At 30.3% G+C, this 72,089-nt stretch overlaps 7 protein-coding genes and 1 pseudogene across 9 annotated transcripts; 5 read left to right on the top strand and 3 right to left on the bottom strand.

Moving 5' to 3' along the window:
• Positions 1–3,937: 3,937 nt before the first annotated feature.
• On the top strand, positions 3,938–10,353 carry LOC114390848 (OTU domain-containing protein DDB_G0284757-like). The gene is made up of 10 exons (XM_028351754.1): positions 3,938–4,093; positions 4,625–4,871; positions 5,996–6,069; positions 6,638–6,692; positions 6,781–6,855; positions 7,360–7,433; positions 7,559–7,607; positions 8,954–9,038; positions 9,462–9,518; positions 9,627–10,353. The coding sequence occupies exons 2-10, from the start codon at positions 4,695–4,697 to the stop codon at positions 9,671–9,673; spliced, it is 693 nt and encodes a 230-aa protein (XP_028207555.1). The 5' UTR covers positions 3,938–4,093; positions 4,625–4,694; the 3' UTR covers positions 9,674–10,353.
• Positions 10,354–21,772: 11,419 nt separating this feature from the next.
• LOC114389418 (xyloglucan endotransglucosylase/hydrolase protein A-like) lies at positions 21,773–23,636 on the top strand. Its single transcript, XM_028350088.1, has 4 exons — positions 21,773–21,997; positions 22,099–22,199; positions 22,310–22,503; positions 22,873–23,636. The coding sequence occupies exons 1-4, from the start codon at positions 21,814–21,816 to the stop codon at positions 23,270–23,272; spliced, it is 879 nt and encodes a 292-aa protein (XP_028205889.1). The 5' UTR covers positions 21,773–21,813; the 3' UTR covers positions 23,273–23,636.
• Positions 23,637–28,890: 5,254 nt separating this feature from the next.
• Positions 28,891–31,369, bottom strand: LOC114389959 (annotated as a pseudogene).
• Positions 31,370–38,990: 7,621 nt separating this feature from the next.
• LOC114390411 (eukaryotic peptide chain release factor subunit 1-3-like) lies at positions 38,991–43,125 on the bottom strand. The gene is made up of 2 exons (XM_028351139.1): positions 43,002–43,125; positions 38,991–40,600 (listed from the first exon to the last, which is right to left on the bottom strand). The coding sequence occupies exon 2, from the start codon at positions 40,573–40,575 to the stop codon at positions 39,265–39,267; it is 1,311 nt and encodes a 436-aa protein (XP_028206940.1). The 5' UTR covers positions 40,576–40,600; positions 43,002–43,125; the 3' UTR covers positions 38,991–39,264.
• A 4,705-nt stretch (positions 43,126–47,830) lies between these two features.
• Positions 47,831–51,047, top strand: LOC114389583 (INO80 complex subunit D-like). The gene is made up of 2 exons (XM_028350281.1): positions 47,831–48,354; positions 50,576–51,047. Exons 1-2 carry the CDS (start codon positions 47,924–47,926, stop codon positions 50,829–50,831), a joined length of 687 nt encoding a protein of 228 aa, XP_028206082.1. The 5' UTR covers positions 47,831–47,923; the 3' UTR covers positions 50,832–51,047.
• A 3,210-nt stretch (positions 51,048–54,257) lies between these two features.
• LOC114389181 (DEAD-box ATP-dependent RNA helicase 41-like) lies at positions 54,258–57,497 on the bottom strand. Of its 3 annotated transcripts, XM_028349802.1 has the most exons (3): positions 57,193–57,252; positions 56,525–56,578; positions 54,258–56,451 (listed from the first exon to the last, which is right to left on the bottom strand). In XM_028349802.1, exon 3 carries the CDS (start codon positions 56,322–56,324, stop codon positions 55,056–55,058), a length of 1,269 nt encoding a protein of 422 aa, XP_028205603.1. In that variant the 5' UTR covers positions 56,325–56,451; positions 56,525–56,578; positions 57,193–57,252; the 3' UTR covers positions 54,258–55,055. The 3 variants fall into 3 exon arrangements, with proteins under 3 accessions (XP_028205603.1, XP_028205602.1, XP_028205604.1); XM_028349801.1 differs by having other exon boundaries at positions 54,258–56,578; positions 57,193–57,497; XM_028349803.1 differs by lacking the exon at positions 56,525–56,578 and having other exon boundaries at positions 57,193–57,497.
• A 5,153-nt stretch (positions 57,498–62,650) lies between these two features.
• LOC114389626 (INO80 complex subunit D-like) lies at positions 62,651–65,360 on the top strand. Its single transcript, XM_028350336.1, has 2 exons — positions 62,651–63,177; positions 64,931–65,360. Exons 1-2 carry the CDS (start codon positions 62,747–62,749, stop codon positions 65,184–65,186), a joined length of 687 nt encoding a protein of 228 aa, XP_028206137.1. The 5' UTR covers positions 62,651–62,746; the 3' UTR covers positions 65,187–65,360.
• Positions 65,361–68,810: 3,450 nt separating this feature from the next.
• LOC114389738 lies at positions 68,811–69,911 on the top strand. The gene has a single exon (XM_028350487.1). It carries the CDS (start codon positions 69,028–69,030, stop codon positions 69,634–69,636), a length of 609 nt encoding a protein of 202 aa, XP_028206288.1. The 5' UTR covers positions 68,811–69,027; the 3' UTR covers positions 69,637–69,911.
• The last annotated feature ends 2,178 nt before the right edge of the window (positions 69,912–72,089 follow it).

The raw sequence follows: 72,089 nt of genomic DNA, 5'->3' as shown, positions 1-72,089 counted from the left end.
CTGTGGTGAGAAATGAGTCATGCATGGTCTCCTATTTATAGAGTGGTGAGAATAGTCTTGAAACAATGTGGCTGGAGCATAGTCATTAGGATAGGTGGCAAGCTTGCTAATGATATTTGTTGCTTATTATAGAGGGAGTGCGCGCGCGCACACTTCACACTCTCATTTTTTTTCCTCTTGCTTTAGGTTGGGTTTGAGAGAGTTATTGTGGGTATAGAAAGAAAAAGCCCAAGTTTGGTGAAGAATAAACTGTTGTGTGGGGGCGAAAAACATGAAACAACCCAATATTGTCATTGTTTGCACTCCCAAAAATTCTAACAAGGCCTAGCCAGTGCCAACTCGATACTGTCACTGTTTGCACTCTCAAAAAATGCTAACAAGGCCTTGACTAGTGCCAACTCAATATTATCACTGTTTGGCATGAATCCCTAATCTGCTAAACACACCCATCCTGGCAGATTTTAGGTGACATTTGGTTTAAGTGTTTTTTATTTTTGTTTTTAAATAAAACAGAAAATAAGAGTGATACTACATTTGTTTAAAATTTGAAAAACATTTTCTCCAAAAATATTTTAAAAAATAGGCCTAAAACTAACGTTTTCAAATTGATATTTTTCTGAAGAATTAAAAACATGATGACACCTTAGAATACTTTTTTAAAAATTTAAAAATAATTTTTTTTTGGAAATGAAAATAAAAATTAAAAACATAAAATAAACATCCAAACCAAATGTCTACTTAGTTTTCTATTTCCTAAGTCCAACCAACTATTCTATTTCCTATCTTTGTCCCATCAATCATATAACAACATTTCATAATCAAGACACATTCAAATAAATAAATAAATGGTTTATATACTTCTATTTAATTAAATTCAACATGCCAAATGATTGTAGAAATAAATTAATACATGATATCAAATAAATTAAACACCATAAATATAGTTAAATCAATCATACAATTCAATTAAAAATACAAGATAAATTCAATCATCATTCAAGTCATGCATTATGAGGAATCAAAGCTTAACAACTTAAAGCACATAAGGAATTAATCCCCAACTTCTGTTGTTTTTAATTCCTTCTCACCCAACAACTTCATTTTAAGAAATATTTAAAATATGTCAAACAGCATAAATTATTATAAGGTAAAAGTCGGTGTGTTACAATTTTTTCCTTTCTCTTGTAACCCCACTTAGAGTCGACCACCAATAATCAAACCTAAGACCGCGAATGCACCAATGCACTTAAGCCTTAACCATAAACTTAGCCTCTCACTAGTTATTATTATACTCTCCTATCATATAAGATGAGAACATACTTTTTCTCATTCTTTATCTTTCATGCTTGTCCCACTAGGACTTACTTAACCTTTCTATAGGGAGCAAACCCTCACATACCCTTAGGATAGTTCGTACACAGCTTACCCACATTCACATCTAATGTTATAGGTTGCATCTCACTATACTCAGTAGCAATTACTCATACAGCTCGTTTTCTACCCTCTTAAAGAACATCAAATATTCACAACACAATCATTTTGATTCATTCCATTTCATTTCATCTCTTTTCATCAATTTAAATTTAGTTTAAGAGATTCTTATACTGTATTCTCTTTTATAGTATATTATTTTAGTGATAAACATATATTATATTTAAGCTCATTTATTAATATAAATGAATGTATTATAGAATGCATGGGTTAATTGGCTTTTGGTTGTTTAAATTTAACTAGTGATCTTGAGTTTAAGCCTTAAAAATACAACAACATTAAATACTTGAAGAGAAAATTTTATCACCTATAATAATCTTGCACGAGTCAAATAGAATTGTCTCCCACGAAAGATACCTATAATTTATAAAAAAAAAAAAAAATTTCTTTCAACATTAATTAGTTTTGAACATAATCCTATTATTGATTTAATAATTTTAAGATCTTGGAATGAATTTTTTAACATCTTTATTATTTTATTTGGAACTTTATATAAAATATTTAGTTTGTCTTCTAATATCACAAAATTAACAAAGTTTATGTTCAAATGTACTACCTCACTTTCATGTCTTTTAAGGTTATTCTATATAAATTAAAAAAATATTTAATAGAACTAAAAATTGTTATATTTGAACTAAAATCACCTTAATTATTTAATACTTTCATCTTTGATACTTGCACTACTAGTACTGAATATTAAATAAGGGTATATTGAAAAAAAATACATTAGTTAGACTTTGAAATTTTAAAACAAAATATTTTGGAAAAAAATAAAAAGCTAAAAGATTGAAAGATATTAAAAGGAAGTAGTAGTTTTTAATATATTTTAATCTCTAAAAGTAGAAGAGTGTATATTTTAAAATGAAAAAAAAGAAAGAAAGTGTGATTTAAACAATTCTCAATAAAAGAAACTAACTTTTTTTTAAGGACTTAATTGTAATTAACAAGTTATAGGAGTTAGGACACTACTTGTTATCATTTGTCAAGTTACTCATCTAGGATCTTAGCCACTCTTTTTTATATTTATTATATTAAATCAATGGTCAATGTATTAATGCACGTGTGCAACAAAAGATTCGTTTTGCTCTTCTTTAGTTGACCTCAAACACGGTGTTATTGCCACCAGCTAGTTAACACTGTCCGATATATCTCCATTTCAACTTTTAAGTGTGTGCCAATTTTTTTTCTCTAAAACTATTATTGAAACAATAAAAAGGAAAAACAATGCTGACATAAATAAGTAGAGTAACACTATCATGCTCTCAACTCGCACGAATATTGACATGACATCCATGTAAAAATTCACTTAATTTTTTTTTTATCAAATTATTATAACTCTCTAATTACAAATATTTCTTGTATTATTTCAAGATTTTTTTAAAAAAAATTTCATTTTATTCTAAACATTAGTTATCGGAGGAAGACTAATGATACTTTCTCTAACACGTATAAATAACTGAAATTTATTAAAAATAATAAATTTTGATAAATCTCATAAAATTATTAATAAGTGATATCAATCAAAATTAGTGACTTTCAATTATAGGAAAAATGTTAAAAGTCAAAAGGAGATAGCCTAATAAAATATGGCTAACCTTCCTTGTCCTGTAAGATAATATATTGAAAATCATAACAGACAAGTTAGAAGTACAAATCTACATAGATATTTATTTGGTCACTACTTCAGTGGACCAGCAATGCAAATCGTCCAGTGGACCATGTGGTTTAACCTGCTATAGTAGGTTCTTCCGGTAATATTGTCTTTTATAGTTTTTTTGCCATTAGTATTTTAATAAGTAAAAAAAAGACATTTTCACCCTAAAAAAAAAGTCAGTTATAATACATCATTTGATACATTCATTTTTAAATTAAGGATCATAATTTTTTTTCTTATCGTCTTTCTTATTCTTACCTTCGCATAGCGAAGAGCCTCCGGGTAATGTGATACGAAGTTTTTTTTACTCTTTCTTCCAATTTCTTTTTCTCTCTTTCTTCATCATTACTGGTCAACCACAATTTTAAATATAATTTTTTTTGAAAAATAATATATTAAGAGCTAAAAGTATCATGTGTGCCTGTTTGGAAGTACAGGCAAAATTAGAAAAGAAATACAAAAACGATTACGAACAATAAAGGGGCAAATGAGTCAAATGAATCTATCTCCTGAAAACTTAATTTAATTACTTTAAGTTATTTAAAACTGGTATAAGGAGTTACATATGACAAATCCAGACCGTGAATTGTTATACAAATAAATCTAACGGATAGTAAAAGCTGGAGCAAAATGGATCACCTAAATCACTGGTCCACGGTAGCCATGGCCTACTTAGATAGTGGAGTATTATTTATTATTTATTATTTATATCCTTTACTTTAGCGTTAATGTCCGTCGAAAAACGGAAAAAACAATAAATAAAATAACGTGTCGTCTACATTTGACATTAATTCAAGTTGTTATCGTCTCTCTCTCACCAAACTGAAAAAACGCGGAATTGAAACCAACCTTTGTTTAAGTCTCACACCTTACTTGCTACCTTCTTTCTTCTTCACCTTCGCACCCATTATTCATTGCATCATCTTTCACTCGCATCAGAATCACAGGGTTTTTTTCTCTTTTCTTTTTTCTTCTTAAATATAATAATTTTAAATAAAATTGTTATCTTCGTTTCTTAGGATTGGATTTTGCTGATTATATCCACCGAACCCTTTTGTGATTGCTTTCTGGTTTGTGATCAGAGAATCTTGGATCCGATTTTGCGTTGTTTGCTTGCCTCTCGTCAATTGAATTTCTCCCATTTGTGATCAATATGTATCGCTCTGTTTATATTATTATTTTTTTAATAAGAATTTGTAAGTTGAAGATTTATGTTTTCTATTTGACCCGTCAATAATTTGAATATGATTGTCATATTTGATCATTTGATATTATAATTCTCTTGTTATTTGCTTTTTACGTACACTCACTGATTTCATCTTTGAATTGGTGCATTATGTCTGTTTGTGTTGCTTTGTTGGGTGTTCTGTTCTAACTAGACTTTTAGGATTGATGATTTGGTGAGATCATCCCTTGTTAGATAAATTTTAGATTGTGAATGAAATGTTTTATGACCGTGAAATCTCTCGATTGTTTCAGGTTCAGTTGCTGTGGATAGTTGTTAAAATTTGCCTTCAGGTTGAAACTTATAGTGTTGGGTCAGGATATTATGATTAATGGAAATGGTACTCAGACTGAGTATTGGGGCGAAAGTTCGGGTTCAACTTCCCATAGCAGTCAGCAGGATGTGGAGGATGACAGGATGATTGCTCTTGTGCTGTCTGAAGAGTATGCCAAATTAGATGGAGCAGTTGGCCGGCGCCTTACCAACTTGGAACCTGTTCGTGTAAGAATTCCTGCTTTTCAGTTGTTTCCCTAACTAAAACTTTATACTTTTACCAGTTGTGGTCTTATAATATTGTTGTGGTTTTTCTTTCTTATTTCCAAAGCATGTGTTATAAAACTTATTTATTGTCTTAGATTAAATATAATATCATTCCTCCTGTGCACTGATAGCTTAAGCTTTTCAGAATGTTACTCTATGACTATATGGTCTAGAGTTTAATCTTTCTTTCTCCCATTCATTCTAAATAGAAGTTAAATTTTTAACAAAAGGTTGGATAGATAGGTTCACTGTCCATAGTTCAATAGGGTGGCAATTCAATCCATTTATCCACTAACCATCCAATCCATCAAGGTATAAATCCAATCAATCCGTCTAATTATGAAAGTAAAGCTTAATGAATTGGCTGGATTAGTCACCATTTCTTATTGGATGGATTATGAATCATCTAACATATTTTGCAATCCTTTGGATCTAGTAGTCTAAAGCTCATTGGTTGGGCATAAGTCATTAAGGGACGAGTATGGTTTTTGAGTGTAAGAATGTATATAAATATTGAACTTTATTTTATTATTTTTTGAAAATGAAATATAAAACACTTAAAATAGATGGATTAGATGGTTTTTGGTTAAACAGGTCATAGATGGTTGTATCATAAATGGATTAATGGTTTGTTTTTGGATCATCATTATAATCTAATTCAAAATTTATCAAATCCATCCTTTTAACTTCCCTACAGTTAAAAAAAAAATAAAAAATCCCTACAGTTCAAGCCTTGAAAGTTCTTGGGTGAGTGATTTGTTAAATATTAAATCCTTCACATGCTTTCACCCAACAGCTTAAGCTTTTGGTAGAATTGGTTCAGGGCATATCTAATGCTCTCAAAGGACATACGGGCACTGCTGTTCTTATTTACTTCTTCCTTTCTCTGCCCGTGAACTTTCTAGAGTTGGCTCTTAGTTTTGTTTCTGTATGGTATTGCAAATTACACTTCATTGGCATTGTCATCACATAGAAAAACAGACTTTCATATTGTGCTCCGCCTTCTTTTAAAATCATGGAAGGGAATGATATCTGAATTTTGACAACTTATGTTTTTCTTAATATTTTCTAATTTAAAATTACAGCATGTACCCCGGATAAATTCCTTTATCCCCACTGTAAGTGATGCCAGTATGGATCACCAGCGTCTGCTTCAGAGGTGTGTATTTCTCCTATATAAAGTATTCAGTTTCTTATGTGAATATTCTAAAACTTAAATAGAGACTAGAGAGTTGGGGGCATGCTGTAGTTACAGTGGCACATTTGGGAGGTCATGTAGTTGTGGTTGGAAAAATAAGATAATTAAGCTGCAAAACACTATTGATGAGAGCAGTATACTGGAATTCATTCAACCTCTTGAAATAAACCAAGGTAGGGGTTTGCAATGCCTCACCAGTGAAATGTAAAAGAAAGAGATGATGGGGAAAAATCAATCAGTGACCTTTTTGTATCTGGATCTTAGCATGCAAGTAATTACTTGGTTTTTTCTGTGTCACTAATGTTAGTTAATGATGGAGAAATTCATATTCATGTTCTGAAACATTAAGAACTCAAGATTAGGATTTTCACAACTTTGTCTATTGCTTTTGCATTCACAGTTGTTGACCAACTGTCTTTGGAACTTAGATTTATTATAAGTTTAGCCAGTAAAATGTAATACATATATTCTTGCTATGCATTTACTCTTTGTTGAAGGTATTAAAACTATTCTCTCTTCATTTCCTTAGGTTGAATGTCTATGGTTTATGTGAGGTCAAGGTATCTGGAGATGGAAATTGTCAGGTTTGTTATTATAGCAACTGATTATGAGACATAAGCATGATCATAATATCCTTTTAAATTTTTGCTGATTATTCTTCCTACATTACAGTTCCGTGCACTTTCTGATCAGTTGTATAGGTCACCTGAACACCACAAGCATGTTCGCAAAGAGATAGTGAAACAGGTATCTTGTTCTAGTGTTTGTCATGGAAAGAGTAATTCCCACAACAGATGTCAACCTATGAGGACATCTGGTTTTCTGGGCTTCTGATTGTTGTTTTACTAGGTTAACAGATTTAAATTTGCTGATGTGTAGATGAACAGATTTGAATCAATGAAGGCATATTAAAAGGAAAAGAGTGGGGTGGAGAGATACAAAGGAGCTTTTTGTTCTTTTATAGTGTCTGAGATTAGTTGACAATTGTTGATTAAGAAATAATGTATTAGTTAACTAGTAACTATATAGAGTAAGAAATGTCCTCCAAGAGAAGAAATTGGAAAGTTATAATAAATGTATGTTAAGTTATTGGCATATATAGTATTAAAAATTATTTTTAAATCATGTGAGGAAAGTGGTACAAATCCTCTGATCTAGGTGGTAGATCAATATGAAATCTTTATATTAAATATTTCAAATACATAGTTTGAGAATTGAGATACTTATTTGCATAATGTTTCTCTTTGCCAGCTCAAAGATCACCGTTCCTTATATGAATGCTATGTACCAATGAAGTACAAAAAATACCACAAGAAAATGGCTAAGTATGTATATTTCAAACAGGCCTTTACTTAACCATTATATTTAAAATGAGCCATCGCATTCGTAGATTCTTTAAGTAGCATTTTCATCAAATGCATTGTATTTACGTTTTTCTATTGCTTTGCAGAACTGCAGAATGGGGGGACCATGTTACCTTACAGGCAGCTGCGGATAAGGTTTGTGGTGCTACCAAGTACCAATTGATCAGTAATTTTTTAAAGATAATTTGGTACTTTCTCAACAGTGGTCATTTTTCCAATTGGGTTATAGAATGATATAACACGCAAAACTGACTGGTTATTTCAATATGTCATCTAGCAAAAGCTGTTATTAACGTAGTAATGCAATAATATTTGGTAATATGTAATTGCGTATTACATCTAATATTGGTCTTTTTTTTTCAAAAAATAAAATAAAATTTTGTGTGTATGTGTGTTTACTATACTTGTGTTTTATGTTTGGCCCCTTTATAGTAGGTTAACGCCTTATAGTAGTTGACTGTTAATCTATTTCCTTTCCTTGGAGGGACTTATGTAGTATATTTTTGTTATGGTTTATTTGTTCTTGTGACTTAAAAGAGTTGATGCTTCTAATCAAGGATACAACGTTTGTAATCTGTAATGTATTACTAGTTCAAAGATTATTATGTTGTAATCCAAGCTTCACATTTAGAGTGCGATGAATATATACATCTATCTATTTAACTTTATTGGAACTATCAAATAGATTGAGGGATGATCATGCTAAATATGAAATGTAGGTGAACTAGATATGTGGTTAATCAGAAGGTTTTTTATCCTGGCTAAGTTGAATTGCTTGTGTTGAGATTCCCTTCATAAGATAATGAGGGTAAAACTATTGGGAATTCTGGTGAGTGAGATGTGGGTGAAGAAGCTGCACATTCAAAGGAATGGACAAAAGGACTATATGTGTGGAAAAGACCCATAGACCTGATGAATTAATGCCTTTTGAGTTTTGGGTCAAATCTTGCAAATAAAATTTCATTGTGTGGTTTCTTGCTTGTTCCATTAGAGTGCATTGGAAAAATTTGGTTATATGTGTTACTTTGAAGAATCTGTGAGTGAAACCCTACTTGGCATTTTTGTTTAAAGAAAAGTGTTGTTGTATGGTATTCCCAGTCTTTTGTTCTTTCCCCTCATTAATTCTGGTTATTGAAGACCTTAAATGTAAGTGCCATTCTGGTTTCTTACCTTGTCAAGTATGTCAATGGAGAGAACCTTGCTACCTGTTTAGATACATAACTTGAAACAAAATAGTTGATTTTACTTATGCTATGGTTTTTAATGGAAGGAATTAAAAAAAAAAGTAATGAAATTATTATGCCACTGAAGTTCATGTGCTGGTTCTGTTCTCAGAAATTGAATTTTTCACTCTCAAATTATTGACTTGTACAACATGTTCTCATGACAAACTTGAGGCTGTTTTTTGTTATTTGTTAATATGGTGTTATTTTTTGTGTAATACTGTCAATGTTCAATAATGTTTCTTGTTTTTAATGTAGTTTTCTGCAAAGATATGCCTTCTAACATCATTCAGAGACACTTGCTTCATCGAAATTATGCCACTGTACCAAGCACCACAGCGTGGTAAGGCCATCATCACCATTGTTATACCCTGACATACTTCATTTAGTCTGAAGAGTTCGATTATGAGCAAGGAAGAACTTAAATATAGATTGTTTGCCCCCTTTTTTTTTTTTGGACATTTTATACTATGTTGTCTCAAGTATGCATTGCACGTTCTGAAATGGCAATACCCCTTACCTTCCCCAAAAAGAAAACATATTTTAAGTTGAGAAATATACAATTCCAACCAAAGTTATGATTTTCCCTAACCAAAGATAAACTACTAGCCTCCAATCAATTTATGTTCATAAGTTGACTCTCTTATAAAATCAAGCGTATAATAATTGAAATATTCTCAGATCTTTAATTTTGAAATTGTTAGTACTTTATAGTAGTATTATCTTACTTCTTTGTTTCCATTTATTTATTTCCTTAATGATGCAGAACTGTGGTTGAGCTTTTGGTCTGAGGTTCATTACAATTCATTGTATGAAATCCGAGGTTTGTCCACCATAACTTGATCCTTCATTAGATTTGAAACTCAATTACTTTTGATGTATTGAATATGGCTTCTATTAGTTATTGATTTACTATCTTCCCTTTTTATAGATGCACCAATCCAGCATAAACCAAAGAGGAAACACTGGCTGTTTTAAGAGAGGCAGATATAAGCATCATGGTCCTAAGATGAAATGCTGTGTGTACATTTTGTATCATTTATAGGTAAAGGGGGAAAAAAATCCATAAAACGGCCTTTCAACTCTGAGGCTTTGGCAAGTAGAACTCTTGACTTCCAATTGAGAATTGACCACTTTTCAGATTTGGAAGATATCTTAATAGCCCACTACTTTCTACTTTTTGTTTGTCAGTTTATCTTTGCCACTACCTTCACACCATTTCAACCACCCCCGTTCACCCGTTGGATCTTTTGGCGATCAGCTCCTTGCATGATCCAAGATATCTAAACATCACTAATCCTTTATGAACACAAAGTAGCTATTAATTATTCAGTGAGGGCAAACTACAAAATTGAACATTGAAAATTCTATTTGCCAAAGTATTAATGATACAGTAGGTTGTGGACATCTTTTTCCTACACATAAAAGAGGAGGCACCTGGAGGGAAAGAAACCACTTGTTTTTTTTTCCCCTGTATATTGTTCTTTACAGTATACTAGTGATGATTTTTTTATTAATTTAATTTTTTATTTTGATTATGTCTTTTTAATAGGGGAGAGCAGTCCATTATGATTTGTATTTTATATCATTCCTTTTTAAAGCAGCAAATCATGTATTGATTTACTAAATTTTTAAAACTGTTTGAACCTTGCAAATCCTTTCCTTTTCCCTCAGTCATATGCAATTAGCCTGTATTAAGTTTTATCCAATAGTTTAAGTGCTTATTCAACAAGAATTCGTAACTGAGAGTCTATGAACTAGTTTAGATAAACTTCTCAGGAAATATTTATAGAAAAAAATGAATTGAGGTAAAATGAATCCATATTTCTTCCATAATTAAAATAATTTGTGCACCTTAAGCCATGGTTTGGTTGTGTTTAAAAAAGGGGAAATTTTCACTATTTAGTTTGGGTTTTACATCTCTTTCTCTCTATTAACTCAAATAATTCTTTTATATTTCATTCTTTTACATTCTCTTCACGCAATCAAACTTAACTTGTGAAGAATTAAAACGATTTGAGTTTCTAAGAAGGAAAATGCTATTAGTACGAAACCAAGTTTCGTAAAAGCTACACGAAGGTTGTTTTCTGTCAAATCTTAATTTATATTTTTTAATATTTTTAAATAAGATTTAGTTTAACAAAAGGATATTACTCCGCGTCATTACTTTGTGTAATACGTGCTCTTTTTTTTTTTTCATTTTGTCTCGATTTTGAACTTTTTATACTAATTCAAAATGTGAAATGAGAGAGCTATGTTGATAAGTTTTAGCTTTTTCAACTTTCTTTTCCTAGCTATACTTTGTTTGACTTGTTTGGTTTGTTTTCCTTGGCCAGAGAGAGTATATGCAAGTTTTAAGTATGTGCTTTGTTGGTGTTCCTCGTGCCTTGGGTAAACCAGAAAACAAAAGCTTAAACTATAAAGGTTGACCTATTATTTGCAAGTCCACTGCTCCAGCAAACAAAAAGGCAAAACAGATAAAGCTGGATCAATGGTGCCTCCTGCATATCCTCCCTCTGGCCAAGGAACACCAACCAAACAAGTCAAACAAAATATAGCTAGGAAAAGAAATTTGAAAAAGCTAAAACTCATCAACATAGCTCTCTCCTTCACGTTTTTGAATTAGTAAAAAAAAAAAGTTAAAAATTGAGTCTCAAAATCTAAATTGATCATTGTTTCAAAATGATTATGACCATTTTGACTTATTTTAAAAACATTTACAACTAAATTGAATTTTTAAAAAGGTAAGAGATGAATCTCAATATAATAAAAAATATATAAAGGATTAAAATTATATTTTAGTTATTCATAATTATAGCTAGCTTTTTTTAATATATAAGAATCAAATTTAAATACTAAAAAAATTACAACAACTTACATATACAATATATTATTCAATCAATTGAACTCCTCTTGGTTGTCACTAGTTTTCCTAATCACACTATAGACACCACGTGCGCGTGTAGCTTGATTTGAGAAACTAGCTAATCAAAACTAATTTGATTTTATTTTTTAGAAAAAAAGAATAACTGAAACAACATACAACCTCTTGAGCCGACAGGCATTTACCATTTTTACTTCAATTACTGAATTCAATTAATATTTTTTAGGACTTCTTTTTTCTAACAAATATAAAGCACAAGTAATTAAAGAAGTCAAAATCTCCTCTCCAAAAAATTCGTGTTTGAAATGTTTTTATAAATTTTGATTTCATTTTTAGGTCATCATAATAATATTAGTGTAAAATATTCATTAATTTTATCAATAACTAATCTATCAAGAAACTTAAATATGATTTTCTCTCTCAATTATATCTTTTTTCATTTATAAGATTTGAATTCAAGATCTTCTTTATAAAAATCAAATTCAGATTCACTCCAACTTGTGTAAATTTTGATTTGATGAAATGTTGCAGTATAATAAAAGAAATTGTGTTAGCATTTAATATCTGGTTAATATATCATTTAATGAGTTTGATTATATTAACAGTCGTATCATATAAGATATCGCGTTAATTAAATAATATGATAGTACATCAGAAACATAAATGCAAAAAATTTTATATTAGTAATATATATAGAACTCAATTTCGAATTTTCGATTTCATATATGTGATAATTATAAGAAACCATATGTGTATCATTTATCCTTAACGTATTCTCCAGATAAACAGGTTTTGCATAAAATAAAAGCACATGTGGTGAGGATTCTCAATTTCAAGACAACGCACGTTCCTAGCTTGTATGTCTAATCCATACTCTTCAATGATGGATAAGAAATAGAACCCTTTCTTTTTCCTTATCAACTACCAAATAAGCCATATATTCGTAGAATAATAACTAAATCATTTTGCCTCTGTGGTCCAGAATATATAAGAATTACCCAATTATAGTGAATACGTAGTGATTCTATGTTCCATTCCTAATTTCTTTTACTTATTAATATAGAATGACCACCCTATATCTGTGTTTTTCTATAAAGTACAAATTATCTAGGTACATCGTGTTTAATGTTGCTTGAAATTTAATAACATCATCTCTTTCACACTTATTTGAATACACTTCTTTATTATTAACAAAAAATAACTGAAAATTACAAATTTAATTTAGTGGATCTAAAAGTTTACAATTAATGAGTCTCTTTCGTTGATTTTACATTTTTTTTTAATAAATTTTAACTGCCAATAGAGTGTATATATGTTTAGAAAAAATATATTAGAGAATTTGATGCTAGTCTTCCTCGTTCTACTTAGTAGTATTAGTCATTAAACTTCAGTTACTAGTACTAATCAAATCGTTATCAATATTCAGGTATGGAAAAAGAAAGACTAACAAAGAAAACTACAGCTTGCAACAATTAATTCAAGGCTGAGGGCCTTCCCGTATCATACTATTTATTAGTTTGTTTCTCTCTAAAACTCCAATTCCCATTTCAATGCAAGAAGTTAATTATTTGAACATTAAGAATATTGAGTTTTGTTGTTGTTTAGGGTGTGTTTGATTGTGAGGAGAAAAAAAAAGAATAGGTGACAAGAGAAAAGAAGAAAAATAGGATGAAAATAGAAATGATTTGATTAATGGAAATAAATGAAAAATAAGATATAAATATTTGAATTAAAATTGTTAGGTAATTAAAAGAAAGAGAAAATTTTCCTTTTATTATTATGTGGGTGTGGCATTATTTGGAGAGAGAAGCACTGCTTCCAGGAAACACAATAACCTTTACACATAGATATCGACATTTTCAGCAACTTCTCAATTTTGTGATAAAAGTTTTAAGTATGGAATTCCTAGTTTTTTTTATATATAAAAAAAAAAGTTATGCAGATTTCTTCACAATCAAATCATTTTCCTTCTTTGTCCTTCCTTCCTCTTTTCCTTAATTTGACCCTAACCAAACCACCTCTTAAATATCACAAATATCATTTATAGAAAATAATCACACTTGAGTCGCCAAGTATTTAACACATTTAGAACTGAAACTCAAAATTAGTTATTAATCAATATTTAGGTAATTTGGTATGAAAAAATAAACACCAACAAAGAAACTTACTGCAGCTTCCAACTTTAATTCAAGGCTAAAAGCTTTCTGTATCATACTAGTTGTTAATGTGTTTCTCTCTAAAACTTCAATTCTCATTTGAAAGTAAGTTAATTGTATTTGAAAGTTGAGAATTTGACTTCTATTATTATATTTGGTAGTAATCACAACTATTATTTATAAGAGGTAATTAATTATATATGTTTGAGCCACGTAGGAACAAAATTATCTTTCTCAATATTATTAATGTAACTCAATACTTAAACTTTAAACTTCAAATCACTTATTAAATTAAAACAATCTTAGACCAATTTATGTGTACACTTTGTGATTGAGTTGTATTATTATAATGCAATAACAAATCTCCAGCCTTGACAGGTATCGTAACATCTTTATATATATATATATATATATATATATATATATGGATTTGATTCATGATTTAGTATTTCCTCACAAGAGTGTCTTATCACAGCACAGCCCTACACCCCCACGATCATGAACGGAAAAGGTGAGGGTTGGCCCTTTCAATTTGTATAACAACTAATAATGTGTATAATTATTGCTCAACTTCATTGCAGAATTATACGCATAAACATGGCTTATCATATACCAAATAATCATGTGACCTTGTTTTTGTACGTTCCACCTACTAGCTATTCCTGAATAACTGAGTCACATCTTCGTATCCAATTCATGCAGCCACATGCAGTTCTTTTTCAGTTTCAATTTTTTTTTTTTTAGATGTTAGATATGATTTATCTTTATCTGTCAGGTTTCAAATACCATGGATATGGACAACCTAAGGACTTGTTATGCTGGCAATGAGTAATGTCACTCTTAAGTACAATTCTTCGATTCACAAATGAATTGTACGAATTTGATCTATTTCATTAGATAAGAATTGGTTATATATGGTATTGAATTCAAGCTTTTGCAAACGAGAGCCAAGTCCAGTTAATTACCTGAAATATATATATATATATATAAAGTTTTTATTAGTATTCCAAATTAAGTAATATACATACAAAGTTAGTACTTTAGGATACTAGTTAATAAAAACTTACTTAGAAAAGTAATACATAATAATTTATATAATATTATATTTTGTATTTATTTTTCTCCTATCATTTTATCGTTTATTATATTTTCAATTTAAATTTATCTTTTTTTCTCTTTCTCTTTTCAGTTTTATATTTTCTTGTACAATTTATTCTACAAGTATAATTTCTCAAAAACTTAATATACATACAAAGCTTATATTAATATACATACAAAGACACTTGGCAAATCATATCCTGAAGTTTCATCCAACTTCACTTTTAAATACTAGTGGACATTTGCTGTGAGCATACTACATATAATAATGTTACTGTTTCCTTTTAATGATATAAAAATGTTTAAAAACAAATTGTGACTTGGTTAGATATTTTATATATATCTACTTGCTCTAAAATGACAGTTTTTTTTATACAGAAAATGACAGTTTTTAAATTATATGTATTATTGATTTAAATTAAAGTACCTTGTAATCTTAACTAATTTCAATTTGTAATATTTTAATTTAAAATCAAACATGGTGGTGAAGTCGTCAAAATGGAAGAAAACCATGCTTGCTCAATTAGACCGATTTGAATTGGGTCCGTTTGTTGTGACATTCAATGGTCATATCAAACCGTACGCAGCTGAATCGAGAAAAGTGGGGTCTATAAAATGTCAATCCAAATTGAAAGTTATTTTTATTTTGAGTCTGAAAAACAAGCACTACCAAACCAATTTATAAAACTGCAATGTTAATTTAATAATCCAACAAAATGTTGCAAATTGTTGCATAGGAGAGGAGAGGAGAGGGAAAAATCATCATCTACATAAAATTTTACAAATTCAACTCACCATTTTTTCTATCTAAAGAGAATATAATAAATAACTAAAATACTTTCTTATTTAATTAAATTTATAAACATATTTTACATGTATGTATGATTAGTTAAGGATTATTAATTTTTCGAATTATAAAAATTTATAAATTAAAATAAAATATTTATTATTTAAATTTACATGCATTTATTTTTATTATAATTTTTTTTAATATAAATTAACAAATTATTATATATAAAATGATACAAAATAAAAATTAAAAAGAATTATATATTAAACATATTTTAATTTATAATTTTTTATAATTTAAAAAAAACTAATAACTCTTTACTAATAGTATATATAAAATAGTGTTTATAAATTTAACTAAATAATGCAAGTGTCTTAATGATTTATTATTTTAAAAAATAAGAAAATTAAATGTCTTGATTTAAAAATAGAAAATTAAAATTTCAAATTTAAAGAAGGATTAAAATTACAATTTAACTTAATAATGACAAAAATTATTATTCATAATAATTATAGGTAATATACGTATTTAGAATAAAATAAAATATTTTAAAATAATTGCTATAAAAATTCACAATGTTCTTTTATAAGATAATATGTATTTTTTTATACGAGACAATTTAATTTAAAATAAATAAGATGGTTAAGAGTAATAAAGTTAATCACAAATGTATAATTGTAACTTAAACTTAAAATTATTAGTTAAACTAATAATATCATGTCATTTGATCTACATATTTAATGTTATTCACACTGATTTATTTATGATGGTATATATTTGTTTAAAAAAAGTTAAATTATTAATATATACATTTAAAATATAATATTTATACTCACAACATGCATGGTCCATCAATATATGTATCAATTTTTTATATATTAATAAAATTATCCAGTTACTAGCATATATATATATATATATATATATATATATATATATATATATATATATATGTATGTATGTATATACTAAACGGGATAAAAAAAAAGTCTAATAATTAATAGATATTATATGATTTTTTTTACCAAATAGTATATGAATTTATTTTATAGTGAATCAAACATGTTGATTGGAAAGCTATCTTATACTTTTATCATTTTTCTTAATATTGCCTCAATAAAATGGGTCAATCCTCTTTCCATTTATTCTATTTCTATGGTTTTTAAAAAATAAATGATAGTCTGCATTTAATGTGTATCATGTCAATTTCATTTATTAGTCCAAAACTTTAATGGGATAACAATGTTTTTTGCTGTAAAATATCTAAACGATCCTTGCACTAGTATCCTAATCCCGTAAAAAAAAAAATTACAACTAGAATGAACAAGATTTTTTTTAAAAGTTAGTTTTATAAGAAGAGAAGAAATATTTTTACCTTGTAAAACATCAACAACGGATGTAACCAATACAAAAACTATTTTACAAAATTAAAACTCTTAATGTACGTAACATGTGCATACAAATTTTATAAGCTATAACTTTGAAAATTACAAACAAGTACGAATACTAATTAAGAAGATAAAGTAAAAGTAGTTCGCAAAAATAATTATTATAATAATATATAATTCACTCGATATTTAATCTTTTAAATAATTAAGAGTATGCAATTAAGAATTAACATGGTGTGTTTCTTAATCAGCACCATGAGACACCTCTTTACTTGACCATAACTATCAATGTTATTAAATTAGTTCTAAAAATTTTGGGATCTCAAGCTAAGACTTAGGTGGCTTATGCTTTTGCCAGCCTAGCGAAAAACGGCCCCATTTCTTAACAGAAAAAGTATTAAATATTCCTCTAAAAAAAGTATTAAATATTGAGAGCTGTTATTATATCTTATTTAGAATAAGATAAATTATTAATATAAAAATTATGGGTTTATATTAATAATACAATGCATTATATTAATATTCGACGTCTTAATACTAGGCCAACTTCCCAAATCAATTAATTCATCTTGTTTGAATACACATTGTAATGTATATTTCATAATTGAAGATTTATATATAATTTGAACTTGTGTTCAAGGATTGAACTATAACTCTATTTCAATCAATTTTATCCAATTTTGAAACAAATATATCCAAAATCTTTTGTTGCATCACGATGCGAATGGATTTTTTTATTTTTTTTTACAAATACGATGATGTTAATGGATATCAGTTTTGTTTAAATTAGCATTTTACTTTAAATTTTCATACAAATGGATGTTATATTAAATAGATGGGATTAATATCTTACAAAGAGGTAAATTATGATTTGTATCCTTTAGAAAGTGATACCTTTATTTGATATGTCTGGCTTATGTTTTTGTAAAATTGTCTTTATATGCGTATATTCATCAATGTTTACACAACTAGTACATAACTAATTTTTATATACCAAAGGTATCCATTGGAGTCAAGACAAAATCATTAGTACAGTAAAAGTTTTTTTTTATTGAATATTTAAGTTGAAATTATTCCACACCATTGATATATGCACTCAATGGTATATAGTTGTGTTTTTATATAAAAAAATTAATATTGTTTATTTAACTATTTTATTTTAATTACATTGTAATTGAAGTCAGAATCGATATAAAAGTAAGTGAAACTTAAAATAAAAGTCTTTTATTTATGAAAAAAGAAACATTTTTATTTATAAATGTGTCATTTTTACTTTAAAAATTTGTGGCTTAAAGTTTAAACTTTAGTTATTTTATCGTTAGACTTTGATTGAAATGGAGAAACAAATTTTTTGCGATGACATTATCACTGCATAATATTTTGACCATTCAAAAAAATTCATAGCATAATTTGTTGGTGTGCAATCAAGGGGGAGAAATATCGTAGAAATTTACATTAATGAGTCATGAGCAATTATATATTTAAATTTAACACCACACTTTAACTCAAAAATTTAAGGTTAAATTTATAAGTCTTTTTTTTTTACCTATATGTTGCTCAACTTTCTCAATACTACTCAATGTAGGACACATCACACTTTACTCCAATAATCTCCTTCACGTGTGTGTTTCTTCCATATGATAGTTTCCTCCTCAAGTGGAAGTCATTTTTATCCACGACTATTTCATGGTAGCCCTTAAAGCATAATCGTGGTTACTCCAAGCCACCTAGCCATTATTACTAACATGTTCTAGTACCTTGCACTGCCGCAATACCCATGGGAGATTCTCGACCTTCATGCATACACTCATCCATCAAGAAGATTTTTGATACAAGGGGATTTCTATGTTCAAAGATCCACCACCATCATTTACTTGTTTGAGCAGTCCACATCTAACCATCACCTCACACTTGAGGGCAAGATTGTTGGAGACAAGTGTGAGGTGAAGTCTCACATATATTGGGTAGAAATGAAAAGATTGAGTACCATATAAGTGAAGATAAGACCTAAAAATCACAACCTTAAGATTTTTGGTTAATATGTAGTATCAAATTCACTTATGTGATTACTCATGGTCCATTAGATAAATCTTCCTGATGTTTACTTCCTCAATTGGGGATACTTATATGGTTTACTTGATTGTCCATTGATAAAAATCTTTCCGATGTTTATCCCGTGGATTGCACAATATTATTATATTTTATTTATTTTAAATTGAACTTTGAAAGAAATAATGGTTAACACTTGAGAGGATCTTCTTTTTTCTAAATGAAAGATCCCGTCTTGTTGAAATGGTGAACTTGTTACTTTTCCGTTTGTAGAGTTAAATCCGTGGTAACTAGTAAGCACTTAGCAAACAGTGTCTTCCAATTTTCAAATAACTTTTAATTTTATTGGTCGGCAATGCAACCTTATAATATTACAAAGCATGTTGGGTGTCATATTAATAGCCAAAGCCAAACCAAACACCACGCACGGGGCCCTTGTACTGAAAACGTCTGACAATTGGTACCTCCCAATCCCACCTTATTCTCTTTAATATTTTTCCCTGCAAATTATATTTGATCCCTAAATGGAAACAGTAACTTCAATATATAGCTAGGTCTTATAAAAAATAAAAATAAAAATCAATAGCTAGATGTTGCTACTTGATACTATATCCATTTTCTGTCTTTAGTTTGAGGAATACAGTTCCAAAACTGAATATACTATTGTGAGCTTGTTTTCTTTTTCCGACATACACTCATTTCTATGGAATATTAAAAACACTTCTAAAATTTCTTGATACTTGCTATGATGAGTTTAATTTTAATATGGTAATGTTGCTCTAAAACACTTCTTGATGTTGAAAACCTTTTTATCCTATGTAGAGAATGATCCTTCCTAGAATGGGGTGCCAAGTTAATTTTTACTAGAAACGTTGAAGCAATTTTTCACAATGAGGAAGTATTCTAGATCCACTCTCAAAGTTACAATTTTGATCTCGATAACCAATGTCCTAAGATATAAAGATTTTGTTTGAAAATTATATGGGAGAACATTTTAAATTCACAGGAATGCATATTTTTCTGCATCTCAATAACAATAAAAAAAACTCCTATTATTTGCTTAACCAATATCATTAAGGTAATAATTAATATTTGCCTTACTATTTTTCCAATTAATATGCAAAAGGATTTCAGAAACTCGTAAAAGAAAACAATGTTAGAAACAGTAAGGATAATCTTCCACTCTAGCTTTTCTCATCAAGTGAGTTTAAATTTCTTCTTGGGAGATGTTACCTTGGTCTAATACATTTATGAGAAATAATTCTCACGTGTGTTAGCTCAATTTCAACAACCTAATCACTAAACAAGCTAAGCAGAATTATGTCGTATACTATCTATTCAAACACTTTTCGACAAAAGAAAAATGAAAAATCAGGCCTCAAATACAATGATAATAATGAAGGCTAGCTATAAGCGCGTTTTGTATTTCTATCTCCTTTCCCTGTATTTTAATGTTTTAGTTTTCTATTTTTTCCTCAAAATATTGAATACTTTAGAAATTTAAAGTTTAATAAGGTATTTTTCTGAAATATATCATAATTTAATACTTACTGTTAGTGGTGCATGTATAAAAAATAAGGTATTAAATAACATCATTTTAATTTAAATATACCAACTTTTAATTCCATTAAATATTTCTTAATTTATATACAATAACCTTAAACATCAAATGAGATACGAGAATCAGGTAGTACAAATTATTAAAAGAGTTTTTTTAATTGATCCAAGTAAAAATAAAGTTAACCAATTTCATATTCAATCACCAATAGAATTTATAGTTGCCTTATGAATTCAATCATTAATGTTATAATTATCACATTTAATGTTTCATTTTTTATTTTTCTTTCATATCATTTATGTGTAAAATTAAAATTTTATAATTTTTAATTAAAAGTTAATAATTAAAATTATACTAAAATACATAGATATATGTAATAAAATTATAAAATATTAAAATCTTAATATTATTTTTTTAATCATTATATTCTTTATTTAACTTAGGAAAAATATATATATAGCAGTAATTTTAATTTTTATAATTTTTATCTATACTTTTTAATTAAAAATTATAATGAAAATTTTGGAAAAATATTTAAAGTAATATACTTAGAAGTTGTAAAGCAAATGAAAACTATTACCTAAAGTTGTTTTTGTATAATAACTATTTGCCTAGATTGAATTAAAAAATAATCATTAGGATTTTAATATTTTATAATCTTATTCTAATTTTAATTAACAAATATAAATTTTTAATTTTACACAATGATATGAAAGAAAAATGAAAGATGATCCATTAAATGTAATAGTCATAACATTAATAATAAAATTTTAGAATAAGATAATTATCTAAATTCTATTTTTTATTTAAGATGAAAATATTTAATTCCATTTTTACTTAGTATCAATTAGAAAAACCCTTATTAAAATTAATCTGTGCAATAATAGTAGATTAAACCTAATATTTCTAAAACAATAAATACGTTAATAAGAATTTTTTATCTATAAGAATTAACAATAAGTATATAAAATTTACAATAACTCACTTATTTTATTCAACTAACTAAATTAAGCAGTAAAAAATATACTTACATAATTTTGTTACTAATAATGACAGATTAATTCTAATAATCTGTAATATCATGGTCTCACATTAGAGAGGTCCAAGCAGGGTCTTTGTGCGAGCCTATATATACCCGTTGGAATGCATAACAAGGACGTATCACAACACAAGTTGAAAACACAAAAGAAAAAAAATGGGTTCTTCTCTGTGGACCTGTCTGATTTTGTTATCACTTGCTTCTGCTTCCTTCGCCGCCAACCCAAGAGCACCAATTGATGTGCCATTTGGCAGAAACTATGTGCCTACCTGGGCCTTTGATCACATCAAATACCTCAATGGTGGTTCTGAGATTCAGCTTCATCTTGATAAATACACAGGTATGTAACTATAATATGTATGCTAATATGCAATGATCTATATGCAGTAAATACAACTTTGGTTATAAAATTATTCATTATACTCATGCAATTTTGAGCAGGTACTGGCTTCCAATCAAAAGGGTCCTACTTGTTTGGTCACTTCAGCATGTACATAAAATTGGTTGCTGGTGATTCAGCTGGCACAGTCACTGCTTTCTATGTAAGAAAAACAATTCTCTGTTTTGTTTTGTGTTGGTTTCAAGTTTTCCACCAATTTGTTTTCTCAGTTTTGTTATGTGACTCTTTCTTTGGCTGTGATTGGCACTGCAGTTATCATCCACAAACTCAGAACATGATGAAATAGACTTTGAGTTCTTGGGAAACAGAACCGGGCAACCTTATATTTTGCAAACAAATGTGTTCACCGGTGGCAAGGGTGACAGAGAACAAAGAATCTACCTCTGGTTTGACCCTACAAGAGAATATCACAGATACTCAGTGCTATGGAACATGTACCAGATTGTGTAAGTATATATTTACTTCTTCACTCAACAAGTAACAATTTCACCTTCCCTTTCCACCACCATCTTATTCCAGTTCCACCAATCTACAGAAACCATATTAAAGAAAAATTCAAAAGTAATGACACAATCTATATATAATTTTTAATATTCATCACTATTTTTTATTTATTTCAGTAGAAGTAAAGAAAAAACAACTTTCCTCACTGAATTTATATGTACTTTTTAAAAATTCGTCCGTAAATTTTTTGTGCTATCAATGAAGAAATTTTCACCACTAAATTTGATCATTAACTATTCTTATTATTTTTATAGAAATTTGTCTACATAACATTATTATTACTAAAAGAAATCCAAATGTGGGGTGTGCAGTTTCTATGTGGATGACTACCCAATAAGGGTGTTCAAGAACAGCAATGACTTGGGAGTGAAGTTCCCATTTAACCAACCAATGAAGATATACAACAGTTTGTGGAATGCTGATGACTGGGCCACAAGGGGTGGTTTGGAGAAAACAGATTGGTCCAAAGCCCCCTTCATAGCCTCCTACAAGGGCTTCCACATTGATGGTTGTGAGGCCTCAGTGAATGCCAAGTTCTGTGACACACAAGGCAAGAGGTGGTGGGATCAACCTGAGTTTCGTGATCTTGATGCTGCTCAGTGGCAAAAACTCTCCTGGGTTCGCCAGAAATACACCATCTACAACTACTGTGCTGACCGCAAACGCTACCCTCAAGTCTCTCCAGAGTGTGCTAGAGACCGTGATATTTAATTTGAATAACGTGATATTAATGCGAAGTATCTATCAGTTTTACTGAGTATTATCACCTCTCAGCCATAGAACCTACCAAGACATATAATTTAATATAAGCTTCCATCTCCTATTTTTATTACCACTACCATAAAGTTCCCATCTACTTAATTTCATGAAGGCCGCACCTAAGTGCTGATACAAAATTCAATTTGGGGTTATTGCTTGTATTGTTGATAATTTATGTCATCATCTATTGCTGTTGTTATGGTATGTATACCAGTTTGAGGTATGTAACAAAAGATATGGCAATGTGCCTTAATTTGTATCTGTAATACTATCTCATTCTCAATCAAAATATACCACTGTTACACTAGCAAGTAAATGTGTTATGTTATTATTGTTATTCTTGGTTTATCATTTTTGTTCTGTACTAGTATATGGGGCCTTTTCTGGCGAATGAGTTGTAATGCATTTGCATATATCCGTATTCTTGTTCTCCGGTTCCTGAAAGGAAAAGACACCGACAAGGGTAGTAAATGGGAAAAATAAATTGAAAAGTAGAAAGTGTGGTGGTGGTGGTACTGAAAACATAGACAAAAACATTGAACGAGTGTTGTAGTACGTGGCTCCAGTGAACACTTACGCACGCGACAGTAGAGAGGTTGCAGTGGATAATAGCAAATTGGAAACTGTGCATTGGACCACTAAATTTTAACATGTTTTGGCTTGACTCAAAATCTCAAATCAGGAAAGTTAGTTCCTGAGAATACATATTAATTCATCATATGAGTAGTCATTTTGATCACATAGTTAGGAAACTTGATTTTAGTATATGTAATTTTGAACTTATCAATTTCATTCTTATAGATTAAAAGGTAGATATATTTAATTATTGCACATTGATGATGACCAGTCAAATTAGGATTAAATCTACCTATATTTTAAAGTATAACATTTGAAATTAATTGATTAAAATCGAGTTTAATAAAACTATAAGAACCAAAATATATATTTTATTCATTATTTATTAACCAAAAGCATAAAATTTATATGAATAAATGTATGCGGATGATCTAATAATAGTTGATAATTATAATTCAATAAATTAATTATTAGAACAACAGTTAATAACTTTTTAATAATTTAAGTTTAAGTTTAACTTAACTCGTCAGCCCTGTCCTCTATTAATATGAATTATTATTTTGGTGATAGTACTCGTCCATATGCAATCTTTCACACATGTTTATAGAAAAGATAAAAAGTTAAATAAAGATAAAATTAATATGTCTCGTATTGTCAATTATTTGAATTTAATTGGATTCAAATCCAGCTTTATCAGATTGTTATTAAATACTCAATGAATAAAGCAGTGTTGTACTGAGAGGTAATGCAGAATTAGAAAGAGTTTAATCCTGATGGTCTTATTGATCAGCTGCTAACTCCCTCGTTGAACTTTCCAGATAACGAGGTCAACGTGGGGCTGATTGAGAAATATGGATTCAGAACAACGAATCTTAATTGTCAGTAATATGTAAAATAATTCATGGCTTCATGAGGTACTGGTTGCATTATTTCAATGTGAAATAACACTATTTGGATTTTACGCAGTTAAATTACTAGAGCCAGATGATCATTTTCTTTTTTAAAAAGACACCTAAATTACAGTGATGGTATGTTGAAAGTGTACATGATAGATAGACATGGATAAAAGAAATATTGAATAAAAATAGTGTTAAAATAAATTATGAAGAACAATTTTTATTTTGTAAGTTAATTTTATAAGTTTTATAGGATTAAATTAAACTTATAATTAATTTTTTTGACATTTTTGACCGAATACTCGTCTTTCAGAAATTAAGGACTAGGTCTTGGAGTTAGTGAGACCCTTTTAAGAAATTCACTTCTTCTGGCACTTATATTTTCATATACACAAATTTAAAAATTAGAGTGTTAATTATATATTTCAAGGACAAAGTTATTACTGTACGTGGCATGCATGAATCATTAAACAAATGAATATAGAATTGGAAAATACATTGCAGTAAGGTGTGGTCTCTTCTTCCTTTCTGCTATGAAAGGAAGCATTATGAGAGTTAGGGATGGACGAAATAGATTAATAAAACCCAACCGAATTGCATATATAATTGAATTGCGTTGAATTGTGTTACAGTTTAAGCGAAACAAACTACACTACTAAGATGAATCGAATTGAACCGAGCGTCGTAATACTGAATGAATTAATCATTCAACAACAAACAATGACATTGAGATGACATCGAGAATCATCCAAGACAAAAAAAAAAAAAAAAAAGATTACATTAAATGCACTAAATAAAACTTAACAATGAAGAAATAATTTACAATTATTTTTTAAAAAATTGTCGCTGAAATTTTAATAATGTCAGTATTAGTGACAAAATTTGTTATCAGTATAAAAAAATTTAAAATTTTATTACTAATGCATTTATTTCCTGTAGCTAGTGATGTGACATCTACGATCGATCATGGAGATCAAACTCAGCAAAGTTGTCTTTTAATATCATTTTTTCAAGTATAGAGAGTTACTAGTATCATTTTTAAGTCTTAATATTCAGGGAGTTGCTTTGTGTGAAGGATCATTGCTGACGCAGTAATATTACATATACTTATAAATATTTTCTAATTTTTTTATGATTTAATAAAAAAATATTAAAAATAAATGCATTTAACATATAAAATATTAAATAAATTCAAATACTTAAAGAAATATTATAAAATGATTTAAAATTGTTCTTACTCTATTTGCCCATGTTAGGTTATCCTATTTTCCAGGCAAAAATAAGCAGTGTGGACCATTGTTTGACTCCATATTCAATCATAATCTATGCCGCCATAACTTTTTTGACTTTTATTGAAAAAAAGTAAACAATAAAGTATGAAAATATGGTGGGTAACAAAAAACAAGTGTATATGGTTCCATCATCCACGAGGTAAAATATGTGATTTTAGTTGAAGTTATTTAGCCTGTCGGTGCAATATTTTTAATTTTGCATGTGTATATGTTTGAATTTTGAAGAGAATTGCTGTGGTTATTTTTGCTATTCTGTTTTATTCTGTCTGGTGTACTTGTATGGGTGTGTGAGTGTGTAAGTAGATTTTACTTTTATGTAGTAATTTCTATCGATTCTGATATTTATAATATTTTAAGTTTTAAGTTTTCTATTTTTATTTATTTAGTTTTTTATCTATGATATTATATATTAAGTGTTGGTCATTATGTTTTCTAGTTTTATAGTTAAATATTTGACACCCATAAGTGTAATTCATGATGACTAAATGATTTTTATTGTTTAATGATGAATTGATTTCTATAATTTAATTAAGGTAATGGCCTGTACGGAAATTAAATATTAGTTAGACGAAATAAAATGATAAGAACAAAACCCAAATTATCTAGACTCAAATACCAAATTAATACTACTTGGTTTAAGTAGTAAGGAACCTATATATTTAAGGTTTAACTGACATTTTATATACAAAGAGGCTAAAAGAAAAGTTGGGGAACAAAGTATATTGTAATAAAAGAAAATGGAATAACATAACAAGTTCAGACTATATGGTTTTTTCTAATTTTTTTTACCAAAAAGGAGTTTCTTCAAAGTATTTGAACCAGGAATTTTAACTACTTAATTACCAGTTTTTTTGTATTTCTTTGGCATCATGTAGTGAAGTTTCCTTGAATGTTCTAGGACGAGTACGTGAAGCACTATCCTCCATTATTCCATCGTAAAGCTAAGCTACAAGGCCATAATTAACTCCTTCAGCTCTCTGCTGTTTGCCAAGATTTTGAGCAAAAGATGACCCACATAATGCTATAGAGTAATATTTAAAAGGAACGTGCATGTAACATTTTTTTTTAAAGAAGGCTTCATTGAGCTTTTTAAAATTTTTGGGAGTAGCCTTTTTTTTGTTGGGAGTAGCTATTAACAAGAAGATTCGCTCGCCACTAAGATTACTTTCGAGTTATCATTGAACCTACAATGACATTCTTTTAAAGAGTAATTAAACTCAATAAAGCTTTTGATCGAACCTATGCATATCATATTTAATCACTAGATTTTAAAACCGTGGAATTATATATATATATATATATATATATATATATATAAACTATATGTATGTTAATAAATTTATTAGTATTTTTTTATATATTTGAGACTTTATATGTTTTAATTAACTTATTATTAGAATTATTATTTGTATATATGTAATCTTAATTGTTTTATATTATTACATTTTAATTTTTATATGTTATTTTTTTCACAGTAAATTCGGAAAGATAATGTTATTTAATAATTATAATTATTCTATTATTGAATACTTTACGACTATTATAATAATTTTTAATAATAATAATAATAATAAATATTTTCATAATAATCAATTATAAGACATGATTTTTCATTCATATAAATTTAGATCTTAAAGAATAATAAATATTCATTATGTATCATAAATAATAATAATAATTATTATTATTATTATTATGATGTTGTTTGTATATTTTTTATATATTCAATTTAATTAATATTGTAAATTATCTACGATTTATATAATTTTTCCTATAAAATATCAGTGACGTTTTTACGTTAATTTAATTGTCATTTTATATATACCTGTAGAAAATAGTTTAAAACACACTTAAGTGAAACCTACTACTATTGCACTACTATTTTAAATAAGGTCTCTTCATGTCATGTTTAAAAAAATGATTTTATAAGTTGAAGGTATAAAGTAAAAAATCAAATTAATTATTGATTTTTTGTTGCTAGTCCAAATTTAATTATTGAAGGTATAAAGTAATTAACCACAGATAATCTTGTCTTGTCTATCCGTTGAGAAGTAAAATTTCCATGATGATGAGAAGCGTAGCCAAGCGTCCAAGTTCTCTATGACTATGGCGTTGCCACCATCATCTATCTCCAATAGTGCAGTGGTTGTCTCCTTAAAGACAATTGGACATTGGACATTTTAGTTTGTTTTATATAATTTTTTATATTATAGTTAAAAAAATGTCCCCTAGTTGAAATTTGGGTTGATAAATTTTGTACTAGATCACTTGGTTATATTTTAGGATATACTTGCTTGGATTGAGAATCGACAAGTGAAACATATGATGATAAAGTTTAACTCTTATTTTTCAGCAATATTCAGTAGAATTTCAATTTCAATGCTGTTACAATAGTGTGTTTGGAACTAGTAGTTGTAATCAATACATATGTTGACTCATACATGGGAAAGAAAAACGGGTCACCTAAGCGACGCATCCCAAATTTTGGATGTTCACTCCACGATTTAACTATAGCTAAATTAAACTCAAGAACAATTTAGTTTGCAAGATGCATTTCTGGAGGCCTAGTATCAACATTCACATTTAATGTCATCATTGCACATCAATGAGAAGCAAGGAAAGTGATGGTTCTATCTCTCAGTACAAGTCTAAAAAGAAAAATGAAAACGAGGAAAGAAAAGTTCTAATTAGATAAAATTATATATAATACCATCATAGGTTATAAAATAAAATAAAAAATAGGGTAGGCTCACTTCCAGTTGTGGGCAACAATGTCAGCCAAATCCACAACCCTTTGAGAGTAACCCTACTCATTGTCATACCATGCAATCACCTTCACCATGTCATCTCCCACGACCATGGTCAACTAAGAGTCAACAGTTGATGACACATCAGAGCACCTAAAATCTACAGAGACAAGTGTCTGATACCAACACGACACCAGTATTACGTTTTATATTTTGGACATTATAGGTGTACACGTGTCTGTGTCCGTAGTTCATAGCTCATCACACACAGAGAGGATACCCTTAAGCTCATTCTCTGTACTTTCTCTGAAAACAGCGTTCACTTCTTCAGCAAAGGTCTCTTCTTTGTGACTTGAACAACAAGGTCCACCACTGAAACGTTTGGGGTAGGCACACGGAGTGCAATGCCATTGAGTTTGCCCTTGAGAGTTGGGAGGACAAGGACCACAGCCTTTGCTGCTCCTGTTGAGGTTGGCACTATGTTAAGGGCAGCAGCCCTTGCACGCATCAAGAAACCTTTGGTCACCGGTGTAGGAGTGAGTTGTTGTCATGGTACCCTTGATAATACCTGTCATATGTTGGCACGTTGAGAATATCATCCACAAAAGTTTATAACAGCTCACACACACTGTTCAACCAACCGAATTAGATTTTCTTAATGATCTTTAATGATCTAAAATTTGGACTAAAACAATATCATTGATAATACTTGATCGAGAAATTGTTATATAGTCCCGAATCACTGCATGTTTATGATCCCAACCAATCTTTATATAACATACAAATGAAATTTCCAATTTATGTGAAAGAGCTAATGATGCTTAATTATATGTCATGTGTATTTTTTTTTACAATGGTGGCAATAAGAATAAATCTTAAAATCTCATGCATACTATTCAAATCTCCCATCACTAGGCCGACTCTAGTAGGTTGTCACCTGGAGATTAGTTAGGACTAGAGTAATCCTAGAGCATATAATAATTTTTGCACACAAATTGTAGACCAAAGTTTACTTAATGCAATAATGAAACGTGGATGTAGAGATGGAAGGTAAGTTTGATAAAAAAAATGTGGAGATTAAGATGAATTACCGAATTTCTGATCAAGCACCTTGACGAAGGGTGCAAGAAGCATTGCTGATGATGGGTTCATCTGGGTTGTAAATATCAGCATTGACACCAACCACGTAGGTTGGAATATCTCCCTTACCAGGAGCTGTGATCAAAACCTCTTTGCTCCTGCTTGAATGTGCTTTCCTGCACCGTCTCTGTCCACAAATACTCCAGTTCCTTCGATCACCAAGTCGATTTCCAAGTCCCTGTAAAGAGATAATATTGTTTCATTTTATCAAATTGGTTTAGAAATCAAGAAGACATTAATTATTTTTTAGTTAAATGACAACTTTTGTTGCTTTGTTTCATGAAAGCTTTTGTTCTTGAGAATATGCTTTTAACATATGAAATTGTTTACATTTACAAATTGACTATTTGGTAGGTTAAATTTGTACGTAAGATAGCACTTGGGGCACCAAGCTTAAGCTTTGAGGAAACAAAGCAGTGTTACACTTGGAAGGACTAAACTGTATAGTAATTCATTCATCTTTTCTATTTTTTTTCCTTTCTCTCTCAGTATTTCGGGATAATAGAACATTAATAGATTAAAAGGGATATATTTCTCAAAAATTAAGGATTTAGACTTCCTTGACCTTATGATAAAACAACATTAAGGAAGTAAAAAAGGACGGTTGGAGGAAATCATCAAGAAAGATCTCAGGTTAAATAATATTTCTAAAACTTTAATTTTTAATTGTGCTGAATGGCGTCGTTTACCTCACCTAATGGGGTGAGCATTTAGTTTCATCAACCTCAGCAAACTAGCCCAGCTAAATGACATTAGATAGGTTCAAACTTATGTGTGGTAACTTAGAGAAGAGGGAGAAAAAAGTTGCAAAGTAGCAATGATATTGAAGAAGAATGAGCATACTTCCAAGGAAGGTTGACGGGGTTGTGGTCAGAGACAACCTTGATGACCTTTCCATCTATTGAGATTATGTCACCAACAGGCTTGACATCAGCATCAAAGATTCCAAGGGTGGAATCATACTTGAGAAGGTGAGAGGCTTGTTTGACACCTCCAGTGTCATTGATGGCAATGACATCTAAAGGAGAGTCTTTGCGACCGTGCCAGCATCTCAAGAAGTTTCTTCCTATCCTCCCAAATCCGTTTATGGCTACCTTTAGTTTTGCTTCAACTACTCCTTTTCTGTATCCTTCTCTGCCTCCAACCTTCAAAGTAAAGTACATACATTAACACAGTGTTGTAAAACATGTCTAATTGCCCTCATCCCAAAATCAACAATCACATTACCATGAAAGACTATGGGCACGTTTCCCTTTGCAATGTCCTTTACAAGATCATTTTTAAAATCTTAGCCTATAGACTTAAACCTCTCCTTCACAAATGTATCTCACCTGAACAATCAACTTTTGTTGAGAGCAGATCAATTCTTGACAGTACCCTTATTGCATCTAAATCCATTCACCACATGAAATGCAGAGTAAAGGGTAATACTAGAATTATGGCATTGAAAATTGATATCAATAAGACTTTTGACAGAGTCCAATATCGTTCCCTATTCTATTAATATTAATGGTGATCGTGTAAGACCAATCACATCAGGAAGGGGCTTTAGATAGGGTGATCCTCTGTCACCCGACATTCTTTGCAGAAGGACTTGTCTCACTTTTTTTAAAAATCTGAGAGCAGATAGGATATTCATGGTATTAAGATGTGTAGAAGGACACCAATCCTCTCACACCTTTTATTTTCTGACGATTGTTTTCTATTTTGCAGGGCAACTGAGAAAGAATCGACAACTCACACCAAAATCCTTGACATCTATGGTAAAGCATCGATCAACTGATCAACATACAAAAATAAGAGATTCTCTTTGTCTGCAATAAGTGTTTCCACTTCAATTGGTTCAGGCAAATACTTGGAGCAACCATTTATTATTGGCAGGAATAAAAAAGTTGTCTTTGGCTTTTTGAAAGACAGAATCTGGAAGTGCATCGACCATTGGTCAGGGAAACAACTCTCAGAGGCTAGTAAGGAAGTTCTGATTAAATCATGTGCTCAAGCAATCTCATCTTATTGCATGAGTGTCTACTTACTTCCAGCGTTTCTTGAGGAAGACATTCAGAGAATGAAGAACTCCTTTTGGTGGGATTCGAAAACTGCAACATCAAGAGGTATCAATTGGCTTAGTTGGGACAAGTTATCTATGAAGGAGGAGTTTGGAGGCTTGGGCTTTCATAATTTACATGGTTTCAACCTATCCATGCTAGGAAACCAGGGGTGGAAACTCATCACTCACCCAAATGCTACAGTTACAAAATTTACAAAGCTAAATATTTTCCTGAAGGAGGTATCAATTGTTACTGTGAAGGATGCCTTGAGGACGATCGAATATCACATTTTCTTTGGCTGCCATCAAGCTAAGCAGATTTAGGAGGCTGCGGGTTTCTGACAAGGTTGACCAGGCCCAAAATACAAAGGATCTCATCTTCAAAGTTCTGCAAATCCTACCATCACAACATCAACAAAAATTTGCAATGATGCTCTGGTGTATATGGAAACAAAGAAACGAGAAGTTATGGGAAAACTTGGACACTAATCCTAATATCTCGGTTTCTCTACCAATGCAACTTCTGCACGAGTGGCAACACGCGCGCAAGCATTCTAGGACACCAACAGTTTCAAATATTCAGATTCCAGCAACATGGTGCAAGCCTTCTCTTGGATTCCTTAAATTCATTGTTGATGCAGCTTTGTTTAAAGACCATAAATGTTTTGGGGTAGGAATCTGCATAAGAGATGACAAGGGTGCATTTGTGAAAGCCATAACTCATCTATCTCCAGGATGGCCAAAACCCAGAGAGGCTGAAGCTTGGGGTCATCTTCAAGCCATTACATGGGCTTAAGAGATTAATGTAACTCGAGTCATCTTCGAACTTGACTGCCAAGTCCTCATTGACACTATTTGCTCTACTCCTATGAAGCACCGATACCGACACGGACACTGGACACGACACAGACACAGACAGATAAACACTTATAATATCCAAAATATAAAACGTAATATGGGTGTCGATCGGTGTCGGACACTAACACGGACGCGTGTCAGACACCAAACACGACAAGGGACTGGAGTGTCCGTGCTTCATAGCTCTAGTCAACCTGGTTTTACTAAATTTCACTGTATTGTTGCAAAATGTAGAGCTGAACTGAATACTTTTACAAACTCTTTTGTGAGTTTTACTAGGAGACAATCAAACCAAATAGTCCATTACCTTGCAAAGGCTTCTAGGTTTTTAAATTGTATCCATCGGTTTGGTCGTGTTAGTTATTGTGTTTTTCATCATATTACTAGTGAAATGAAACAGTTCTCTTTGTGTAAAAAAATAATAATAATAACTTCATATAGAGGTGGATTTCCAGGTCTTCGAAAAAATTGATCCCCCATTTTGATCTTATATGCCTCCGATTGGTCCAAGACAAATTCCTTCAACTGATGACATGAAAAGCATCATAAACTAATGCACACAAAATTTATTATGTTCGTGTAGAACAAAAACACTTTTCACTAATAACAGTGAAAATGTCACTCATCATCATTTTTTCCTTTTTTTTTAATTAACATACATGGTTTTGCTATTATTTATCACTTCATTTAAAATTTTGAAAGATTTTATGTATTGTTTTCAAAAATTTCTTTTTATTATTTTCAAAATCATAATTTTTTAAAATAATTATTCAATGCCTTCGTCTTTCATCTTAACTGTTTATACTATCAAATTGTTTCCTTTTGTTAATTTTCTATTTTTCTCCCAAACAAAATACGTATATAACTTTGCTTCTTTATATATAGTTAATTAGAAATATCTCTTAGAATCTTAAATATTTTCATTTCAAAACTTTAAATTTATATATTAAAATATGAAGAAAAAAAAGTTAGGTTGACAATATAAAAAATTTTATACATTCAATCATAATTAATAATGTATATCAAATTTGTTGACTTTAAAAATAATTATCCAAAAGTAATTTAAATTATGATTTATAATTGAATGACATATACTATCAATACATAGATATTAAACTCTTAAAATATTATATAAAAAAAGCATATAATACATAAGATAATTTCTAATTTTTATTACAAAATTTCTGTGAAAAAACCGGATACCCGATGTGTAGGAATGTTGAGTTGCCAAATTCACATTTGAGGCATAACAAAATAAGTTACATGGTAACTTATCATTTCTGTATGATTATTTAGATTTTGAAAATTAAATTTTCGGTGAATAGAATTAACTTTATCTTCTCTTTCGCTGCCAACATTGACTTCTGCTCTGTGTAGAGCTCTGTGCTATTTACATTGGCCTTTCAGTGGCTTGGAATAGGAGATTCTGGAACATGTTGGTTGAATCTGATTCTGTCCTTGCAATTAATTTGTTGCCAAATGGATGTGCTTCTCATCATTCATGCTTCAGTTTAGTTCAAGGTATCAAAGTCTTTCCACGATGCTGGTGGTGATTTGCAATGGAACCATGTGTTGCGAGAAGCTAATCAAGTTAGTAAATCATGGAATGTCTCTTAGTGAGAATTTACGACTTTTTGATGTTGTTTTGTCTTTTATTGCTTTGGTTGTTCAAGCTGATGTAGCTTCAACCATTTTTCGTCGTGGTTTTTAATTAATTGATCTTTGTTGGGCCACGTTGCCCCTTCAATTCAAAAATAAAGAAGAAGAATTAACTTTAAGAGAAGTAAAAAAAAAGTCACTTTTTGAGTTTGAGATCAACAAAATATATTTCTATTTAGAATTCAAAAACCATTCAGATAAAAATAATTTTTCAAAATTAGTTTTTATTTACAAATACACTTTTGTTGATGCAATCCACAAAATCATATTTATCAAAAATGTTTCTTTTTTTTTTAATGCAAAAAAAAATGTTTCTTAGGGAGTTAAATTAAGCGGCGAATTGCACAAAAGCAACGGCTTATAAGAGAGATTGTGAAAGCTGTCGCCAAATGCTTTTTTGTTGTAACAACAATAGTCAATAAGAGTTACAATTCTTTTCACACACACAAAAAAAAAAAAAACACAATAAGGGTTGCATTGACAGTGCCATATAATAATATTAGAATTAAAAAAAAAAACAAAAAGACACATAATATAGATGTAATATATTGCACTATTCTTTCTCTATATATAGAGGCACAAGTTCAGCAATTAGGCTTCAAAAGAAACTGGTTCATACATTTAACTTTTCTCTCTTTCAATTTGCGTCCTTCTAGATCAGAAACATGGCAAATGAAGTGGACTTCAAGGTCCTTCTATATGATTTTCCCTTTTGTTTTTTCTATGTGATTTTCTTTTCTTTCATTTTGACACCATAATGGTTGAACTGAAATGAAATTCCCTTGAATTTTATTTTTTTTTATTTTCTACAAGATTGAATTGAAAGTGTCAGCTAATTGCTGCGAAGGAAGCAAGAGGAAAGTCAAGAAGGCTTTAAGAAACCCAGAAGGTACTAAATATAGCACAACCCTTTTGAAAAAAAAATCTTCACTTCATATGTTTTGTTCTTTGTTCTTATGGTTGGTTCACCTTCTTAGGTGTTTTCAACATAGACATAGACCCCATGGAGCCCTAAATAACAGTGTTAGGAAACGTTAATCCACACATTTTGATTAAAAAGCTTCAAAAGGTCGGAAAGCACGCCGAACTGTGGAGCTATGAGGAATTTGAATCTGAAGAAAAAGAAGAACTATTGGCAAATGAGAAAGAAAAACAGAATGTGTGGGAACAAGAGAAACAGCCTCATCCATGTGACATTAAAATTGATAAAACTAAGGATGTCACAAGGAAGAAAAAAGCCTCAAAAGGTGAAAAGAAGATGAGTTATAAATATAATCCTTATAGTACTCAAGAAATGAAGAAAGAAGAACATTATATGCCTCATTAAGAAGTGAATTTCATGGTTCATGGTCATCCAAGCATGATGAACCCCCTCATTTTTTAAAATTCACCAAATTTATAAATAAAATCTTATATTTTTATATTTTATTTTATTTATATTTATATAATTAAACTCACTTATTTTATTTTTTATAATTTACATTCACTGACTTAGGGTCTTGGATCCGTCACTGAGTAGCATCAAAACTCATCATCAGTATTGTTACATTGCTCAGCCTTGTGCAGTTGCAGTACCCTATTATGCAATTTCTTCTTCATATTCAGCTTGTGTTGAAGAGCACATGCCAAGATTTGAGCCTCCACCATTCTTGAGACCAACAGAGCGAGTAGGGGACTATTTCAGTGATGAAAACACCACGGGATGCCATGTCATGTGATGTGAACTTTAGATATTATCCACATTATAAACTACCAAGCAGCTTAACTTAGAATAAGAGGAAATTAACAGTGTCAAATAAATCTTTGAAACTATGTTAATTTGATTCATCTGGGTAAAAAAAAATCATCTTATACCGATTAATTTTCTTTTTCAAAAAAAAAAATAATGTCAAATATCCTACCTGCCAGTTTCTAGTTTTGTGACATTGTTCTCGTGCGAAACTGGATTAATATTTGAGAAATGCTCTAGTAATATTTTCTTTAACACTCTTTTTATTGCATTTTCTATTATTGATTGAAAAATTATTAGAGATTATTACAAATTTTTGTATGTCTCATTTGTTAATGGTGATAATTTTATAATTTTATAGTTTTCAATATGTTTGGATGAGTACATCCTCTCCTGTCTTACAGATAAGTAAAAAATAAAAATAATAACTCATCCTGATTAAAAAATTTGGTTAACATCTTTTAATTTATCAATATTATTTAAATATATTTTTTCTCAATTTTTTTATTAAAACTTGATATCAACAATAAAATGTCAATAAAATAAAATAATTTGAAAGTTGCTTATATTTAAAAATGATCAACTGTTTTTATTTATATTGAAAAGGAAAGAAGTATTAGACTTGAGAGTGTGTAAATACTTCTCTTAATTTTTCTAGTAGGCATTACATGTGATAAATTGTCTCCTCCCTCTCTTACCCTTATGTTCAGTAGTTTAACTCAATCTACTGTCAATTCTAATAAGAGAATAGAGGTTTCTATCAAATTGAATACCATGGATTTTGATAAGTTTATTTAGTTTTCATCTGTTCAAAGAACCCATCTAACCGATTATCTTATGGAAGGGATTGATAGGTAGATTCTTTTATGCTTTTCAAGAATTTTAAGTTTCGAATATTAATTTCTCTTGTTCACAGGTTGTTTAAAAACCATTTATAAAAAGTTAACATTCTCAAGCATTTTTTTACCATATTTCTCGACAAAATATTGTTATGAGAAACATGATAAAATTCTCAAGAATCTTTTAAATATACCTTGTAACATTTTCAAAAATTATGATTCTCACGCAATATATTCTTCAGAAACATAATTAATTCTCATGCACAAAAGTAAACTCATGCAATACTATAAGATAATACCACTACACTTAAGTTGGTGCCTTTAAAATAAGTCAAAAATTATATATTTGTTGTCTAGTTTTTAATTTAAGTTAAAATAAAATTTTAGTCTCTCATCTATATATTTTAGGAGTTAGTTTGGTCTCGTGTTTTAAAAGTTTAATTTTGATCTCTTAAAATTTCTCTGTTACACAAGTTGATTTTTTGTTAATTTATCACACTAATTTAATCAATCTAATGACCCGTGACAAATTGAAAAAAAAATGATAAGTCACTCGAAATTCATATTGATGTAAGAGTAAAAAACTAATGGAATAATCAATTTGGTTGAACAAAGATACAAACTTTTTAAAGTAAACAAATTAAACTAAAATCTAAAATGTAGAGTATGAAAATTCTATTTTATTCTTTAATTCATTACCAAATTAAAACCGAAGAGTATAGGAAAAATATGCAATCGAGTACAATATCAACAATCATTTTATATTTTTTTGGGGACAAGAAAAGAGAAAACTGCCAGCCAATTATGCTACTATAATGTCACACAGATCAAGCTATGATACGAAATGCATCACTTTATTTGGTAGAGATCAACTACTAACGGTAATTTGACTCATTTCTACTAATCTGCTTTATATAATATCAATTTCTTGTTAAATTAAAACAAGTAACTCATGTATCACAATTTTCATGCTAGTTTTACACCACTCACACATTGCTTTTTATTTGCAAAAATTCAACTCATGCCATGCGCTTGCTGTACTATTTTATTCCAAAAATTTAGGGAGAGTCGGGTTCATTTTTTTTTTATATTTTTAATTGGTATATTTTAATTTAATTTTTATAATAATAAACCGCTCTTTTCTTATGTCCCTCTAGCCCAAGGTTAATTAAATTTTCTATAGGGCTATAAGTATGTATAACAAACAAAAGACAATTCCAAACTGAAAATAAGTAATTAATATGTTAGTTAAAATAATTTTTTATGAAACTTTATGCATTTTTCGATTGAAATCTAGATTAATTAAAATCTCTTAAACTGGTATATTAATAATATTGGTTTCTTCTTCGTTCTTAAACTCACACTACGCAATAAGTAGGTGAAAAAACATATAAAACTTATATATCTTAAAAAAAAAGAATATACTTATTCCTAAGACTCTTTTAACTAATTTATATCTTTTAAAAAAAATTATTTATTTAATCACATTAAATTTATCAATTATTATATTTTTTATTAAATTTATCAATTATTATATTCTTCATTCAAATTTATCCTTCATTTCTGTTTCTCATCAATGAATAATTAATGTTTGGAGAGAGAATATTATAATTAATTAAGAGTATTATAGGATAAAAATAATTAATAAGATGATTTTATAAAAAGAAACATAATAAAATAAAAAAAGTCTTGTATATAGGAAAGGAAGTAGTATATAACTAATTCAAGCTGCATTGTGTTAACATGTGCTTAGATTTGCTTGAATTTTAATCAATAATTACTTTTAAAAACTCTAACAAGACTTCAATACGAGTTATTTGATTTTGAATCATGTAACCAATAAATACTATAAAATCCAGAAGCCACCTTCATCTAGATATCACAAGAGAATAAAATAAAACACTTCGAATCATGACTTCCTGAGTGCTATTTCTTGAAGAATCAGCGCATAATCTGGCAGAGTTGCCATAAGCATACATTGAGTAACAAAATAGCAAAATGTATGAAGCAGAGGAAAGGAAAAAAGTGAATGCTACACATCTTATGGATCAAAAACCAAAGGGCAAAGTCTAAGTCTTAGAACCATAATCAATAGTATCCAAATCATGCTTGGAGGACGCAATCATCCAAAACAAAGTAAGGGTTCTGCAGTACCAGGCACTTAATCAGAATCCTCATACACTTCATCATCAGATAACTCATCAAATGATCTGATGTCAAGCTGGTAACGAAGAATTCCACCAATGCCACCAAACCCTCTGCAGAATTGTGACCCCTCTTGAGATTTGTTGGTCACAAATTCCAAGGAGCATCCAAATTTTTTGTACTCATTGGCAAACCACTCAAGCAAGGGCATCTTCTCCTGAACTTCCAACTCTGCAGAGGTGGCTGAATCACGGAAGTTGCTTTGATCAGCATCTTGTTCCTTGTTCAAGTGTTTTATGATAATCTCACTAGTAGTACCATTTTTCAGCACATACCTATTAATATCCAAATTTTCCCATACAATGAGTGTTTCCACAGCACCCATCTCCAGTGCCTTCAAAGTGTCCTCAACCCCAAAGACATATTTCCCAGTGTCCTGGCTGATCTCTTCAAAATATTTCCCTATCAAGCGTTTCTCTTGAATGAACTTCACATTTGATAAAATCTCAGCAGATAGCTCAATAGCTTGATTGAATCCATTTTCCCCACCATAAGAAACATCTACCACATTTAATATTTTTGCTTGCAATCGAGGGTCAAACATATCTGACTGACTTAGCTCAGTCTTGAAGTCAGCAGAACCAGCAAGTATAAGTCCAGAAACATTAGGTTGACTGGTGGCAGTATTGATGAAATACTGAGTAGCATATTCTGCTGTTTTCCTAACATAGTTGTGCCGCTTTTCCATCCTAAGACGAGCAAAACGCAAAGCTGATTGACCTCCTCTACCATGCTTCTTTGGTAGATCAACAGTAAATTTGTGAAGTACCTCACGAGTGTTTCCACTTAAAGTCCCAAAAAGGGTGCCATTTCCATCCATCACAATGAAACCAAACTTGTCATCAGATTCTAAAAGTTCATTTAGAGCTTCTGTGTGAAACTTGTTATCACAGAGGTACAGTGATGCATTGATAGGCTTGAAAGGCTCAAAATCAATTGTCACCTTCTTTTCCTTGCCATCTTCAGTGACAATGGTTCCAGTGTAAAGAACCAAACCATTTGGAGGGACCTTGTTATATAGTTTCAACCTCTGCTGAGCAGAAGTAATGGCTCCCAACACAGACTGTCGGTTCACCCTACTTTTGATGTTTGAAGCAGTTCCAAATTCATCTCCCAACATCTTAGTGACCCGAGATATTTGATCACGTGGAGGCATTATCAGAGAAATCATGCTGGTACCATTACCTCGAGCAGCTTCCAATGCCTTTATCAATTTCTTGATCTTCCATATCTCAATATTCTTGTCTGATTCTTGACCGTCAGACATTGTTTGTGATAACAGGAAGACTAGCCTATAAAACATAACAGAGAGACAAAGTAGCAAATTCAGCAAACAGAAACTTAACCAGTTAACCACCATATAGACCACAATCTATTTTAGCCTCTAATGGGCATTGAATCATGATTGAATTCTTTTTTTTTTATAAACAAGTTAAATATGCAATGATGCATCTGTTAAAACAAAAAACATGACTTAAAAATAACTAAGCCTGTTGGCAGTGTTTAGGGGTGGGAAACAGATGAAGTGGATGTATTTTGGATTTGGATTATATTGAGGGGAAAAACCCATTTAAGATCCATCAAGTAAATTTTAAATTATCCAATCTACTATCTACCCATGACCTGTTTAAATTGATAAATATCCAATTCATCCATTAACAAATTTTTATGAATGATATCCAACATATCTATTCATAGTTTTATTATCCTTTGTTTTTCAGATACACACTCTCTCTCCTCCCCTGTCACTCTATTTAATAACACAACTATAGTATCCAGGTTGATTAAGAAAGAAAGAGCCTACAAATTAATAACAGCTCAGTTATATAACAGCAAAGTTTAAGAACACGAAGAGGTAAACTTTACCGTGGATGATTCATCAAACAAGGAAATAACACCAACCCAAAAGTCTCCAGGTTATGAGGATTCAATCAACAATAAAAAGTGTGAAAACCCAAAAACTATTTACAGGATAGGAAAAAAAATCTACCGAGAAGGAGATTGATGGTGGAGTGCAGCAGAAAAGTTGGGAAAGCAAGGACTGACAAAATTGATAATGACAACAGTGCAAATGGGAAGAAAGGGAAACATTCAGAACTTAGACAATGGTGGTGGGGTTTAGGCTAGGAAGGAGGCACAGTGAGTAGTTGAGGAGTTTATTCATGTTAAATGTTACTGGATATGTCTGGTGAACCCCTACTGAACCAATGAAGGAATCAGAATAGCAAATTTAGCCCATTAAAATTAATACAGATGGATAGATGATGGTGGTGTGCCATACATCGGAAGTGAAACTACTAGTTAAAGGTTTAGAGATATCAGGGCATTATAAATAACACCCTGGTATCTGGCGCCCTTATATATGCAATGATATTCTTCCCAGAGTTGATAGACAATCATAAAATTATAGTATTAAACTTGAGAGTTGAGCTCTCCACAAGCTGAGATGGCATCATATTTGGTGATGAAAATAAAATAACAAAGAAGCAGCAAGCGAAAAAACTACACAAGACATGCACGAGAGAGACTGCTGGAATAACTATGTAAGATCTTATTTGCATACAATGGCTCAAACAAAGCTAAATTTCTGGACTATGTTGAAAAAGAAAAAAGAGAAACAGTGGTGAGTTTTTCATTTTCTTAAATAAATAAAAAATTTCCATAGTGCAATGTTTCATGAGTAATTGAATAAGCAAGCAAACAACAGCTCCAAAAGCATTTCTCAAAACCTTATAATAAAGGTTGTTCCTGCATGTCATAATATTTATGCAAAACACTACAATAAGCATGCATTCAGTAAATAAAAAGAATATGAAAAATATATACTTTCCCTCATAAAAAAGAATTTAATTTTCCTGTATGGTCAGTGTAAAGATTTTTACACTTCCAACCAATCAAAAATCACCTCAAGTATAGCATAACTATTATAAAAGTTAATAAACTTTTCATAAATGGCAATCTGTAATTGGATCACAGTACAAGTACATTCAAATTAAATTTTAAAAAAAAACCTAGACTCAAAACTGAAAATACAGCAGTGATAAGAAAGGAAAAGTTTAACCTATCTACAATTAGTATGCACCAATCAGCCTGACATGTGGAAACTCCACACAAAAAATGAGATTTAAGTGAGAAAAAAAAAATTGCCCATAAATAGTAGGCACTTTTAATTGAACCATCCGAAAGTACTAAGAAAATAAAACCAATCAATCCAAAATAGAAAAGAAACAAATTCAACAAGTGAAGTAACCACCAAAGTCTCGCCAAAACTTGAAAAAAAAAAAAAATCTTTCTTTCGTTTTCCATTTTATTCTGGAAATCGAAAATTTGTTAGACCTGTAACTGAAAAGTGCTTCAAAATCAGGGGAAAAAAGTAACATGTCAATAACAGTCAACACAGATTCAACTTTCTAGTCAAACCAGGAAAGAACCCAACTCAAATAGCATATTAACACATAAACCAACGAAAACACCCCGATGCAGTTCACAAAATTTATGAATAAACAAATCAAATCAACCCAAGATGGAAACTTTTGGAGTGAGCAACCAAAACCCATTTACCGAACAAAACCCCAAAAGAAAACACCAAACATATTGCAAATCGAAAACAGATGGTTCCATCTTACGGATTTGAATCCAATGCATGAGGTTTCAGATTTACTATGAAAAAGGGTTTTGAGTAAGGGACCGTACCTCCGTGACGACGAAGATGTTGGAGATGAGAAAAGAGGGCGAAAACTGAAACCCTCCGAATTAGGGTATTCACGTTGGTGCTTGCTTCTTCAACCTCTATTTTTTACATTATTATTAGTATTGTTTTATTTGAATAATATAATAGCGTTGTGTGGACCCACCACCAGCGGTGATGCTCCGTCTCCACAATTTTTTAATCTTTTTTCACTTCCCACCCGTTCGAACTGCCCCCTGTTTAGGCACCCTTTTTTTATTAAAATAAATTGATAAATACTTAAATTTGTTTTGAATTTATTAGGCGCTGAAAATTAGGATATTAAAAAATGAAAATTCATCCTACCATTATGTATCCAACATTAAATCTAATGATCGTGATTACGTGTGAATGGTCATAACGTTAGTGTGAATATGATTATCAAACTCATGAATTATGTCTTTAACTCTTATCTATTCACATATCTTTTACAAATTAACTCATGTATAAATTCTTTTTTTAATCAACTCTAGGTAAATTTGATAAATTTTATGCAAACTTGGTAGACTTGTGAGTTTACCACGAGTATGCAAGTCGACCTACTAAAAAATTAGAAAAAAAAAATACAAGTTAGTTTGGGTTATTTTTTACCCATTAAAGGTCCAACATATATTCATTTGACGTGTTGTTCTTGAATCGAAGACTCTTACCTCTAACAACATCAAATTATTATTTTCTAACAACATCAAACCCTCAATGGAAATTATTTATCACTGTTATTACCTCCATAAGTTATTATTTAGTAATGATGCATTATTATTCAAGGACCAAATTATCAGTAAATAAGTCTAGGGCTAAAATGATAGTAAGTTGTTAAGTTCAGATAACAAATTAAAAAGTTAATTTTTTGACACGTGAATAACATGTGACAACCATTAACTATCATATAGGCACGATTGGTTGAGTTAATGGAAAAAACTAACAGTAAGACTAATTTGTCGCACTTTTTACACATTTTGAGATAAAATTTTAATTTTTCATCTTTCAGAAACCTAATTGTGAGCGTCTATCCAAAAAAATCTAAAAAAGTTAAATATGTATGTAAAATAGATTATACTCCCTCATCCGTAATTACTATAAGATATAATTGATTAATTTAGGCTTATTAAGAAAGTTAGTTCATTTAATCATTAACATTAAATTTGTCTATAATTATAATATTTTCAAATTTATCCTTAATTTTACTGAGAACTTACTCATCGATCTCCATAGAAGAGAAAAAAAATAATAATTTAGGGCATTTTATTAAATAAATAAATAAAAGCACAAGAGAGATGAAATGAAATCTTATAATAAGGGATAAAAAAAGTATTGACTATATCTTATAAATAGAGACGAAGGGAGTAATTTAAAATAAATTCCATAAAGCTCCAAAAGTTTGCTCTTAATACATTCAATACTTCATTATTCACATTACTATGAGCCTCTTAAGGGGTTGATGTAACACTTTTTACACTTAAGAAGGAGTCAATGTAATGGTTTACACTTGAGGGGGGAGTCGATGTAACAAAATCCAAAAAAACATAATGAATTTTTTGTAGGGTTCAAAAAAGGTAGGGCCATTAAGTGAAGTAAGGAAAAAACTTCAAGGATAGTCCATGTAATTTACTCTATAGTTTATAGATTTGTTTAATCACATATCAATAAATGAAAAAAGAATTATATAGCCATTTTTTACTCATAGAAATGAAAAAAAAGTATCAATAAATTTATAATAGCATATGCATGATGTTCAATCAACTAAGTTAAACCTCCTTGATATTATTATATAATCATTTAATCACACATTAGTACATTTAAAAAATTTATTATTTTTTATGATACTTTTTTAAAAATTATTTTTGATTAATTGATAATGTAATTTTTTTTCATATGTATAAAAATTAAATGCTTATTTTTACAATAATTTTGTCAATCATTATTCTCAATAAATTAGAATGTTTTTATAAGAAGATAAATTAATTTACAAGTTGTTCAACTATTTGGTAATTTTTTTTATTAGGTCCATGTATTTTTTTTTTCCAATTAAGTCTCTGATCTTAACTTGTATTGATATTTTAACAACAAGATAATTTTCTAATATTATAATTATAAATATTTTTAAGCATAAGATATTTTTTTAATAATATTAATTTATAAATAAATTATAATACAAGTATTTTACATTCATGAATAGAAATAGAACATTTTAAAAAATAGTTTGTAAAGTTATCGAATTTTACATAGACTTTATATAATTTTAAGAGAAAAGATTTTTAAGATATGTTTTATTTCATATTAAATTACACAATATTTGCTATAATAATTATTTTATTTTATCTTTAATAATATTTTTTTATTCTTTCAAAAAATATTACTTATACTAACTAATCTTAATTTAAAATTAAATTGAAATTTAAATATTAAATCATAGATGTTATATTAAATTGGCAGATACCAAAAGAGTGATTAATTTAGGTAAAACATTTTTGAATTAAGGATAAATGGTATTTGAATGTGTAAATTGGTGACAACTTTAAAAGAATAAAAATTCTAATTTAGTCTTTGAATAAATAAAAAGTAATTATGTCATACCGTTTCATGAAAATATTTTTTTTAAAGATTTCATGAAATCATTTTATTATTAAGTTATAATATTCAATGATCAATTTGACATTAAATTGTAAAGTTAAGATAGTTGTAAAGTTAAAGTATAATTTGTCATTAAATTGTAAAGTTCATGTATTATTTTGTCATTAAGTTATACATCATGGCTTAATTGCAAGACTTTTTACACATTCATGGATAAAATCATAATTTCCGTTGATAATTTACCATTGAATTACTGGTAAATCATGTCAAATAAAATATTTAGGTGAAGTCATCTAATATAGTAAACAAATCCTAAAAAATTATAAAAATGTAATTCTTGGTTGTATAAGTATAGATTTCATATACTACCACGAAATACATGAATTAACTAGTGTGAGATTGTTTTAATTTAACTGATGATCTAATATTTGAATCCTAAATATGTAACTCTATTAAATACTTGAAAGGAAAACTTTACTTCCTACCATAGTTTTGTTTGGAATGAATAAGATTATTTCTAATAGAGAATTCTTGTGGTCTAAAAAAATATAGATTTCATACTTGTAAAAAAAATAATTATATCTCCAACTGAAATATATTTTTTGAAATCACTTTGCAATTAACATATTTAACGAAAAAAATAGTTTTATAGTACTATTTTTTAAAAAAGAGTTTTATATATAATATTTATTGAATACTTTTTAAGGTTTAAAAGTTTTACATATTATTCATAAATTTATATTCTAAAAAAAATCCTCTCAATCCCATTGATATGTGGGGATGGCAAAGCAAAGTTGTTTCTTCCAACACTTAAAAATGCTCTTGTCAATGTAGGTATTTTAATTTACTTTATGAGAAAGTAAAAAAAAAACATATGTTTAAAAATGTTTAATTATTATAAATTTTAATTATAATGTAATTTATATATTAAAAGTATTTATTATTGTAAATTTTAATCATATTTTTTGGGTACATAGGAAAAAAGAAAGACAAAATATATCTAGAAAGCAAATATCAAGTCGAGGTGAGCCTGTCCCAATACGAAAGTGGGAGGATTCTTCCAAAGAGGCATTGATGGCTCCCCACTTTGCTAAGCTATCAGCAACACAATTCTCCATCTTCTCTGCAACCAACAATGAATACTACAAAGAGCATCTCAGTCATCATTGACTTTTTTCATACCTTGTCATGCAAAGAACTTCACCTTCTCAGGAATTTTCAACTTCCAAATAGGGTAATAATTTCCATGTAAATTATTGTGAGAGAGCAACTAGGTGTATCCAGAAGCTGGTCATTTCTCAGCAGTTTAAGATTGTGTAGTTCCAAAAGCATTTATTTTATCCATTGTGCAAGGTATTTCCATATTGTTAAAAGTCTTTGAATATATTTTTGGTTCAATGTAACTTCATATATATATTTTTTTTTAATTTTGGTTCCTAAAGTATAAATTTACTTAGACTAAAATGAATAAAAAACTTATAGAAATTAAAATTGAGAAAGTATTAATTTGCATAAATCAAAAATATATTTAAATCTTTGTTAAAATGCTAATTTACATTATTAAACTTTAATTTCAAATTACAAACTACTATATGATATATTTGTTGACTAAATATTTATAACCAAAATTACCTTAAATATAATTTTAATTAATTATTACAAAAAAATCCTTTTAATTAAATAATAACTTATAATATTAAAATGAATTATATAATTTAGTGGCGTGGTAAAAAATAGAAGAAAATAAGATAAAAAAGTTAAGAAAGACAAAAGTGACTGTATGAAAAAATAAATTAAATATTAAATTATATAATTTAATTACTAAACATTTTAATTTTCATATTTATTAGATTATTTTATTGTTTATAAATAAAAATTTAACATTCAATAAACATATTTTTTTGTTATCGGACCACTAACGGCTCCTCCATTAGGGCCCGGCAATATTTTATACATAATAGTAATGTATATAATTAGAATGATTTAGCAGTTTGGGTGATAAATGAAAATAAAAAATGGACTTAGATTTTAAGAGGGATTAAAATTGTGTAATTTTAAAAATTAGGGAACAAAAATCATTAATTTAAAGATAAGAAAACTAAAATTATGGATTAAAAGTTACGGGAGGATTATAATTGACAGATAAATCACTTAAATAATTACTTTCAAACTGATCGTCAGATCATTTTTAAACGGTATCCAACGGTTCTAAATGTTTCCCAACGCCGAAGAATCAAAGTCAGAAAATAAAATTACCGTAACGAACTCTTCCGAGTTCCAGCAAGAAACCCGGTTCCGAGTTGGCGACTCGGCACCGATGGACGAGTGGGGTTCTGCATCCTCTCCGCCGTGGCCGGTGGCGATCGAGGGCGGCGAGGGCGACACGGCGCTGGCGAAGTCGCGGGTGCTGACGCGGGAGGAGGTGCTCCGGCGGCGGCTGCGGCGAACGAGGCAGCTGGGGCGGTGCTACCGGGCCCACTACTGGGCCCTGATGGAGGAGATGAGGTCCAAGTACCGAGACTACTGCTGGAGCTACGGCAAGAGCCCATTCAAGGAGGATCACAATGACAACAGCGACAACAACAACCACCAAAACGGCGTCGTTTCTGGTGGTGGTGACGACATCGTGCAGTGTCGTTATAACGGATGCAAGACGAAGGCCATGGCTTTGACGAATTACTGTCACACTCATATATTGGGCGATTCCAAGCAGAAGCTTTACCGGGGATGCAAAGCCGTTGCCAAAAAGTGAGTTTTTTTTTTAAAAAAAATTGAAAATTGATAATTGATAATTGAAAATAGGTTTGTGCTTGTTGAAGTGAAACTGGAAGATACTGCGAAGTGAATAATGAAAATTACACTTTGTCAGTTTGTTGTCCTATTTTTTTTATCCGAAATGTTAGTCCTGTCTTGCAATTTTTTTCCAATACTAATCTACTGTTTAAGTGTGTGTTTGAATTACCATAGGTGAAATTGATTTTGAAGTGATGTGATTTATGTTTGGATGTTTTTATTATAAAATCAAGTCATGTGTAAAACTCAACTTGCTTTTGAGTAAGGTGAATGTCTCAAAGGAAGAAAGAAAACATTGATAGAGTTGTGAGGGTGGACACTTAGACTCGATCAAGAGTACTTTCTCTCTAAATACTAAATTTCTAGAAATATTGTTCACATTGTTTTATCTATCCTTGTACTCCTCATTGTGAGATCATGAGTGTATATTCTTGAGTTGGTTGAGAAAAGAGGATTGAAAGTCTGAGTTTTGGATTGGAGTTGAGCTTAAGAGAGACAAAAGGTTGAGAGAAAGAAGGGAGGGAGGCCAAGAGAAAAGAAGGAAGAAGGAAATTGTGACCATCACCCACAAAAGCTACTCAAAGTTGTTTTAACTTAGAATCAATATTGAACTTTTCTCCGACGAGAAACCAAACATGTGAAAATTTATCCAAAATCAATTATGGACTCGGAATCAATTCTCTAACATGAAACCAAATATGCACTAGGACTAATTTAACAATTAAGTGTATAGACCGCTTTGGTTATTTGCTTGAATAGTGTGGTTCAAGGGTTAATTATGTTCGTAGAAGAAGAAAAAGAGTGTGATTTTCTTTGTTTCTCAAAATTGGTTGTTTGGTTGTGGGAAAATTGTCCACTTTATTGTGCTTCAGTTTACTGTATAGTGTTCCCTATGTTAAAAGCTTGGTCAATTTTAATTTGATGCAGTGTGTATAGAACTATAGATTGTAGAGTCAGTGTTGCTTCTTCTAATTGAATTTTTAAGAGAAATAACAACCATGTAATTTGTGTTTCATCCTCTGTGCTCTTTTGAGGCTCACTATTCATCTTTATCTGTGACATTAATCCATTTATGGCCACCTCAAAACTTTGTTGAGTCTATGACGCAAAAGAATAACAACAGTGAATCCATTTTGTTATAGCAAGAGAACCTTCATGCAAAATGCAACGTAAAGGTTGTGGGTTCTGAAAATTTAAAACTGAGTGGTTCCTCCTGTTTGAAAATATGTGATGCTTACTTAATTTTGTTGCTCAAAATCTAATTATGAGAAAAAGATGTTCAACCTTGTGACTAATGATGTCAAATGAAAGTTGCATATGTTTTACAAAGAATGAATCCATTTCAAGTTCAATGATGATTCAGAACCAGTCAGATTTTGTTGTCTTAATCTTAAAAGAGTAATTTGATTCAAATTCTTGAGTTTTCAGCACACTGCACTTTACCAATCAACATGTCTTTTAGAGATTGGCATGTTATGTTACTTAACAGGAATGTTACCATAGTAGTGTGCTTCTTAAATAGTGTTCATTTCAACACTTACTAAACAATAAACCATGTTGCACTTTACCATTTTTAGGTTCTATATGGAAGATCTTTCTTGTAAAAACTTTGATTTTGTAGCCTATTTTGCTAGTTTAAGCTATTGAATACTTGTTCCATACTGAATACTAGTCTTCATACCCACAACTGGTAAATCAATCTCTCTATCTATTTCCATTTAATGTAAACCTTCATGTTTCAATCATCTAGAATAAGGATCTTGAGAATTCATAGTTCTCAGTAATAAGAATGAGTAGGAATGCTAACCATTATCCATTGTAAAAGAATGATGTCTTAAAACTTGTAGAAAACACTAGAAATTGCTATGAGAATTCTAGTTCTCAGTAATAAGAATGGGTAGGAAGATACATACTTTACCAGGCGGAGACAGTGACTTATTCATTTTCTTTCAATATGGATCATTGCCTTTTAATAAGCAATTAATTTAAGAGATTCCTTCTCAAAAGGCATGCTCCTTTGTTCAATTATTAGGGCTTTGTCCCTTCATTTAATTATTAAATCATATATATTTGTCACACACAAGATGTTTCTTACATTTTATTTTTTATTTGCAATACTTACCAATATCTAGATAGGCTAGACAACTTCACTGACTAAGTTCTTGGCTTTATTCAGTTTGCCAACAGGGCCTTCTTTTTGTAATAAGCCAATATTGAGGTCCATGGTTCCTCCTGCATGCCCCTCTCATTTTCAATTTGGTGAAAGGTGTTTAGCTCGTGCATTAAGAAGGGCAGGGTTAGGGACTGCTATCGCCACCACTCGTAAGCCTAATGTGAAGTTACGTGTAATAACTTTTGAATTTGTCTGCCAAATTCAAAATAAACGAAAGCTTGCATTGAAGAAAACTGCTCCTAAAGTTGAGACTGAATAAGAAACAAAACTTATCTGCTGATTATGGAATAGGATGTTGAATTCCTAATGATTTTGCAGTGTATAGAATGAATATTTTCATAATCTGAAAAATAGGATTATGATTTAATTGAAGCATTAGATGCCAAGAAAAAAACAGTACCTTCTACACGTGCATGTTTTTATTTATTTTGTCATTATCGCTTTCTTAGTCGTATTCATGAGCAGCATCATAATATATTCAATTGTCGTTTTGTTCTTCGAGTAAGAATCTGTATATACTTCAATAGCCTTTTTGCATGGAGTCTCGATCCTAACTAAAATTTTGATGTTGTAGATCATATCATGCCTAACTCACTAAATCGTGCTTGGGGTTATTGGATTGTATAATGGAATGAATATACAAATTCCATATAATCTATTTTATATTTATCTGTTTCGCAATATTTCTTTGCTCATAGATGCAAGAAGATTTTGATTAATGTGAAAATGCCAATAGAACAGGGAAGTAGAAATAACAAAGCTTTTTTTTTTTTTACTAACTGGATGTTATGGGTATGCTAGCTGTTTTTTTCTTGCATTGCCAAGGGACCCAACCCAAGTCCTAACTCCTAACAGTTATGTATTTAGTTGTCATAGCTATCTCGATCAGTCATGTATTTTCAGATGCTGGTTTTGAACAGATATTGGTTTGTGCAAGTTACTCATTGTGAATATGTTGAGTGACATGATATGGTCCTATTGGAGAGACAAAAGACAATTTTTATCTTAGGACCCACTAATTATATTTGATAAAAAAAAATTGTCTCTCTCTAGGATGACCAATTGACCATATATCATGTTATTCAACATCATAAAATGATCCATATCTACTTGTTGTCATGTACTTTCTTCTGTTACATGGAGAGAAAAAAATTGATTATTTGAGTGGATTGTAAGTTTGTAGCAACAGTCTATAAAAGTAGGTGATCACGATCTAGGTTTTCCTTTCGAAGAAACTAAAAATTGTATGGACTAGGACTGCACTGCAAATATATATATTTTTTCTTTTTATAATACAACAAGGAAACTTTTGCACCTATTTGTAATAGATGATATACAATTGAAGAGACTACCTATTCATGGAAGGATATTGACTCGACTTTAGTGAATTTTTACTTTATAAAGAAAAGTAAGAGTTGTAACTCCTGTTTTTATAATGAAAAGGGGTAGAAAAGTAAAAGAATAATATTCATTTAACAATTTGTTGGTTGGATAAGAGGTTTTTATTTCCTTTGAAAATAAGAAGAAAAGCCTGTATAAAATAATCTTGAACCTGGCTACTATTTTGATTTTCAATTGACCTTGGCCTGGCAAGTTTAGGTTTCCATCCCTAAGCTTTATTTGAAAGGTGAAAATTAAAATATATATATATATATATATATATATATATATATATATATATATATATATATATATATATATATCTAGCCTCTAAGTTGCCCATTGCCAAGCCTAGGACCCTTTGCGAGACAAACTTCATAAAACATTTTTTGACTGAAATGTGTAGTGTCCACAAAGACATGGGGGAAAGAGTACTGCCAACAGATTTAAATGATTAAGTTACTATGGTATAGACTGGTCTAAGAGTAAAAAACACAATTCAAAGACTAGTTTAAGAAAAAACAATCTTCAAAGACTATCGGTATAGAAATTTTTTTAAAGAGGCTATATGGTTAAAGCGCATCATTAATTTCTTATTATATCTGTGTATTGGAAACACGTTGCAACCATGTTCAACGGAAAAAAAAAATTGGCATTCCGATACTACAAAGCCAAAGCAATCCGGGTGTTGCTTTTGCGTTGCGTTTGCTTCAACGCTTTCACAAACACACTATATGAAGGCAAATGATGAATCTTTTTAGATGTTAGAGGCTTAGAATTTCAATAAATTAAAGTTCGAGACAAAAAAGTCAAATAATATGAGCTACTGATGTTTAAATATCTTCACTCTTTTACTTTTATAATTGTGATTCTCTAAGTGTTTGATGGTAGCAAAAACTAGATACTCAGCCAATTAAACATCTATTTGGAGATATGATTATATTACCTCTTCACATAATTATTGATCGATCTAATGCAGTACATGATTTCAATCTTATCTTTAAATTCTTTATTGTGAATATGATCTTTTGGATACTCATTTTGCACACCTATTCTTGGTTAGGTGTAAATTAAAAGTTTTAACTTCAATTGATCTTTTAAGATATATTAGAATACTAATTTTGATTATAATACTATTGGAATTCAGAAAGAAAAAAAAACTAACTCTGAAGACAAATGAGATAGAAAAGGTGTGAGATGGATATGTAAATTTGTTGGAGATGCCTTGGTGAATATACAAAAAGCAAAATCCAATTGCCTTAACAATAGATCATTGAGATTTAATGTGTTTGCGTGTAGCCGTTATTCGCAAAATCCATGGAGCAAAAGTCGAAATGAAACTACTTTACAAGTCATACTCAAGTTCTAATTATGTGTATCACTTTTAGCGCCATAATTCTATCAAAAACTTTCATTAAGAACTCTAGGTCAAAATATATTGACATTGGGTATTATTTTGTTTGGGATCATGTAACGTTAACAAATATGTAAGCATAAATTTATTGATATTGACCATTAATGGACTACAATATGTGTATAGATCCAAAACTCAGACTATCAAAATAAAACTAATAAAGCCGGATAATGCTAAAAGAAAATATAAGACATAATATCATAAATAAGTCTGAATATATGGCATACATTAGTTATTATAATATTTATATGACATACATTAGTTATTATAATATTTAAAAGCTGAAATGTAAATTATAGTATGGATACCTTAACATTGATTTTTGGTGGTGGATCTACGATCCTTAGTTAGAGAAGACAATTTATTTTAAAAAAATTAATATAATAATAAATATTATTATTATTATGAAATGGAATAAAATGTCTAGCTAAATAAAGTGTATAGTACACTACCCATAGAGCTAAAAAAAGGAACGAAACATAAGAAATAAGTTAGTCTGCAAAAAATAATTGACAACAAAGTGGGAAATTGGAGATAATGGGTTCAAAAATATGAAAAAGGGGAGAAAAATATAAAAACTCTAGTTATTTACTTATAATTTTCTCAAAGTGAGGGAGTGCATCTGCACACTCTCACTTCAACATAAACTGCCACCATTGATATTTTTTGCCCACTTTAATACTTTTGTTGTTTTTGTCAACTTCGAAACTAAACTTCTCTAACACTACTGAGACTGTATGACTTGTTTGAGAGGATAATTATTAGTCAAGTTGTCTGTATCATTAACAGAAATCTCAAACTTTGGAAGAATGTATATCATGATTGACTAATTTAACTAAATTTCTTAATTTATGTTAATTAGATAATCGTACCTTATAATAAAGACCGACCGAAGGGAGTAATAGTATGTTCATCTATCTCATATCTCATGTTTATATACATTTAATGAGCACAAGTATTAGCATCTAGGAAGCTGTACTTAATTAATAGTAGCTTGCGAAATGATCTCCTCCAAGTCTAATACGAGACTATAATATGGATGACATGCAAAACCAATGCACTACTACATTCTCTTGAATACGAAGCTGTTTCATTCTGAGTTCTTTCTCTCAAAATTCACCTCTCTAAAGTGCTGCCTCCTAGGAAATATAACTGCAACTGAAAGCCTATCTGTTAGACAAAAAATAATGTAAAGAGAAGAATAGTTACATTCATGCTGCTTTGAATGTGAGTGCAGATTGAAGTCTATGATAATTTACTGCTAAGGGAGCTGGCCATATATCGAGACCACTGCCAAAAAACATTTCATTGTTGAAGCCAACTTTAACAAGAAAGGACAGACAAGAGGCCACTCCCACTCCCACTCTTTTTGCCGTTTTTCTTCTCAAGCTTTGAACAACAGAGACAATATAATCCCAAGAACTTATATCTCATCCTTCTATCCAATCTTAACTTTAATGTTATTGATTATAGGCTAAAACAGCTGAGACATTTTACCAATCCCGAAAGCATACCAAGATCTATAGTGAGTGATGTCACAAAACCTCCAGATTTGAATGTGTGATATATTTTAGTATGAAAATTTGTTTTACCCTTCAAAAGTACAACACATACATGTATTTTCTAGTGCAATTTTCTAAGTTGACTGCATCAAGATTAAGATTGGATTTAAGCAAGTAATAAGAAACTTCATCCTGTATGCTTTCTCTTCTTTGAACCCTTGCCACCAGAGAAAACTCTTGTGGCATACCGTGAATTGGCAAGCTCCCGAGGCACAGCTGCCCCACCAGATTTCAGAACATCAATTAATTCTGCAAAGACATTCTTATTCTCCTCATTCACAAAAACTATGCCTTGACCTTCCTCCCCCATTCTAGATGCCCTTCCAATCTGATGTACATACTCCTTAATGTTATTAGGCATGTCAAATACAATCACCTGTCTTACACCAAGTAGATCAACCCCCCTACCCAAAACTCCAGTAGCCACAACCACGGGGACCTCACCCACCAAAAAGGACTGCATTGTTTCTCTCCTTTCCTTCATAGACTTCTCCCCATGAATGGAAACTGCTTTAATTCCTGTGGCAACTGTAATTGCATTAGCCAGGAGATCTGCCCCAAGTCTGGAGCCAACATATACTACAACAGGTGGCTTAAAATGCTTCTTACTTGCCAAAATTTCAAACAGCTTCTGCTTCTTTTGCTTTGACTCAACCCAAATAGCTAGCTGCTTCACAGCCTTATTCGGCGTATTAGGTTCTCCAATAGACATAACCACCATACCTTTTGCTAGAGTGTTAATCATTTTCTCTAAATCGTTAGACATTGTTGCAGAATACATCAAGACCTGAGGTTGTGACAGAGCCCTATATATCTGCATGACCTGATCTCTAAAGCCCCTTTGCAGCATACAGTCCACCTCATCCACAACAAAAGTCATCACATCATCTAAGTCAATCTCATGCTTCATTAAAAGATCAACCAGCCTTCCCGGGGTTCCTACAATCAATTCCACCCCTTGTTGAATGCGATGGAGTTGTCCTGCCATGGCATCACCACCAACCACAAGAGCGGTTTTGAAAGGTAACCCCTTTCCAAGCAATTTAGCATGCTCTTCAACCTGTATGCAGAGCTCTCTGGTGGGGGTTAACACCATAGCTAAAGGCTTCTTCTTACCTGAAAAATATTGTCGACGATGAATCACACAACGAGAAACTATCGGAATAAGAAACGAAGCAGACTTTCCAGATCCTGTATCAGCCAAAACAAGCATGCTTTTTCCCGTCAAAGCAGCCGGGATTGCTTGCATCTGGACAGGTGTAGGCATTTCATATCCTGCTGCTTCTATGTTGTGGAGAAGCTTGTCAGGGAGGTTACAGGCAGAGAATGACAAAACTGGTGCCACTACATCACCCTTCACACGAATATCAAGTTTCTTTCTAAGATCACTACCCATAGATACAGTCCCTGATTTGAAATCAGAATCTCTAACATAAAAGCACTCATCAGCTGCAGGAATCGTTTTAGGTGGTGGAGACAACGATTTGGCAATCCTGCAAAGCAGTGCTTGTTTGCACTCCAAACTGCAAACATCATCATCAGTTTCATCACATATGTATTCACCGTAGCGGCCACATATAATACACTTGGGCTCACCTGGCAGAGCCAGTCTTTGGTCCCTAGACCTCAACTTGACATCATCTTCTACATCTAAATCACATACAGAAAAATGAACTAAATTGGGTCTGTATTTTCCAAATTCCAAAACACACGCCTATTGAAGACGTAACATTCTAGATCAAGGCATCAAAAGTAATAAAAAAAAGTCTTAAAAATTAAAATATCAAAGATTATTCAATAAACCCTCAATTCCATCCCTGAAGTATTACCCTCTCTTCTAAATGGTTCTTAAAGTAAAAAAATTATAAAAGTAATTCCCTAAATAATAAAAATTGTGCTAAGTAATCCCCCAAATATTGAAAAACCCTTTAACGTAGTCTCTGCACATTAGTAAAATATATCAGCTTAGGAACTAAACTGATGGGTATTCAATTCTTAAGAGATTACTTATATAATTTCATTCCTTCAGAGACAACTTACTAGAGAAAACAATGCTTGAGGAACCAAATTAATGGTTTATTTTCAATATACTGAACACGTAGTGAGTCAATAACAAAAGCACTTATCCCACTATGATTAAACTCAATTTTTTTTTTTTTTGTGAAAAACTAAATTCTCTAATAACGTTGATCGATGAGGAAAACAAAATACATAAATTGAAGCATGTAAATCATAATTAAGGTGAATAACTAAGAAGGCATTACCATTGGGTGCCTCAGCATCGGTATCGAGAGATGGGTCATTGTGATTGGCGTCAGAATCAGTCATGGTGGAAACGGATGCAGATTAAAAGATGAGGGGTTCGGTTAATCTACGTTAGGGTTATGAAAAAATAGAGAGTGCCCCTTTGAAGCTGTGCGCAATGCTTGAATTCAATTGCTCAAAGGTTAGAAAATGTGGAACAAAACTGAAATTGAAGTTGAATTCCGAATGCTTCGGGAACAGTAGCAATAAGTAACGTGCTTGGACGAGAGGGTGGAAATCAGAGCAGAAAAAAAATTAAATAACTTTTGGTCTTATTTTTTTTAGTTCTTTAAACAAATTTGTTTTGATTTTAGTCTTGAAAGACTTTTGTTTTTATTTTAGTCTCTTTTTAAGTAACGTTATTAAAGAGTTTGATGTACAGTCACTTATAATTTTTTTTAGACTAATTTTAAATTCTCCATTAACTAAGTTCACGTTATAGACTATTTTGTAATAATTTATTAGTGAATATTAAATTTACAAGTATTGGTCAACTAAAGGATAATGAGCTGACTACAAATCCAACAGCCACACAAGTAAAAGACACCTTAGCTGACTTGTAATAAATTTATTACAAATAAGTTTGGGGTAAAAATGAGTTAAATCAAACTTTAGGTAAATAGATCTATTAGCTTACTTAAAGATCTTTTTATCTCAAATATTTATTTTATTTATGATACAAGATTATTAAATTATTAAAATATTAAATATAAAAGTATAATATATATACATTAATTTTTCATTATATATAAATGAATAAACATGTCGACTTATAAAGTTTAATAGTTTTTTTTATAAATTTAAGTCTAACCTATTTAATTAAATAAGTTTTTTTAAAAAATCCAAACTTATATTTTTTATTAATAGTTCAGACCATAGGTCCTTGTCGATGACCCGATCTATTCCCATCTCCAATAACAATCCTGGATAGAGATCAAATACAAATACATAAAATATGTCATGTGATTATTACAGCCATGATAACAACACTATAAATAGACATCTTGTAACCATACCGGGGATTCAGACATCCACACTTGACTACACTAGATCTCTAAAATCTCAATCTCTTTCTTTGTCTCTTTCTTCTCCTTTCATTCTATCCTACGCTGCACAAGACAAATCATATTTTATATCCTACACCGTAACAAAGGTGCTGTCTGTGTGAATCATCGATTCTCTAGATAAAAGGATCCATTGCTCGTGGATCTTTGTTATGGTGAGTATACAAAGCAAAAAAGCTTTAGCAATAGCAACACATTCTTCACCTATGAAAGAAGCCACAACCTCACCAAGAATGGAAGAAAATGTGGCATTCATGAGTATACAACTAATAGAGCTCATACAAATGCTCATGCAACAAAAAATGATGCTTGAGGAACACCAAAATTTGATCCTGGATCTATAAACAGAGAAAGATGATGCTTAAAATGAACATTCAAATGCAATATAAGGCAAAGGAAACTCGTTAACAAGAAAAAAAATGTGTAGAAAATGAATTGAAGAAATCAAAATCACATATTCTACTAAAGTAAAAAAGAAAGAAAGAAAGAATCTATGATCACCATCGCCACAAAGATGGAAGAAGAAGTGGATTCTAATGAAGTCATTCCTTCCAACATATTGTTTTCCAAGAGTTTGGTGGAACTTCAAGTCTCGAAACAACTACTTGTGGGATCATCAACAATAGGTTTAAGGCAACCAAGCCCATCATGTCAACCTCCAGTGTGCCTCATGGGAAGCTGATGACCCTAATTTTTAGGCACTTTGGAATGCCTCTGGATGATGAAGCTAAGAATGATAAGGTGCTGACTTGGGGGGAGAAAAATGTTACAGCTTTGAAGTTGAACCCATCCTGGAATGGAGACAGCTTGCACCTATTCTAATGAGGAGGGTGCTTAAAACAAGGAGGAGAAGAAGAAGAAGAAGAATGAAAAGAAAAGAAAAGTTATGGGTCTGCCAAAAGGCCTTCATCCCTTCCGATTGATCTTATCAAAAGTGGGAAGAGGTTGAAGGTTAGGGTTGGGAGATGCCCTCGGTCTAAGTTTGAGGAGGTAAAAGAATCCTCGAAAAAGGAAGAGGAAGAAAATGTTATTCCTTCTTCTGTTGTTGCTGCTAAAGTTTATGTCTTAGAGAAGGAGGTCTTTAAACAAAATGAAAATTTTGGTGATGAAGAAAATGTAAGTTATAAAGGAGTTTAGAACTCTAAAAGCCTTCTAAAGACCATTATGAGAGAGTTTAAAATGAAGAAGAAAAGGAAGAATCCCTTCAGGGTGGGGAGGAAGTTTCAGAAGAGGTCTATTCTAAGGAGCCATTGAACTAAGGCTCTTTTCATGAAACCTCAGAACATTTTTCTAAGGAAGAGAATAAGGATGTGGAAGACCATTATGAGCCTTAGAATGAGGTGTTAGCAGCTAATGAAGGTGGTTAGTTTGCTCAGAATGAGGAAGCTGAAGGTCAAAACATAGGAGCTTAGAACGTTGGAGCTCAAAATGAAGACATTCACCCTTCTAAGGGTGTGGAGGTTGATGAAGCTCAAAACAATATGAGTTCTAAACTTGTATAAAAGGATCTCAATATGGAGATCATTACTGATGTATTAACAGGGCTAAGGACTGTCGATTCTAGCTTGGAGAAGGAAGACACTGAGAAGGAAGAAGACAAACAAGAAAAGTCTTCTAAGAAAGCAAACAAGGTTGAAGTTGCAACAAAAATTGCTCAGATTGTACTAGAAGTTGCAGCTGGTGAGAGAACTCCTAATGGATTTGTGAAGGATTCCTTGTTCAACATTAACAATATGCAAAATCTTTTAAGTTCTCCCATCTTTGACACTTATGTTAAAATTGCATGTGGTCTTGGTCCCTTAGATGGTAAACCCTTAACCTTTTCCATTCCCTTTCCCCAATTTCCTTCCGAGTCAACTACTGTTCAACCTTCTAAGGTTCAAGAAGAGGTTCCATATGTTCACGTTTCCTCTCCTCCACTATGACTAAACCTTCTTCAAGGTCAATTGAGAGTAGGTTGAACTCTATAGAGAAGTAGGTCAAAAAAATTCGTTATGATCAAAAGTTGTTGTTCTCCAACATTGATAAACTTTAAAGGAATATAAAATAGTTTTTTAAAAGATTTCTTCATCTTGAAGAGTCTATCTCTGACAATACCAAGCTTGCCTTGATCCCTGAAGTTTCCCTTATGCAACAAGAGCCTCCATCACTACCAAGAGCAACCATCATGCCCTTACATTCTTCATCTTCAAAAAACTCTTCTTCTAACAAGCATGACTAAATTGCACCCTTTGTTCCTCCCTTGTGTTTTTTGCTTGATGACAAAGAGGGAGAAGATTATGAGAGATTGGTGTAGGAAGAAGATCAATTTTTGTAGAATCATAATTATGTGCTTATTTATATTTTTTCTTGATATCTTTTGTATCATTCTATTTATTAATGAAACAAATCTTGATTATGATTATTCGTTTATGCATCTCTTGACTATAATGAAACTTTTAAAATATAATGTATCAAAACAAAACAACTGTAAAATAGAATAAACCAAAAATGACATTAAACCATTTTAAAATTTAAAAGTTAACATAACGCTAACGTTTCTAATGAAAAATTGAAGGATTTAAATGATATATTTTGAAAATATAAAAAATCAAAATAAAATTTTTTAAATTTAATGTACCAAAACAAATTAACTGTGAAATATTATAAAACAAAAGTAACATTACACATAAAATTTAACATTCAATAAATACTTTTTTTTTGTTATTAGACCCACTAATGGCTACTCCATCAAGGTCCAATAGTGGATCTGGTAATGTTTTATACATAACAACAATGTATCTAATATACTCAAACAAATAGAATGATTTAGTAGTTTAGGTGGTAAAGCAAAATAAGAAGAAGCTTGAATTTTAATGAGGAACTAAATTTTCGTAATTTAAAGATTGAGGAACATAAATCGTAAATTTAAACTAACAAAACTAAAATTATGGATTAAAAATTACAAGGATCAAAATTATAATTTAGTCTAATTTAAAAGTAATTATTAATATTTTAAATCAAACAATAAATTATAATTAGATAATAATATAAATAATTATATTATAAATGTATTTTTTTTGGTAAAAACAAAAAATCCTTTGCTGAAATGTTATAAAATATATTTAGTCAACTTCTTAATTTATCTGTATAATATTTTAAATTATTTACAAAAGCGCTAATTAATATCTTTCTTAAATCTTATCCTTCTTAAAATAAAATCTCTTTTAAAAAATATTATATAATATATTTAGTCAACTTCTTAACTTATTTGTATAATCTTTTAAATTATTTCAAGAGTGCAAATTAATGCTATCCTTCTTAAATCTTATCTTAGTCAAATAATAAATAATATCTTAAGAGTGTGTTTGAATGAGATAACTTAAAATTCTAAAAAAATTTAAATTTTAAAAATTTCAAATACTTCAATTGATATTTTATCATTTTTAATATTATGTGTTTAGATAAAGAAATTAATTTTTTTTTCATTTTCAAAACACCGCAAAATGATTGCATGAAATTGAAAAGATTCTCTCCGACCTTCATCGCCAGCCCCTCGATTCACTTCACTGTCATGATGTCTAGGACGATAGTTATGCCAAATCTTCCAACGACCGGGGGGCATTGTGTTTATGTGAACGAATATTTTGAATCTAAATATGAAGAAAAAACATAAATCAAAAACACAAAATCAATGAATTGAAATCGAGATTAAGAAACAAAATAAAAAACACAAACCAATGACAAAATCTGATTCGAGAAATCCTAGATTAGAGAAGAAAAAAAAAAGCAGAGATGAGAAATCAATTAACCAAAGAGAACAACGAAACTGTTAAAGTGATAACAAGGGAGGATCAAGCAAGAGTGTGAGGGAGGATCCAACAAAAGTGTGAGGAAGGATTTGAGAAGTGAGAATTTTCAAATTCTCTCATTTTAGTCAGGAATTAAAATTCCTTAATTTTAATTAAATGAAACTTTGTTTAAAATTTCTTAAATTTTAAAAATTTTCAAATAAAATATCCAAACACAAAATTTTATCTTAAAGAATTTTAACGGTTTAAATTACTATTTTAAATACTCTATCCAAACATAATTTTCTAAATCTCATTCAACACAAATTTAAGACAATTGTAAAAATTCTATTCACTCTGTTACATTATAACTGTTATAATTGTAACGAAAAGAAAATTATCATCCAAAATAGTTTTATTTTAAATTTTTAATATAATATCATTTATTTTTTTATTTATATTCTTTATATATGAATTAATAAAAATATAAAATTATTATTCTCTTTTAGATTATTATTATTATTTGTCAGTGTAAAACAATAAAAAAAAATACTTATAGTCGTCCTATTTGTTTAGTTTCTCCCGACACCGAAGAATCAAACTCAGAAAATAAAATTACCGTAACGAACTCTTCCGAGTTCCAGCGAGAAACCCAGTTCCGAGTTGGCGACTCAGCACCGATGGACGAGTGGGGTTATGCGTCCTCTCCGCCGCGGCCGGTGGCGATCGAGGGCGGCGAGGGAGACACGGCGCTGGCGAAGTCGCGCGTGCTGACGCGGGAGGAGGTGCTCCGGCGGCGGCTGCGGCGAACGAGGCAGCTGGGGCGGTGCTACCGGGCCCACTACTGGGCCCTGATGGAGGAGATGAGGTCCAAGTACCGAGACTACAGCTGGAGCTACGGCAAGAGCCCCTTCAAGGAAGATCACAATGACAACAGCGACAACAACAACAACCAAAACGGCGTCGTTTCTGGTGGTGGTGACGACATCGTGCAGTGTCGTTATAACGGATGCAAGACGAAGGCCATGGCTTTGACGAATTACTGTCACACTCATATATTGAGCGATTCCAAGCAGAAGCTTTACCAGGGATGCAAAGCCGTTGCCAAAAAGTGAGTTTTTTTTTTTTAAAGTCTGTTTTTTATTTTTTAAATTGAAAATTGATAATTGATAATTGAAAATAGGGTTGTGCTTGTTGAAGTGAAACTGGAAGATACTGTGAAGTGAATAATTTTAAATATAATGAAAATTACGCTTTTTTTTATTATAAAATCAAGTTACGTGTAAAACTCGTTATAAATTTTTTTATCCAACGCAAAAACTACTTAAAATTGCTTTAATTCAGAATCAATTTTGGTCCTAAATCAATTGTCCAACATGAAACCAAACATGCACTAGGACTAATTTAACGATTAAGTGTATAGATTGGTTTGGTTGTTTGCTTGAATAGTGTGGTTCTAGGGTTAATTATGTTCGTAGAAGAAGAAAAAGAGTGTGATTTTCTTTGTTTCTCAAAATTGGTTGTTTGGCTGTGGGAAAATTGTCCACTTTATTGTGCTTCAGTTTACTGTATAGTGTTCCCTATGTTAAAAGCTTGGTGAATTTTAATTTGAGGCAGTGTGTATAGAACTATAGATTGTAGAGTCAGTGTTGCTTCTTGTAATTGAATTTTTAAGAGAAATAACAACCATGTAATTTGTGTTTCATCCTCTGTGCTCTTTTGAGGCTCACTATTCATCTTTATCTGTGACATTAATCCATTTATGGCCACCTCAAAAGTCTGTTGAGTCTATGAAGCAAAAGAATAACAACAGTGAATCCATTTTGTTATAGCAAGAGAACCTTTATGCAAAATGCAATGTAAAGGTTGTGGGTTCTGAAAATTTAAAACTGAGTGGTTCCTCCTGTTTGAAAATATGTGATGCTTACGTAATTTTGTTGCTCAAAATCTAATTATGAGAAAAAGATGTTCAACCTTGTGACTAATGATGTCAAATGAAAGTTGCATGTTTTACAAAGAATGAATCCATTTCAAGTTCAATGATGATACAGAACCGGTCAGATTTTGTTGTCTTAATCTTAAAATGAGTAATTTGATTCAAATTCTTGAGTTTTCAGCACACTGCACTTTACCAATCAACATGTCTTTTAGAGATTGGCTTGTTATGTTACTTAACAGGAATGTTGCCATAGTAGTGTGCTTCTTAAAGAGTGTTCATTTGAACACTTACTAAACAATAAACCATGTTGCACTTTACCATTTTTAGGTTCTATATGGAATATCTTTCTTGTAAAAACTTTGATTTTGTAGCCTATTTTGCTAGTTTAAGCTATTGAATACCCTTTCCGTACTGAATACTAGTCTTCATACCCACAACTGGTAAATCAATCTCTCTGTCTATTTCCATTTAATGTAAACCTTCATGTTTCAATCATCTAGAATAAGGATCTTAAGAATTGATAGTTCTCAGTAATTAGAATGAGTAGGAATGCTAACCATTATCCATTGTAAAAGATTGATGTCTTAAAACTTGTAGAAAAAACTAGAAATCACTATGAGAATTCATAGTTCTCAGTAATAAGAATGGGTAGGAAGATACATACTTTACCAGGCGGAGACAGTGACTTATTCATTTTCTTTCAATATGGATCATTTCCTTTTAATAAGCAATTAATTTAAGAGATTCCTTCTCAAAAGGCATGCTCCTTTGTTCAATTATTAGGGCTTTGTCTCTTCATTTAATTATTAAATCATATATATTTGTCACACAAGACATTTCTTACATTTTATTTTTTACTTGCATTACTTACCAATATCTAGATGGAGTAGACTACTTCACTGACTAAGTTCTTGGCTTTATTCAGTTTGCCAACAGGGCCTTCTTTTTGTAATAAGCCAATATTGAGGTCCATGGTTCCTCCTGCATGCCCCTCTCATTTTCAATTTGGTGAAAGGTGTTTAGCTCGTGCATTAAGAAGGGCAGGGTTAGGGACTGCTATCGCCACTACTCGTAAGCCTAATGGGAAGTTACATGTAATAACTTCTGAATTTGTCCGCCAAATTCAAAATAAACGAAAGCTTGCATTGAAGAAAACTGATCCTAAAGTTGAGACTGAATAAGAAACAAAACTTATCTGCTGATTATGGAATAGAATGTTGAATTCCTAATGATTTTGCAGTGTATAGAATGAATATTTTCATTATCTGAAAAATAGGATTATGATTTAATTGAAGCATTAGATGCCAAGAAAAAAACAGTACCTTTTACACGTGCATATTTTTAATTTTTTGTCATTATCGCTTTCTTTGTCATATTCATGAGCAGCATCACAATATATTCAATTGTTGTTTGTTCTTCGATTAAGAATTTGTATATACTTCCATAGTTTTTTGCATGGAGTCTCGATGCTACAATTTTGATTTTGGAGATCATATCATGCCTAACTCACTAAATCCTGCTTGGGAAGCTCTTTTTTTACTAACCGCATGTATGATATCTCGTGAAACTGTTGCACTTCTTTGTGATCATCGAAAGACGTCCAAATGACTTGATATAACTGTCCCTAATGCAAAAAGATGTTTTTACATCGGTTCTATGACACATTCAACGATGGTTTTGATTTGTAGTCAACATCGTAGAAAGTCAAAACTTTTTACGACAGTTCTTAAAAAATCGTCTTAGAAAAACTATACATTTTAAGATGATTTTCAGGAAAATAATCGTCTTAAAAGGATTACATTCTAAAACAATTTTAGAGCATCGAGGATGACCATTTTAGGAAAATGATTATTCATTCTCTTTAGAGGCATCAATTTACAAGCATGAGGTTCGGTATGAATGTATGTTGGTATTGTCTTGTGGTTGATAATTGAAAAATGTTCATATATTCAAGAAAAAAATAATCATGTATATCAAGTGTTATAATATTTTTTTTTAGTAAGAATCAAAGACAATGCTAGAGTGGGTATAATAATTTATACATTCAATGTAACAAATTGAACTACACTCTTACTAAATTCAAGTGTTATCATTTGAATTAAAGTATAGGAATATTGAAAAGTTTTCTTTGTAAATATTGTGTAAGTCGTTAAAGAATATTAAATTAAACTTAAGACTACTAAATAAAATTCTTGTATTGATGATTGAATAATGAAAGGAAAGATATTTCCTTAGTGTAAAAACTGTATATAGTCTTAATTATTAGAGATAAACTAGAAAATAATGTTGGGGATAAACTTGTATGCACAAAATTCAATCTATCATATTATTAATTTTAATAAGAAATTATTCTTTTATTTTATAAACATATTTATTGTTTTATTAAATTGTTAATTTGACAAGTCCTTGATCAGAATTAAAAACTTGTTATCATGATAAAAATTATGATAATGAAAAATAAATCTTTTATAATTTTAATCTAAATTATTCTTAATCATATAATTATTGTAAATAAGATATCAATAATTTAGATATATATATACATACATATGATATCTTTATTGGATAAAGATTAATAGATCTCATTATTAAATTACATGTATAGGTGATACACATATGGATACTATCATTAAACTGATTCAATTGAGAATTTAATTAATATTATCTTAATATGTCAATAGGAATTTCTCGAAAAGAAATTTAATAGTTTCCTTTGACCTGAAATTATCTTAATAATTAACAAGTTATTTATTATATTTTAATTTTGAACACCTATTGTCTTATGACACTAGTTGAATGAATATTAGATATAATTAAATAATTGAAGAATTAATGATTAATCAAGAAAAAATTCATCAACTCTTGGTAATGAGTTTGAATTCTATGATATAATTAAGACCTTGGTCAATGCAATTGAATGAGTTTCTTTTAAGTTATTAGTTAATTAAATATAATGTGTTAACTTATTAGAGTTTGACAATAATACTATGTATAAAATATATTATTTTTCTATTGGTTCTTGAAAATAAATGATGTTACTTCATGTTATCTGAATGTTAAAAAATATTGTTAAATGTCTATCTTAATTAATAAATTAATTATGATTAATTTATTACGGATTTAATATTGAACCTATGAAATCATACACAAACGAGTATTTCAATCTTTATATAAGAAACTAATTTATTTGATAATCAAAATAGAGAATTTAATTTAATCAAATAAATATTTTAGTGAAATATTATTGCTAGTACAAAAAATATGATTAATATAAATAAAGAATATCTTTTTTATAAATGGGAAAGTTGTCCATAAGATTCTATTACTACATATCATAATCAAATCATGTGATTAGTTAGTCAAATAGTTATTTGATAATTATCTTCGACTTAAATCACTAAGCTTCTTAAGATAAAGACATATAAAATTATTTTAAATTAAATCTTTCCTTTTTTTTTTTAAAGATTTAAATACATAAGTATTATAACTAGAAATACATACTTGATAACAAAGTGTATCAGATATAAACTAGAAAAATTTAAGCTTAGTTTTTATATTTGAAAAGTACAAAGAAAAAAAATTATTCTTTAAAGTTTCACTCAGAAATTTAATAATAAATATTAGTTTTAATGTAAATACATATAAATTCTTCACACTATTAAAGAAAATTTCTAGTTACTTCAAAAACATACATTTAGATACGTAATTCTAATTTTCTGTATTTACTATTGTTATTTTGAATGAAAAATAAATTTTAATGTCCAAATGTAAGTATTAGTAACACTCTTATTTAACTATTAAATAAAACTTTAAATTCCCTCTTGCAAACTTAACTTATCCGAGAATTTATACCCTTTTCTTATAATTAATGAAGAGTATTTACTAAGCATATTTTTGAGGACAAGCAAGTTATCCTATCCTTGAATTGGGTGTCAAGTTCCTTTATTGCCGTAAGATATTTCGAGCTAAACAAAAGGTGGAAGAACCACTTGAGAATCTTCCATTGTTAACGATTGCATTTGTAGGGGACCATGTAATAATAATAAACTCATCAACAAAGGGATAGGTGCCACTAATACAAGGTTCCCGTGGATTTTCATGGCTATTACGTGAATCAAGCTTCCTTCATGCATGGTACAGCCTATAAACTAATAGAATTGCCCCTTTTTCTATTAACCAAACCACACCCCACACGGTGGTTTTAAGCATGTATTTGAAGTTCAATACATCCAAATTATTACTTAACGCGTTCAAACAGTTTCATTTTTATATTATATATAATTATTTTTTATTTATCTTTTATCTTTTTGAATACATGTAGAAAATAGGTTTAATTGCCATGCATTAATCAATGTAAAAAAAATTATATAATCAAGTAATACAAGATTATCTTTAGAATATTTAAGAAAATTATTATAAAAAACATCAAATGTGTATTAGTTTGTAATTAGACACGGTATAAAAAGAAAATATATTTTAATTAAATTCTAAAACATATTTTCTTAAAATTAAAGGGCACAACAAAAGTTGTTCTACTTTTATGGTAAGAAAAAAGCATTTTCCCACATTGAAATAATGCTATCAATTGTCGTTTCAACATTATCTCATTTATTGTTTATTTAAATTACATTTTTGAAACGGATAGTTGCTTTCTTTTGTGTTTTCTTTTCTTAAAATGTTGTGTGGAAGAAGCGGTTGTTGGGTCCATTTTTTGAAAACACACTTTTATTATTCATATGACTTCTCCAGCACTTCATCATGCCCTCTCCAATTCCTATATAACCCTCATCCCTTTCCTTCCATTTTTTCTCATCAGGTTTTCTTGTTTCTGCGAGGCTTAACAAACCTCGCAGAACAAAAAAAAACTCACTCTCACATACTTTGGTTTGCAAAAACCCTTTACTTCTCTATTTTCTTTCTAGTTCCTTATCCAATATTATAGTACCCTTTTATCCCAAGTTATTTAAAGTTAAAACCTTTATTACTACTCATATTTGTTTTTTGTTTGTTAAATTTTAAGAAATGGAGGCACATTCTCCAGTTATAGCCAAGAAGCTATGGAATGTGTTGAGGATCACTTTCTTCATGATCAGGAAGGGTTTGGTGTCAAAGAGGAAGCTGATTATGGACATGAATTTGATGATGAAGAAAGGGAAATTGCTCAGAAAATCTATGAGCAATTTCATGTCATCTCATCACCACCACCATCATCATCATTCAAAGAGTTTGGCACGTGGCTATGGCATGCAGGAATATGAATTCTCATGCAGCAACAGCCCAAGTCCTGTTTTTTTCCATGTGCCAAAGAAGAAGCACCATTTCAACTTCCCTTGCATGAATACCACAGAGGTTGTTGAAGAGCCTAGGCCCGTGGTTTTGGTGCCTAATATGACACCTGAATACACTTTCAACCATAGGTTTGATAATGCATCTGATTTTGCTCCTGGGGAGAGGATCTCACCCTTCACTGTGAGGATCTCCAACTACTCATCTGAGGATGAAGAAAATGAACAAGAGGGTGGAAATGGAAATGCCCAAGTTGATGATCAGGCTGAGGCTTTCATCAGAAGGTTCTATGAACAGCTGAGAATGCAAAGCCGAATGCAGTTGCTGGAGTACCAAGAGATGTGATTGTAAAGAAAAAGCAGGACTTTGTGTGCATTTGCTCCTCAAATTGATGATGATCAACAAGTTTAGCTAGCCATTCCTGGGAATATTTAATTTGCTTTTGTTGATCTTTCAACTTTCATTATTTTTCCCATGGAAATTAATTTGGCTGTATTGTTTGTGGTCCTTGAACTATATTTGATACATGCTGTAAAGTTTTTGAGCATTGGATATACTTCCATTTTGTGATTTTATTGGTTTTCATAATATAAAATTCAATCTTTATGTTTGCCTAGTAACATGTATGTGGTATAGTATATTCATGCTGCTGTATGTTGTAATACAAGAATAAGCATATCACCGTGTAGTATGATTGACAGATAACTATATCTTTTAAATATATAATCAGAGTTAAATTCTCAATATATGTTGAGAAAGGTTAATTTTATAAATAAATATTCATAGCTCGAAAGATTAGTCTCTAGTTCTTGACAGAGGATACCCGACACCTAGAAACTAGGATAAGGAGAACGTTGGCCTGTACATTTCCCCATTCTGCTTTGGTGTTACATCATTGTAGGTGTGGTGATGGACCCTTGGGAATAATATTGCTTCTGCTTTTTTTTTTTTTCCTTTTTTGAGAGATATATTAGTTTAGGCTTTCTGAACTCACCCACCAGCACCCACGTTCTCAAGTATCAACTACCATAAACACGTTTGTTATTTTGGGGTGTGTAAAACACTATTTGCACTCTTAAACAATTTGACACCCTTAAGTCCTCATTTATTCACCCCACATTCAAATATGCAATCCCCCTTCCTTTTAGCTATATTCAGAGTTCAAAATCGGTTTTAGAGGATGATATTTATGTATGGGAAAAATATGCTGAAGAATGTGAAAACTAGTTTACAATTTCCGAGTATGCGTTATACTGTCTGCCAGTTTGGTTTTATTTGAACATAGTAAAGAAAACAAAATATATGGTAGAGGACATGATATAGGTCACAGACTGATCATGACTTGAAGCTGTCAAAGCAACAGGCCACATTGATCTATAATTTAAAGCTTCGAAGATATTAATTGGCTATGCATTGATCTCTCTCTCTCTCTCTCTCAACTATGATCACTTGTTAAGCTTATAGACCAAATTGTATAGTTTATCAATTCAGCTATACTCGTGATTTGAAGAAAAATCCAAATTTCAATATTCCCCCAATGTTGATACAGAGATACTCTTTTTAATATCCAGAGAGGGATATGACATGATACGACACATACATGAGAATATGGCAAATTGCAACTTATAAATTAATTTAAAATTAAGTTTAATGATCTTAATGTTGAACCAATTATAAATTATGACTCTTAAAATAATTATTATAAAAATTAACAAACTTATCATATTAAATGATAATATAAAAGTTCTGTGCTTCTACAGTTCTACTCCCACGTACTCCTTTACATGAAAATCTAGTGAGAGGACCATAGAAGACAAAACAAACTACCCTGCCTAACCCTTAGCTATGGAAATATGGAAGTGAGTCCTTTCCTTAGGTCAACACATGCACTGGAAAGTGTTTTGAATAACTAATTCACCTAATTTTTCCATTTGGCTTCCAAGTATATTTAAATTATGACTGCTAGATGTCCACTCCATCCTCACTTTAGAAAAAGCAATGCCTAAGCTTTTCTGAGAATGGCATTTTGTTTTTGGAGCTTCGCATTTTAGACACATGCCATCCCTTGCATTCGAATGCTTTAATTCCTATTGTAGCAAAGCTAAGAGAGCTTTGAAGTTTGATCTAGGGATGTATCTCTTTTATTTTGTTTAGGGAACAATGAGCATTTTGCCTAAGCCAAATACTATGGATGGGACAAACAGAAGAATTCCATTGATTTCTGTGGAGCAGTATCCTAAACATTGGTAAAGCAATTAATGAGCTAAACACATCATTAGACAAAGGGGGGCATGAACCATATAATTTGGCACCTAACAAGGGTCTCACAAAAACATAGATCAGAAGTTATTCTTTGACAATATATCTTGGGCATACTGAATTACAATTTACTCCCTCGCCAAGTAGGGTTTGAAGATAAAACTCATGTAGTTCCTTAAATATTTTTCATGTTGTTTTATTTTGTTCTCTTATTTTAATTGTTAATTTTAGTTTGATTTCTTAAGTTTTAAAAATTATACTTTGATCCTTTCAGGTGTTTTTATTAGATCAAATTAGTCAACTCTTCAGTTTACCACATCAACTTAATCAATTTAGCGACACATGACAAAAATTGTTAAAAATGACTCAATTTAAAAATATAAGGAGTAAATTGAACTTTAAAAAATTAATAAGAAACCAACTTAATATAATAAAAAAAATGTAAAACACAAAGTATTTTAGTCAATTTAACTATCTAAGTTAAACTTATACTCAATTTGTTTGAGTCAAGTTAGTCTAATTTAAAGCTTTAGTTACAC

The sequence above is a fragment of the Glycine soja genome, chromosome 16, assembly GCF_004193775.1.
Source record: "Glycine soja cultivar W05 chromosome 16, ASM419377v2, whole genome shotgun sequence".
Classification (NCBI taxonomy): domain Eukaryota; kingdom Viridiplantae; phylum Streptophyta; class Magnoliopsida; order Fabales; family Fabaceae; genus Glycine; species Glycine soja.
This window is presented reverse-complemented; position numbering and strand designations above follow the sequence as displayed.

Bases quoted from the DNA above. Each gene is read 5' to 3' on its own strand.
- LOC114390411 (XM_028351139.1), bottom strand. From the start codon at position 40,575: ATGTCTGACGGTCAAGAATCAGACAAGAATATTGAGATATGGAAGATC.
- LOC114389738 (XM_028350487.1), top strand. From the start codon at position 69,028: ATGGAGGCACATTCTCCAGTTATAGCCAAGAAGCTATGGAATGTGTTG.
- LOC114389583 (XM_028350281.1), top strand. From the start codon at position 47,924: ATGGACGAGTGGGGTTCTGCATCCTCTCCGCCGTGGCCGGTGGCGATC. The intron at 48,355-50,575 runs GTGAGTTTTTTT...GGCTTTATTCAG, and splicing joins TGCAAAGCCGTTGCCAAAAA to TTTGCCAACAGGGCCTTCTT.
- LOC114389418 (XM_028350088.1), top strand. From the start codon at position 21,814: ATGGGTTCTTCTCTGTGGACCTGTCTGATTTTGTTATCACTTGCTTCT. The intron at 21,998-22,098 runs GTATGTAACTAT...AATTTTGAGCAG, and splicing joins TCATCTTGATAAATACACAG to GTACTGGCTTCCAATCAAAA. The intron at 22,200-22,309 runs GTAAGAAAAACA...TTGGCACTGCAG, and splicing joins GCACAGTCACTGCTTTCTAT to TTATCATCCACAAACTCAGA.
- LOC114390848 (XM_028351754.1), top strand. From the start codon at position 4,695: ATGATTAATGGAAATGGTACTCAGACTGAGTATTGGGGCGAAAGTTCG. The intron at 9,039-9,461 runs GTAAGGCCATCA...TTAATGATGCAG, and splicing joins GTACCAAGCACCACAGCGTG to AACTGTGGTTGAGCTTTTGG. The intron at 9,519-9,626 runs GTTTGTCCACCA...CCCTTTTTATAG, and splicing joins TTCATTGTATGAAATCCGAG to ATGCACCAATCCAGCATAAA.
- LOC114389181 (XM_028349801.1), bottom strand. From the start codon at position 57,256: ATGACTGATTCTGACGCCAATCACAATGACCCATCTCTCGATACCGAT. The intron at 56,579-57,192 runs GTAATGCCTTCT...TATGTGATTTAG, and splicing joins CGATGCTGAGGCACCCAATG to ATGTAGAAGATGATGTCAAG.
- LOC114389626 (XM_028350336.1), top strand. From the start codon at position 62,747: ATGGACGAGTGGGGTTATGCGTCCTCTCCGCCGCGGCCGGTGGCGATC. The intron at 63,178-64,930 runs GTGAGTTTTTTT...GGCTTTATTCAG, and splicing joins TGCAAAGCCGTTGCCAAAAA to TTTGCCAACAGGGCCTTCTT.